At 37.6% G+C, this 72,089-nt stretch overlaps 2 protein-coding genes across 2 annotated transcripts; both read right to left on the bottom strand.

Moving 5' to 3' along the window:
• Positions 1 to 26,468: 26,468 nt before the first annotated feature.
• LOC132133288 (N-acylneuraminate cytidylyltransferase B-like) lies at positions 26,469 to 38,675 on the bottom strand. The gene is made up of 5 exons (XM_059546091.1): positions 38,503 to 38,675; positions 38,043 to 38,185; positions 30,846 to 31,001; positions 30,515 to 30,583; positions 26,469 to 26,542 (listed from the first exon to the last, which is right to left on the bottom strand). The coding sequence occupies exons 1-5, from the start codon at positions 38,673 to 38,675 to the stop codon at positions 26,469 to 26,471; spliced, it is 615 nt and encodes a 204-aa protein (XP_059402074.1).
• A 3,818-nt stretch (positions 38,676 to 42,493) lies between these two features.
• LOC132133647 (sialic acid synthase-like) lies at positions 42,494 to 45,674 on the bottom strand. Its single transcript, XM_059546530.1, has 6 exons — positions 45,418 to 45,674; positions 44,811 to 45,026; positions 44,582 to 44,681; positions 44,029 to 44,183; positions 42,856 to 43,122; positions 42,494 to 42,762 (listed from the first exon to the last, which is right to left on the bottom strand). The coding sequence occupies exons 1-6, from the start codon at positions 45,547 to 45,549 to the stop codon at positions 42,574 to 42,576; spliced, it is 1,059 nt and encodes a 352-aa protein (XP_059402513.1). The 5' UTR covers positions 45,550 to 45,674; the 3' UTR covers positions 42,494 to 42,573.
• Between the last annotated feature and the right edge of the window lie 26,415 nt (positions 45,675 to 72,089).

Here is a 72,089-nt window from a genome sequence, read left to right as displayed (position 1 = left end):
CAGCTTACGTCATGACACTGTGATGCCATCGAACTTTAAATCCACACTTTGGAGTCCACACACTTAAGTTTGGACACAGCTTACATGTGTGTGGGAACTTAACTCTGAAGGGCTCCAGCACTCCAGGAACTGACTTTGACACCCCTGCTTTGGTAGGTCTGTTAAAACTCAATGGGCTCAGGGGAGGCGAGAGAGTCAAGGACTTTACCTGCTGGTGTCGCTGTTGGACAATGTTTCTTTAGAAAAACTAGTGATTTTGGCCGGTGTCCTGCTGATTTTCGCTCCAACCCCAATGAAACACACCTGAACCAGTTAATCAAGGTCTTAGGCATAGACACTTCCAGACAGGTTAAGATGGCAAATTTGTCCCCACCAATATTTAGCAAGCTTTTTTCCTTTGAACAGCTATTTGGATCGATTCTAACGGCCAGGACGACAACAGACGACAGGGCCGGGACTACTTTTGTGCTTGCACTAGCAGCGAGCGGGTGGTGTGTGTGTGTACTGTTGTTTTTGTGACGTATCAGGACACAACTCTGTATAATGACATGGGTATGACACAGGTATTGCAAGGAGAGGGTGACTTATGAGGACATAACCCATGTCCCCATTTTTCAAAACGCTTATTAATCATAGCGTTCAGAAATAGTTTTTTGAGAAAGTAAAAATGCACAGTTTCCTGTGAGGGGTTAGGGTTATGTGTAGGGTTGGTTAAGGGGGATAGAATATACAGTTTCTACAGTATAAAAACCATTACGCCTCAAACGTGTGTGTGTGTGTGTGTGTGTGTGTGTGTGCGCGCACATGTTGACGACGCCGACAAAGCTACCAGGGCTGTCTCTCTGCCACATAAAAAAGGCCCATGCTCGTAATTTGCACGGGGGTTACGAGGGTCATGACCCCCCAAAAAATCAGATCCAGCTAATATAACCCCCCAATATCATCACATCATTCAGATTAAAATAAATATGAAATATTCAGAATGAATACTTTTGTTCATTTTATTTATTAATTTCATTTGCCAGCAAGAAAGATAGTATCATATTTTAAATAATCTGTAATGTACCCCCCCCCCCCCCCCGCCCCCCTTCACCAACTACTTGGTATTACCCATCCTGCTTTCTCTACCAAGTTTGTTCACTATTTTGCGCAGTAGTAGTAATTATGATATAATTTTGTGTCATGATGATTTATGACTTTGACCTTTGACCTTTTGACAGGTTGAACTTCCGGTGACCTTATGATCGATGGGTTGAACTTCCGGAATGAGTTCATGGGTTAACCTATGACCCTTTCCCACGCATCGATCATGTGGTTTTGACAGAAAGTTTTTCCCTATTGACTTAGTTCTAAATCATAGTTTTTGACGGGTAGTTTAAACGGTATAGGAAACACTACCCACGCATCGATCATGTGGTTTTGACAGAAAGTTTTACTCTATTGCCCTAGTTAGTCCTAAATCATGGTTTTAGGAAACCCTCCCCTACGCTGTTTGACTTTTGTGCCAGTTAGCTTGTTTGAACTTTATATATTTTATATATTTTTTTATATATAAATGTGAAATAAGTGTAGCGTGCAAACGCAGACGCTGAAAAAAACGGGAGAACTGCATGGTATTCAACATACTGTGGTCATGCTACTTGTGCTGGGTACTGATGTTTGCACCAAGATGACTATGCCTTGCTGAGGATGCATCAGGATAACTGAGATGACAGTCGGCATCATATGTACTGCAGTTCGGTGATAAGTGGCCCATTGTTGCTGGGTCAAATGAGGGGCATCCTCAATTCCTATACCTTCTAAGCACAGAAGGTGAATTATCTTGCATATCTTTGAGAACTATTCAGCAGCTGAGGTCATGGCTTAGAGGAAAGTACTTACTTTAGTGATGCTATATCTTCTTCTTGGATGGAGAGGTTATCTAAAAATTGTTATTACTCCTCTTCCAGTAGGAATGCTTGAATGCACTTAACATATCCTGTCAATAATAAATAGACAAATTCCTTGTAAACTGTACAATCACAGATGATTCCAGAGAGGTTCTCCATCAGTTCTCTCAATGACATTTGATCCTTTGAATGGACTTGTTCTAGTTTGTAATGGAGTAGACACAATATTTGAAGATGGGACTGCTGTCTCCTGCTGGATTTACTGCAGAGTCACTAGCCTTGTTTCTAGTGAGCATGATGGGAGACTAGTTGATCATGGAAGATACAGAAGACTATTGTCCATATCATAGTCCTCCAAATAGGAGGATACTTATCATACTTAGCCAGTTTACTTTGTCTCACGGGCCTCCCTACTGGATGATCTGGACCGTAGGGATTATCATAACGCAATGTCATATCTGTAGTAGTCAACATCCAACTCGAAAGACCATGTTCTAAATGAGAAGATGCATGATGGTTTGATGTGAGCTAACCACTGCACTGTTCCTATTAGAGAACCTGGAGTCATATATAGATTATATGTAGCTTTAAGGTAGGGTAGCTGATTTCAGAGATGCTAGCAATAGCAAGCTAGCTGTACTTGTCACAGTGTCTGGGTTGTGTTCCCTGGGTTTCCACTAGGTGTCCTCAGTTCCCACGGTGTTTATCATATTATCACTTCCTGTCTCCTTATTTGGTCACCTTCCTCCTTGTTTAGTTAATTGATTGTTCCCCACCTGTCTCCTGTTTCCCCATTATCCTTTTGTGTATATAACCCGGTCTGTCTTAGTATGTGTCACGGAGTCGTTGTTTATTCATGTCCGTCAGTTCGTGCCCTTGCCTTGTCTTCTTGTTTAGTTTATGTTTTGTTTGGATATTCTGGTTTTGACCCTGCCTGGACTGTTTACCCCTGTGGATTACCCTTTAATAAATGACTTACCTGCAAATTGGTTCCCTCTCCTGTGTTATCTGTAACACCCAACATGACAGAACGACTCCGTCCCACTAGGAACCAGCGGTATGTCATTTTTCCGTTCCCCAGCCAAGATGGCGGAGTGGCGAACCAAGTACCTTCGGTTGATCGCCCTCCGCCAAGAAGGCAATGAAGTGGGTGCTCTGGCTCAGGTGTTCTGGTCCCTGGCCGAGGGCATGGGCTACAACGATGCGGCCCTCAAGGACTATTTTAATGGCGGGCTGGATGATCCAGTGTCTCAGGACGAGATGGCGCAGTTAGAGACACTGGAATTCTGGGAATTCGTGCGCTACCTGCAGCATCGGCTTCGGTGGGATGCCCCAGCCACTTCTGTCTCTTCCGGCGGGGTGGTCGTCAGCCCAGCACCACTACCCAGGATGGCAACCAGCCAAGCACCACAACCCAAGATGGCCGCCAGTCCAGCACCACTGCCCAGGATGGCTACCAGCCAAGCGCCACAGCACAAGATGGCCGCTAACCCAGTGCCAATGCCCAAATTGGCCACCGTTCCAGCGCCACAGCCCAAGATGGCCGCCAGCCCAGCGCCAATGCCCAATTTGGCCACCGGTTCAGCTCCACAACCCAAGATGGCCGTCAGTCCAGCGCCACAGCACCAGATGGCCGTCAGTCCAGCGCCACAGCACCAGATGGCCGTCAGTCCAGCGCCACAGCACCAGATGGCCGTCAGTCCAGCGCCACAGCACCAGATGGCCGTCAGTCCAGCGCCACAGCACCAGATGGCCGTCAGTCCAGCGCCACAGCACCAGATGGCCGTCAGTCCAGCGCCACAGCACAAGATGGCCGTCAGTCCAGCGCCACTGCACAAGATGGCCGCTAACCCAGCGCCAATGCCCAAATTGGCCACTGGTCCAGCGCCACAGTACAAGATGGCCGCCTGTCCAGAGTCATGGCCCAAGATGGCTGCTTGCCCAGCGCCGCTGCACAGGATGAGAGTCTCAGCTGACCCTCCGGAGTCGAGTCAGGTGCCAGTTGACCCTCCAGAGTCGAGTCAGGTGCCTGTTGACCCTCCAGAGTCGAGTCAGGTGCCTGTGAACTCCCCAGAGTCGAGTCAGGTGCCTGTGAACTCCCCAGAGTCGAGTCAGGTGCCTGTGAACTCCCCAGAGTCGAGTCAGGTGCCAGGGAACTCTCCAGAGTCGAGTCAGGTGCCAGGGAACTCTCCAGAGTCAGGGGTAGTCACCGATGACCCTCCAGAGTCAGGGGTAGTCACCGATGACCCTCCAGAGTCAGGGCTAGTCACCGATGACCCTCCAGAGTCAGGGCTAGTCACCGATGACCCTCCCGAGGCAGGGCTAGTCACCGATGACCCTCCCGAGGCAGGGCTAGTCACCGATGACCCTCCCGAGGCAGGGCTAGTCACCGATGACCCTCCCGAGGCAGGGCTAGTCACCGATGACCCTCCAGAGTCGAGTCGGGTTCCAGATGACCCTCCAGAGTCAAGTCTAGTCACCGTTAACCCTCCAGAGTCAGGGCTAGTCACCGCTGATTCTCCAGAGTCAGGGCTAGTCACCGCTGATTCTCCAGAGTCAGGGCTAGTCACCGCTGATCCTCCAGAGTCAGGGCTAGTCACCGTTGACCTTTCAGAGTCAAGTCAAGTCACCGTTGACCTTTCAGAGTCAAGTCAAGTCACCGGTGATCTTCAAGGACTGAGTCAAGTCACCGGTGATCTTCAAGGACTGAGTCAAGTCACCGGTGATCTTCAAGGACTGAGTCAAGTCACCGGTGATCTTCAAGGACTGAGTCAAGTCACCTCTGATCTTCATGAACAAAGGCAAGTCACCAATGATCTTCATGAGCAGTGTCAGGCCAGCACCGATCTTCTGGAGTCCAGTAGAGACACCATGGAATTACCAGAGTCTCGTCCTCCCGTTGATCCGGCCGCACGGATGTGGTGGGCTTCTGATCCGCCCTGGGGGCTTTGTGCATCAACCACAGGGATGTGGTGGTCTTCTGCTCCGCCCTGGAGGGCTTCCGCTTTGACCACAGGGGGGTGGTGGTCTTCTGCTCCGCCCTGGGGGGCTTCCGCTCTGACCACACGGACATGGTGGTCTTCTGCTCCGCCCTGGGGGGCGCTTGCCCTGACTACACGGTTGTGGTGGTCTTCCGCTCCGCCCTGGAGGACTCTGGCCTTGACCACAAGGGTGTGGTGGTCTTCTGCTCCGCCCTGGGGGGCTTCATGTTGTTTTATCCTTTTGTTTTTGTGTTAATGTCTGTCCCTGTTCCTTTCTGTTAGTCTGGCCCTCCGTCCCTCCCCCTGAACCTCCTCCGGTCCTCCTCCCTCCTGGTCTTTCTGTGTTGTGTTTACATTCTGGTGCCTGTTCCCCATGTTTTTCTTTTCTGGCCCTCCGTCCCTCCCCCTGAGCCTCCACCTGTCCGCCTCCCTCCTGGTCTCTGTTTTGTGTCTGTCTTGGAGCGTCTGGGAGCCGCTCCGTAGAAGGGGGGTACTGTCACAGTGTCTGGGTTGTGTTCCCTGGGTTTCCACTAGGTGTCCTCAGTTCCCACGGTGTTTATCATATTATCACTTCCTGTCTCCTTATTTGGTCACCTTCCTCCTTGTTTAGTTAATTGATTGTTCCCCACCTGTCTCCTGTTTCCCCATTATCCTTTTGTGTATATAACCCGGTCTGTCTTAGTATGTGTCACGGAGTCATTGTTTATTCATGTCCGTCAGTTCGTGCCCTTGCCTTGTCTTCTTGTTTAGTTTATGTTTTGTTTGGATATTCTGGTTTTGACCCTGCCTGGACTGTTTACCCCTGTGGATTACCCTTTAATAAATGACTTACCTGCAAATTGGTTCCCTCTCCTGTGTTATCTGTAACACCCAACGTGACAGTACTTTATTAGTGTCTTAATAGCCACTTAAAGCGAAATCATTCACACTCTCAAAATGGACCTGGTGTCACTGCTGGTAACACGGTATATTGTAAAAATTATTTTTCAAATGCTTATTGCATTATGTTTCACAAGTAAATACTATTTCTGTCTTTCTACTTAAAATGCATGTTTATTCAATGTCCTACTTGCTGTTTCTTTGTAACTATTTATTACATTTACTAGCAATTTTGGAGTGAAAATGTATTAAATATATTAAATGTATTGCCAGATTTTGTACTGTACTTGCAACCCCAATTAGGCATTTGACCACTGCAGCTGATATTATTCTTGATTCTGTGCTATAAGTGTCTGGCCAGCAGAGCTGGGAATAGCATTATAGTGTAATATACATAGACTGTATCATTTTTTTTTTTACTCAACTCAGCTTAACTCACTTTATTTCTAGAGCACTTTCAAAAACCACAATGGGCACCAAAGTGCTGTACATGAAAGAGAAAAAAATAAAATAAAAATAAATACAATACATATACATACAAATTACAACACATTATTAAAAGCCAAAGAAAATAAATATGTTTTTAACATCCTCTGAAAAGACCCTAAGAGTAGGAGATGTTTTTAAGGAAAAGGGAAGCTCATTCCATAGTCTAGGGGCAGCCATGGAAAAAGCTCTATCTCCTCTACATTTCAAATGTGATCGAGGAATCATCAGGTACAGTTGATCCTTAGAGCGAAGAGATCTCAAAGGTTGATGTAGACAAATTAAACCGGAAACATGCTCTGTAGCCAAGCCATGGAGAGATTTGAAAACATATAACAACACTTTATATTGAATTTTTTACTGAATCTTAACCAATGTTTTTTTTTTTTTTGTAGGTTTGATATATTTTCAAAGTAACTTGAAAGTAAACTAATTAGTAATCTGATTACATTTTACATGCAGTAATCAGTAATGTCATCAAATTACAATTTTCAAGTAGTAATCAGTAATTTTTAATCTATTACTTTTTACTTACCCAACGCTGCTGGCCAGGCAAAATCATGAGTTCAGCTTTACTTATACAGTACAGAAAAGTCAAGTCAATTCACCTTTATTTATATAGTGCTTTATACGAAACCAGCATGGCATGGTTTTATTTCAGACTGCAACACAGATGCAGAGGACTTGTCTGATTCCAGTGGTCTTGTCCTGATGGCTGTCTAGTTGATGAGGTCTTCGCAGGGAATCTGTCTCTGGGGCTCATCTAGTTGACGTGGTTTCTGCTAACACTGAGGGTTGTAGAGGTTGTCTCTGGTCTGGAAATGGACTGTATCTGTATGGCTGTGGTCACCTCAGAATAAGAATGAAACAGACTAATAGTAGCATAGATGCCATTCTTTTTATGATGTAACGAGTACATTGGTGTTATGGGAAGTGTTCCCAGTTCCAGTTAACCTAATTAACCACATCAACTCTGGGGACCCACCGGTGGGTCCAATATTGCATATGCCTAATTCTCAAAAAATCAAAATAACAGCTGAAGTGGTTAATGCAGCCTAACAATCCTTTAATGGATTTGGATTATAGAAATGTGATAGTGTGTTATGCCAGGTTAAAGTTAGGTCTTTAATCTAGATTTAAACTGACAGAGTGTGTCTGCCTCCCGAACAACACTAGGCAGATTGTTCCAGAGTTTGGGTGCTAAATAGGAAAAGGATCTGCCACCCGCTGTTGATTTTGATATTCTAGGTTTTATCAAATGGACCAGCTGGAGTTTGTTTATGAAGTGTGCAGAGCAACCACCCATTAAAGCATTACAGTAATCTAACCTTGAGATCATGAATGCATGAATAAACATCGTAATTTAGATAAATCTTTAAGATAGGACAATGTAAACTATATATAAAAAAATGTGTGCCAGTCACAAAATGTATATCTAAATGTGTACTGTAACAACATAAAAGCTCTCTTTTTTATTTTCCAAGCCATAAAATGGTTCACAAGGTTGACAGAAATATGCTCTTTGAACCAATGTTTGCCAACTGTGTTCTTGGTTGCACATCAACAGTACACATAAAAGATGTCTCTCCTGAGGAGATAAAACAGGTGTGTTTGATAAGGAACAATTAGATAACTCACTGTGACGGTTATTCAATCAAGTGCTATAGGATCTGTTCTCCATAGTCCACATGTCTAAGATAGGAATAGGAAGTTGAAGGAAGTTGATAAACAACATGTCCATTCAGACCTGTTCTCACACCATAACAATAAGCGTGAAGTTTTAAAACATTTTATCCTTTCTTAACCCTCCGACTGTAAATTCGAATTTGAAAGCTATTTATTTCTTCTTGAAATTGTGTGGCTGTTTCTAATTTAGGCTTATGAATGTGCATTCAGAGTTCTGGCACATGTATGTATTTTGACACCTGTATTTTGGATAGGCTGCACAAAAACTGCAAACAAACCAACCAACAGGAGGGTTAAAGCTGCAGTGATGTTCACAGAAAATAACTAATTTATGCTCTTAGAATAAACATAATATTATAATTATAGTTTTCAAATTAATTAATTAACATTTTTAAAAAGATAGTCAAAAACTTTAATGTACCTATTGATTCCACTGCTTTCTCTTGCATAATAGAGAATAATAAATAATGTATTTGTTAAGCATTCACTCAAGAAGAGAAAACAGTCTCTCCATTCTCTCCTTTGCTCTTCTCTCCTCTCTCTGGAGTTTGTTGAGGTGCTGCTGGTTACTTTGTATTTTTTAAGTCTTTCCCCAGCAGGCTCATTTTCTCTTGAATAGTACTAAAAAAGAGAAAATTTAAACACTTATGAAAAATATAAAGACTTAACGTTAGAAAATATGACACAGCAGGATATGCATAAAAAACACTTAAGTGTATACGTTTGGTTAAAACATTTGTAGACATATCTTGAATGGTGGTTGTCTTATTGATTGAGGGCTTTGTGTGTAAAAAATGGAATTCAGAATTGGAATTGGGTCTTCGGAGGATGCATTCTAACTTTGGGACAGCTTACGTCATGACACTGTGATGCCATCGAACTTTAAATCCACACTTTGGAGTCCACACACTTAAGTTTGGACACAGCTTACATGTGTGTGGGAACTTAACTCTGAAGGGCTCCAGCACTCCAGGAACTGACTTTGACACCCCTGCTTTGGTAGGTCTGTTAAAACTCAATGGGCTCAGGGGAGGCGAGAGAGTCAAGGACTTTACCTGCTGGTGTCGCTGTTGGACAATGTTTCTTTAGAAAAACTAGTGAGTTTGGCCGGTGTCCTGCTGATTTTCGCTCCAACCCCAATGAAACACACCTGAACCAGTTAATCAAGGTCTTAGGCATAGACACTTCCAGACAGGTTAAGATGGCAAATTTGTCCCCACCAATATTTAGCAAGCTTTATTCCTTTGAACAGCTATTTGGATCGATTCTAACGGCCAGGACGACAACAGACGACAGGGCCGGGACTACTTTTGTGCTTGCACTAGCAGCGAGCGGGTGGTGTGTGTGTGTACTGTTGTTTTTGTGACGTATCAGGACACAACTCTGTATAATGACATGGGTATGACACAGGTATTGCAAGGAGAGGGTGACTTATGAGGACATAACCCATGTCCCCATTTTTCAAAACGCTTATTAATCATAGCGTTCAGAAATAGTTTTTTGAGAAAGTAAAAATGCACAGTTTCCTGTGAGGGGTTAGGGTTATGTGTAGGGTTGGTTAAGGGGGATAGAATATACAGTTTCTACAGTATAAAAACCATTACGCCTCAAACGTGTGTGTGTGTGTGTGTGTGTGTGTGTGCGCGCACATGTTGACGACGCCGACAAAGCTACCAGGGCTGTCTCTCTGCCACATAAAAAAGGCCCATGCTCGTAATTTGCACGGGGGTTACGAGGGTCATGACCCCCCAAAAAATCAGATCCAGCTAATATAACCCCCCAATATCATCACATCATTCAGATTAAAATAAATATGAAATATTCAGAATGAATACTTTTGTTCATTTTATTTATTAATTTCATTTGCCAGCAAGAAAGATAGTATCATATTTTAAATAATCTGTAATGTACCCCCCCCCCGCCCCCCTGCACCAACTACTTGGTATTACCCATCCTGCTTTCTCTACCAAGTTTGTTCACTATTTTGCGCAGTAGTAGTAATTATGATATAATTTTGTGTCATGATGATTTATGACTTTGACCTTTGACCTTTTGACAGGTTGAACTTCCGGTGACCTTATGATCGATGGGTTGAACTTCCGGAATGAGTTCATGGGTTAACCTATGACCCTTTCCCACGCATCGATCATGTGGTTTTGACAGAAAGTTTTTCCCTATTGACTTAGTTCTATATCATAGTTTTTGACGGGTAGTTTAAACGGTATAGGAAACACTACCCACGCATCGATCATGTGGTTTTGACAGAAAGTTTTACTCTATTGCCCTAGTTAGTCCTAAATCATGGTTTTAGGAAACCCTCCCCTACGCTGTTTGACTTTTGTGCCAGTTAGCTTGTTTGAACTTTATATATTTTATATATTTTTTTATATATAAATGTGAAATAAGTGTAGCGTGCAAACGCAGACGCTGAAAAAAACGGGAGGTCAGAAAGGCGATGTGAAAACACCTCCTTCAGCTCTCTAAAAAAATGTAGGATCTTGTTTTATCTGAAACAGTCGGTTTCAGTAAATTTTTTATAAACGTTTCATTTATAACCTTTTTAAAAGAACAGAATGTTTTTCAACCTTAGTTAAATTGCTTTTAGATTATGTATATTATATAAAAGATAGAATATAAAGAACGGCATGTTTTTCAACTTTAGCATGATAATTAATTATATTATATAAATTATATAAATATTAGTTACCTTATCAGATACATCACATTAGTTAATATCAGATACATCACAATGTGAATTACTTTTTAATGGATTAGTTCACTTTCAACTGAAAATAAACACAGTCTGAGATATATTAATGAATATCCTGACGAATCCAAATTTTATAATGGCAGTGAGTGATACCAACGAGTATGAAGCTGATGAAACCGCTTCTATCCCATCATTTAAAGGTGTTGATAATGTGAGGTTTTTGATGATTAGTTGTATGTTTGGGCTCAACGATTGATTTGTGCTTATCTTTTCTTGCAGGATTATCAGAAGTGTGACTTTTTCCACATGACACCAGCCCTCCTCACTTGGCCTTCATCCTCACCTTCTTTCTTTGTTCTACTGTGTTGTGTAAGTTTGTATTTTACCTATTAATTTTTGCATGAATTGTTCACTGATTTTAATTACTAATTATAAATTAATTAGTCATGTTTAAAAACAGATTTTTATTGTTGCATTATGTCACAGTTATTTAAAATTTTTTAAATTTAAATTTTGTTCTTTAGTCTTGTTTTTAAAACATATTTAAATGTTGTATTATATGCTATTATTATTATTCTTACTAATGTATTGTTCTTTTTTTTAAATAAATTGTTAGTTAGTCTTGTTTTTAAAAAAACATTTTATTGTTGTATTATATACTATTGTTACTAATGTATTGTTCTGGAATTTTAATGATTTATCATAAATTGTTAGTCTTAATTTTTAGTTAGATTTTTGTCATTATTTTTTTTCACTAATGTATTGTTTAAAATTTTTAAATAAACTGTTTTGTGCAATTAAAGCTTCAATTTTTCTTTTTCCTATTTCCCATCAGCAGTTGAAATAGCAGTTTTACAGGTTTTCTACAAATTCTAAACGTTATACAGTAGCACTATAAGAAAATTAAAATAACATTTCATAACTGTATAATACTATACAGTATTATTAAAAATCAACAGTATAATACTGTACTTTGAAATGGGGGGAAAATACAGTAAAATGCTGTATTCAATATTACAGTAAGCTAAACACTACTGTAGTTAATATTACAGTAATTGTACTGTTGAATGAAATACAGCATCTACTGGATAATTGTTGCCAGTAAGTTACTGTTAATTTGACGATACATTTTTTACAGTGTAGCCTATCCTACATGCAGAGAAATAAAAGGGAAACCACCCACAGTTTAATGAAGAACTGACATTGTTTTTATTTTTGTTATACTAATCAATGTTATATAGTTCAACAATGATAAAATGTTATTATATGATCTGTATTTTATTCTAATGTTGATCTAGCTACTACTAGCTAACACATAGATTAACATAAATTTCAACACATTAATACACAAAACCATGTCCCCTTCATATTTAAAAATGGCTCTGAAATATAAACATGATGTGTTGAATGTATACTATAATACGTGTGTATTTTATATTTTATTCATTAGTTCATATAGGAAACTCCGACATCTTGTGAAGATGTCATAGAGCATGTTGAGGAAGAAGTAGCTGGACCTTCAGGGCTTCAGGTGAGGTCTTTATGAACTATTAATTATTAAAGCGTGATTAAAGGAAATCATGCATGTTAAAAGTTTTAAAAACCATGTCCCCTTCATATTTAAATTGCTCTGAAATATAAACATGATGTGTTGAATGCATATTAGTAGTGAATGCACTGGAGGGTAAATAGTGTTTATAATAGAAAAAGGTTATTATTTTTATTTATTTAGATTTGTTTCCTTGTGGCAGAGTATTTTTTGTTAGTGTAAATACTAATGTACATAATAATTTATGTTAATAAAACGTTTGGCTGTTCAGCATTACACAGTCTCAGGTTTTTATTTCTATTTTCTGAGAGTGCATTTTTGAGATTATACAGTTATACTAGCTCTTTAGGGACAGTATACAGGATGGTATATCGGGGTCAGGATACAATATAATGAGATGAAGTAGATTCACTTCTGTATTGTGATATTCTGATGAAGCACAAGACTGCAAATCGAATCATCATCCATGTGGGAAAGAATGATATTCAGAAAGAGCAGTCAGAACTCCTTAAGAAGGACTTAAGTGAACTCTTTGAAACACTTCAGAGACTCAAAGTTTAGTCGTTCATCAGTGGACCACTCCCAGCAAGGGGAACAAATATGTTTTCACAGATGTTTGGGCTGAACACATGGCTACAAAGATCTTGCAGTAAAAAAGGAGTGAATTTCATCTACAACTTCAATCTTTTCTGGGGCCATAGACAACTGTTTAAACCGGATGGGCTCCACCCAAACAAACTTGTTGCTAGAGTGTTTAAGGACAATATTTACTTCTCCCTCCATCATCCTTCAGCACACACACATTGTGTCCGAGTCATCATGTGGTTGACACAAGGACACTGATAACACCATGCAGCCAAAACAAGCACTGCTCATGGACACTATCCCTGCTGAGCCCTGCCCACAGAGCTCCTCACAGACAGGCTGTGACGTATCAAAACAGCTACAAGATTCACCACCCAAGGACGACTTTCTGGAAAACAGCCAGTGAAGCCAGGACAACATATCACAGATATCAACACAGATAACACAGATATCAACAAAAAAACGGTGGGCCCCCCAACCAACAAAGCCTGTGGTCCCTGCTCCTGCGAGAGCGCTCCGACCGCTGCCACAAAGCCAGGGCCCAAACCCTCTATCTGCTGAAGGTGAACCAAAAACAACTGATAGCAGCTCTCAGTGATCATAGGTGTGATTGGCAAAGGACAAAAAAGCAGGAAACTATACGGTTCACTTACCATGATGCGACGACAGCCCCCCCCCCCCACACACACACACACAGTGACATAATTTATATAGTATAATAATAAATTAATAGAAAATATTGTACTTGTTTTTTGTTTAAATTAATTTATAAATTAAATAATTAAAAAGGGAAGAAAATTGAACAAAAAAAAAATCATAAAAGGAGTAATGTGGGAAATATGCTTCAAAGACTGGGCAAAAATAGGGATGAATTCCAAAAAATCTGTCAATGATTTGTGGGGGTGTTCAAGTTTACGATTTCAATTTTTACAGTTTTTTACTGTTTACTGTAACTGTTTAGTTAATTTTTGCTATTTTTTTTTTTTAACTATTAAAAAAAAAGAAAAGAAAAAAACCTCCAGTACACTTTTGTCTAGGGCTGGGCAATATGAGCAAAAATTCATATCTCTGTATTTTTTAGCTGATTTGCGGTATACTGTAGCCCATATATCTTGGTATTTTGTATTTGGATTAAACAAATAAAGTGAATGTAAGCATGTAGGCATATATTATGTGCAAAAAGGGTTAAAGTCACATTACATTTTAACATTGCAATCTAAAAAAAATATTAAAGCATAAGTTAAAGTTACTAAACTAAAAATGCAAATAATAAAAATCACAGACTAATTGAGTAAAAAGGCTATTTTGATTAACCCATTACACTTGTGCTATCATACAAATACACTTACTTGTAGGTTTAAAATTCTACATGTCAAATTTATTGTCCAGCTACAAGTATTTCATCAAAATGTATACTTTAGTCAGAGATATTGCGCTCCTATAAAGCATCACAGTCCCGCCCACAGCTGGTGCCAGAAGTAAAATTTCAATGCAATTTCTGCATTGACATTTGGGGTATAAGCCATAAAAACGTAAGCATACATGGTAGACTTAAAACCAGCTACGGCTGTACTAAGCGATAGTACACTGAAAAAATGGCAATGGGCAGATTGTTGAATTTGCACAAATGCATTTCGTATTTCCTACATGATTATTTTATGTTTCTCATCTAAACATATTTTAGTCTTGTGCCATTCATTTAATGCTGAAGGATGTTCAACCTTTTAGAAATAATCATGTTTAAATGAAAGAAATTAGTTATGTTTTCTCTGGAAGCTCCGCCCCATGCGAACACGTCACGCAAAGGTAACTGCTCTGCTGCTTGCCAGTCCACCATTTTCTCTCTCGATTTGGAAGGTGGAATCTGCAAGTTATCGTGGTGGAACGTTAAACCCTGAAGGTAATTAATATTTTGAACTGAAATGTCATTGAGAAACAGTTAGTAGTCCGTTTGAACGTATTTTCACTTGGGTAAACGTTTTTATGTAGTTACCTTACTGATTTTATGGAAAGGCAAAAGTTAGTGCGAATGTTAAACGCTGGTTCGCGTTAACGGTAACAGCAACCCCTGTTTTACATCATGACTTGTATGAACGTTTTTCAAATTGTGCAAGTTACAGTCCTTAAGGCATATGTTTTCGTTTTTTATTCTGTGTATGACAACTAATTCGCGTCAGGGAGGGATGGCGCCAAATACTTTTGGGTGGGGGAGGGAGGGGATACTTACAGAACGTTAAAAGGCCGTCTGGCTGAACTGTATAATATTTTAAACTTGATCAAAAAAGAAAATAATTGTTATTCTCCGTTTATTGCGAATTCTCCTTCAAAGCAAGTAATTTCACTTGACGCCTTAATTGCAACGAATGGAAAAATCCTGTCAGGGAGTGAGTTGAGCCAAAGGGGTGGGGGAGGGGATGTTACAGAACGTAATCGACTTAAATTGGGAAATACTGAAATCTCATAAAATGCATTCCACACTCAAATTTATTGTCATATTTCAAATCCTCACAAAAAATCTTACATGGTCTTAAAATTGTGTTTTATGCTGGGAAAAAAAAGTAAAATGTAAAAAAAAAAAATGCTTCAGGTTGGCCCAACCAATACCCATGCGTGACTCAGGACACTGTTTCTATGGCAAATGAAGCCTCTAGCTCCAGTTGCAGTGACATGCTTGGCTCTCTAATGCTGCCTTCACGTGCTATCCAAATTGAAATAAATAATAATAATCATAATTTTGTGTGTCACATCTATGTGTGTGCGCCTCTGCGGCTGTGCGCGCGAGTATTAAATTCTCTTTTGCCTCTTCCAGCCCAGGAAGGGTTTAAAATCTATTGAATGTGTAAACTATCAAAACAAAACTATGGCGGTTAAAATTGCAATTAATCCGCAAATCACATGCCTGCCGAAAGCCTAGTCAGTACGAATCACGGATAGACTACGATCTGTTAAAAACATTAACTACTGTTCACTAATGAAAGCTCATTTTAAGACTTATTGTTAACACTGTTACAATAAGAATTTATCAGTTTTTTTTTTTAAGTTAAGAAGGAAATTGCTCAATTCTCTAAAATCCTTAACTAGCCTACCTCTGGGGAGATGTTATTGCTTTAAAACTAATGCATTATTTTTTATATTTTACAGAGATCAGATTCATCTAGTCAAGTGCAATTTGACTGGCAAATGCTCTATAGAAGTGGTGAGTATTTTTGTAAATCTACTGCAAGTATATTTGATTGCTTTTTTCTATTTTCAGTATTTCTCTCTATTAGGGCTGGGTAAAAAATATCGATTTCTTGATTTTAATTGATTCTAATTTTTACGAACCGATATCGATTCCTAAATACCAGGATTCCTGTTTTCAGTTGACGAATGAATGGAACATTGTAGCGCACATCGCATCCAATAACTCACAATAATCTTTGTGCTTTGTTATTATTGATATAAAAAAAAAAGTCTCAGATTTCAAATACGTCCGTCTTCTTACGAAATTCAAAAACATAAATACAGTTTTGGTGCTGTGGCGTGAGATCACTCAGCTCAAGAGAAGCACATGATCTTCTCTTCCTCAATAATACCAGTTACAGCGCGAAATAAACATGAATGAGCATTAGGACTGTCAACGAATATTCTAAATTTGAATATATATTCGAATAGTTTTAAAAAACTGAATTTCAAAGGTGAAAATTAATATTTGAATGTGGAAAAACACGCCCGCGGTAGCAGAGGCGCAGCTGTGAGTGGGCGTGCTGCATGAAGCCTTGTTTATATTTTCGCCTGGCACCGCAGCCCGAGCCTCCGCTGACTGCGCGTGCATTTCCCCAAACGGACAAGGCATTGACACGCTCGCCATTGTACTATTCTTTGAAACGACAGGGGGCAACTCAAGTAATTGTCCTCTAAACCACCAGGAATCAGCGGTGCGGTGAGAAGTAAGAACACGCGTGACAATGTTTATTTTAGTACATCCACAAATATCACACTAGAAAAGAATCGTGCAAAAGTAAAACCCAGTAAACCTTGAGATTATTAGTAGAACAAAATATATGGATATGAGAACATGTACAGCTAATAACAATCTGTTAAATGTTTTCTTATTTCACTAAACATTTCGTTAAGTTTCGTGAACGTTTTTATTAATATGTTAATTAAAAAGGCTTATAATGCTATTGTAGGCTCATTTTGTAAATATAAGCAACTGATTTAGATGTGCAAACTGGGTGCCGGTGTGATGAGATTTACTAATATCCGTCTGCTCGGGCAGATTCGGCTCAAAGTTGTGCATCTTCGGATGCGGAGGCGCGCGCGCTGTTACACACACACAAAAACAAACGGCCACACTGCAATGACGTCATTTTCGCGCTCATGCGGACGCGTCGAGTAGGTTATAAACAAGGCTTGAGGGACATCGCATGAGTAAGGTAGGTTAGATACAGCAGGTTCATGCACTGCAGGCTTCCACTGGTTTGATTATTTATGTCAAGGAAAAGTTCCATGTTTACCACAGCACAGCTCGCTCGTAGCGTTCAATGTCGGTTCTATATAGGCTACTCTAAAACTTAAATTAATGCATAACAAAAAATCCCCCCGGGGCCAGTAGATCAGAGTTTAGCCGGTCCCTTCTATATTTTTACTGGCCCTGAAAGAAATATACATACACATAAACATATACATGTTATACATAGCTAGCTAATGTGGCTTGGTTGCTAGCTGTGACATGACACTAGGGATGGGTATCGTTAAGGTTTTAACAGTATTACTACTCTTACCGATATTGCTTATTGATCCGGTACTTTAACAGTATTCTTATCGGTTCTTATATATATATATATATATATATATATATATATATATATATATATAAAGATAAACAATTAACAAAATATACACGTTATATAGGCCTACACAATGCTAACATTACTTGGTCAGGTATGGTCTAAAAATAATTCTAGTTAAGTAATCAAATGTAAAATAACGCTGCATAGTTTATCAAAGATAGATTAATGCTTATTAAAGTGACTATATAGAGTGATTTTCTCTTTGCCTTTTGTAGTTTGATTCACAGTAATGGCGCATTCGACAGCATGTTTATTTAGACTGCCTCCACTTTAAGGCCGAGTGCAGATCTAATAGGCGACCGATGCTGCTGCACAATATTTTCTCCCAACTATTTCCATAACTACGTCCATTTTAGAAATAAATTGTTTTAAAGTGAATCTCCAAGCTGGTCATTTTGACATATTTTTGTGTACATTTGCTCGTCTCGTTGTGGTCTTAACAAGGTTTCAGAGCGCGCACCGCTTCAGGAAAAGAATATCTTGCGCACATTTTTAGCTCTTTTTATTATTAAACGCATCCCGCAATTTGGAGCAATAGCTAGACCGCATTTTACAACAATCACCGATCGTGCCGATTCCGACGTTACGTTTGAGTTTTAGGGAGAAATGACAGCGTACTGCTGTGAAGGGAAGGAATTGCTCTAGACAGAATGTGGCTATAGTTATTAATGGTTTTACCTCAAGTATATTCTTTTTATAATGTTTGGAAGCCGAAATCTAAAATAAAATCAGACTAATATCACAGATCTAAAGTGTAACAGGTTACGTTTGAATGTTTAGTCCTCCGTCGTCACTTATTAGGGCTGTCGTGTTGTGCGCGCTGTGGAGATCTCTCACTCTCTCTCTCTCTGACTGCGAATAGCAAAAATACAGTACATGGCCGTATCAGCCTCGTAGTTCTTTGACATTTTAACACATTATAAATAATCATCGACACTCTTCGCACCACTGTGTATGACGTTTGCTGTTTGTTTTGCTGATGGCCAGTCACTGGCCAATCAACTAGCCCGACATACTCTTTTACTGGCCCCGGGCATTGCTTATGTCGAGCCCTGATTAATGTTAATAATATTTGTTTCAATCACTAAATGAAGCCTGCTATATTTGGGACAAGAGTCGCAACCTTAAATTGATTGCACAAAACTCTTGATCAGCACTCAACATTTGTTTATTGTTGTTGTTCATTTAAACCGTTATGCGCAGAGAGGTTGAGGGCGAGAGAGAGAAAGAGCCTGCGAGTGAGCGAGAGTGAGGTCTGCGGTCTTGGTCATTAGTTGATTTAATTGTTTTTGTGTAGGTAATACGTTGTCAAATATGTTTAAACTTAAATAAACTACCTATGCAAGTAGTTATGTCTCTTTGTATTAATTTGTCTTGTTATTGACGTAATGCGCATCATTGACAAAATGCGCAACCAGATGTTCAAATAGTTCGAATATATGTGGGGGTTTTTTTTAGAGGGAATATTTGAACGTCATTTTTGAGCAATTTTGACAGCCCTAATGAGCATCTGAAAAGTGTGTTAAAAGAGAGAGTACAACTTATCGAAATCCGTATCACGTCACATGGAATCGCTCAATCAGTGTTTCAACCGTGGAAAGACGTCAGTAAATTAGCTTGTAAACAATTTCATGAAACGTCACATTTACCTCAGAAAAACAATATCCAGTGATAAAATTTACTTGGAGTATTTTGCTAAATATATGCACCATATTAAATATTCATTATAATTATTTATGTTCTTCAATATTTAATGCATGTTTGAATAAATGGCAAGTTTTTATGACAGCCACCAATGCAGAAAAGTTGCCATGTATTGTACCTGATGTCCAAAATAATCGATATTGAATCGAATCGAATTGAAAGCTTGTGAATCGAATTTTGAAATTTGTGTCAATACCCAGCCCTACTCTCTATGCAAATGTTGAAATTGATTATTATTATTTTTTGTCTCTCTCTCTCTCCAGTGAATGTGGCAGTGTAAAAGGTGCTCAGTAGCAGTTCCAAGTAGATTGGCATTACTAAACCATTATAAACTCAAACATCCACACTTTGGACGTACAAGCCATTATCCATGTACGTATTCAGAATGACCATGCACATTTAAGACATGGAATGCTTTAATTGTACATCAAAGTAGAGTGCATTCTACACAAGAAAGTCAGACACTAAAAGATTTGTCTATATTCAGCTGCCACTTATGTTCATGCAATAACCTAGCAAATGAAAGGGAGTACTTTGTCCATATCAACTCGCATCTGAAGAAAAATGTAAATGTTAGTTGTATGTTTTCTGGTTGTAGTTTTCAGACCTGTATTTATGGAACTTTTAAAGCTCACAAGAGTCGCAGACATACACCTCACACCCTAGCTGATTTTAAACCAGGTATAGTGAAAACAACTACAGTAGCATCTCTGTCAGTAGATCATTCCCTTCCTGATGGTCTAGATGAGGACTGTATTGAGGAGGACTCATCTGGTACATCCGTTAACTGGAATGAGGACAAGGCATTCTCAGGTGCAATTGAGCAGCAGTTTGCAGCAGCCTTACTGAAGTTGGAATATTTGGTTCATGTGCCAGGCACAGCTATTGATGAATTCTTACAGGAAGTTTACCACTTAATAAGCTCTGCATCAGTCCCAGTATCTAGAAGTTTTGTAACTGATATCTTAAAGCGCAACAACATCCAAGTTGCAGATTCTGTAGTTGAAGAAATTACTACTGCAATTTGTGCATCTAACCCTGTTCCAAAAGCAATTGAAAAAGGAGGCCCTCTTGCTACTTCATATCAACGCAAACAATATTACAAAGAAAAATTTAGTGTTGTGGAACCAATTACCTACATACTTGATCATAAAAAGAAACGATCCTTTCAGTATGTCCCAGTGTTAAAATCATTACAGCAAATTTTAAATAGAAAAATCATTCTTGACAAGGTAATTGAAAATCATAGAGGGAAGGAAGACATTAATTTTGATCCATCTTTTGAATACTCGTCCCCTAAAGATGGTTGGCATTTTAAAAATAACTGCTTCTTGAATGCTGATGAGTTACGAATATCACTTTGTCTGTATGTGGATGATTTCGAGACTTGCAATCCGCTAGGCACCTCTAGGAAAAAACACAAACTTTGTGGTGTATATTGGATATTAGCAAACCTTCCACCAGGATCTCACTCATCTTTATCATCTATTTATCTAGCTGTGCTTTGCAAAAGTGATGATGTAAAAACATTTGGTTATGACAAAGTTTTCGAACCTCTTCGAAAACTTTCACGGTGTGTATGTCCCTTTATTAGGTGCATCTCTTAAAGGTACAGTGCATAGTGTTGTGGCTGATAACTTAGGAGCGCACAGTATTGCTGGCTTTACTGAGAGTTTTTCTGGTGATTACGTATGTCGGTTTTGCACAGCAAAAAGTTGTGATATTAGGTTTCACTGTGTTGCATCTGGGTTTTTTAGCCCGAGAACTCAAGAGGTCCACTCAGACCATGTTAAATTGCTTATGAGAACAGCAAACAGTGTTTTGGAGTTAAACGAGAGTGTGTTTTTACCAAAAATCTGACTCATTTTCATGTTGTCTCTGGTTTTCCCCCTGACATTGCTCACGACATATTTGAGGGTGTTGTGCCGGTTGAACTTGCTTACTGCTTGGCGTTACTGATATCAAAGAATTTTTTTACACTTGATGACCTAAATAAAGCTATATTGTCATTCCCCTATAAATGGTCAGACAAAACAAATAAGCCACATGTTGTACCAAAGAGTTTCTCAGGTCGGAAGACTATTGGAGGCAATGCCCATGAAAATTGGAGCTTGCTGAGGTTGCTCCCATTTCTGATTGGACATTGTGTGCCAGAAAATGAACCAGCATGGCTTGTATTGATGGATTTAAAAGATATTGTTGAGCTAGTAGTTGCTCCTGTGCATAACGATGAATCCATCTCATACCTTGAAAGTAAAATAGTGGAACACCGACAGAGGTACTTAGAGCTGTTCCCTGATGTGAGACTTCTACCAAAACACCACTATCTTGAACACTACCCTCAGATGTTAAGGTATTTTGGCCCTCTAACGGCTGTCTGGACAATGCGATTCGAAGCCAAGCATGGTTTCTTTAAGAAGATTGTGAAACACACCAGTTGCTTCAAGAATATACCTTTGACTTTGGCTTCAAAACATCAGCTGATGATCGCTTTCCACATCAACTCACCATCCTATGGTAAATCTAGCCTAGATGTACCTAATGTGTCCACAGTCCCAGTTGATGTGCTGAAAGATGAAGTGGCTTTGGCTATTAAGTCTAAATGCCCTAATACATGTGAAGTGCATCTTGCAAAGAATGCAAAAATTTGTGGCATAACCTACAGCAAAGGTATGATAGTTGCTCATGGATCAGCAAGTGGCTTAGCGGAATTTGCTGAAATTATTCAGATGTGTATCATCAATGAGAACTTGTTCTTCATCGTGAAAGTGCTGTTGGGGTGGTACAATGAACACTATAGAGCCTTTGAACTGAACCTGTCGCCTTCAAGAGAAGTCAAGCTTTTGGCACTCAGTGAACTCACTGACACCTATCCATTGGCCGATTACATGGTGGGATCAGACCGTATGGTGACCTTGAAAAGGCATATCCTCTTAAAAGGTTGGTTAATTAACCTAGTGGCAATTAATTTGTTTTCATGTATTTTTGGTATATGCATGCAATATGTTGGTTAAGTTTGGCCTTGAAGAGATACAAAGTCATAGTGTGCATGCTGACAACTAATTTCAAGGGCTCTGTCTTAGTCTGTCATTGACTTGCTAGACTTGTATGAGCATGCCACTTTATATTCTCAGTATATTTGTTGTTGCATATTGAATTTAGGAGTTATTGTGTAACAAATCAATTTAACTTTAATTTACTAACTTCCATGTGGGCCATGTTTTTTGTCTTTTTCAGGCACCAATGTAAATTTTCAGGTTGAATTTGAAATGATGTAGAGCTACAACTAGTCATCTGTTTGGATGTAAATGGTATTGTTTTAATGGTTTTAAGAAAGAAAAAAAAAGATATAGGGGTTTTCCCCCACAATATTTGACCTCTTTGGTAGTAAACAACAAATTGGTAAAATAATAATCAGTTTAATTGATAATGAAAATAATCATTAGTTGCAGTCCTAAAATTATTACTGTTTGATTTCCCGTTCTATATAGCTTAGTTATTTGAATTGACAAACCTGCTATCTCTACATACATGTTAACATTAGAAGAAAAAATGAAGATCAACAAATTAATAGGCCTTTATCACAGTGTGCGTCGTCACTTCCAACGGCGAATAGTAGCGTAAACCGATTTACGGTCTAGTCGCAATTTAGCAATGGCAGCGAGTACAGTGAGGAATTGTTGTTGCATTCCTAAATGTTGTAATAGTTTGTTTTCGGTTGCGGGCAACACTTCACAGAATCCGACTTACGATTGGCTGTTGACGAGTAGTCAGATTTTGTGAAGTGTTGCCCGCATACGTACTCCCTTTTAAAACTGCAAAACGTTTGCCTTCATCCCGCCGAATAGCATGAATCCACATTTTCTTCGCTTTTTCATCAGTCGGAAAAGAATGCAAACTGAGATATGGCTGTTTTGTAGAACTATTACAACATTTAGGAACACAACAATTCCTCGCTGTGCTCGCCACCATTGCTACAGACTAGACCAGAAGTCCGTTTACCCTACTATTCGCCATTGGAAGTGACGACACATGCACTGTGATAAATATATATATATATGCAAAAAAAAAAAATTTAAAACCTAAATCTTTTTCCATCTTCACAGATTGAGACAGACAATGACGGCCCCAGCCATTCTTAAAGTGATCCTTGGAGACAACAGCAGTCAAAGAATGAACTTTCAAAATGGACTTCCAGGTTCTCTCAGTGAACTTGTTACCGAGGTACAAAGACAATGTGGCGTTAAAACTAACTTTAGGCTTCAGTTTATGGATGCACTATTTGGAAACGAGTTCATGAACCTCATTTCAATTGATGAAGTTCAGGACAGAGGAACAATCAGAATTATTCCCATGACAGAGGCCTCAGCTCCACAGTGTGCTGATATCCCTTCAACTTCAGAGACTGCTTTCTGCCATCCCTCTTTGGATGAATCCTTATCCATGTCTAGTATGTGCCTTGAAACTGACACACTCTCCACAACAGAGTTAGAGACATCCAGTTCTAGACAATTTTGGCCCACTGTCTTCCGTGTCCCTCAGTTGTCCTTTGATGCAGAGCTGAAACTTGAGCGAGGCAATGCAGCATACAAAGAGAAGGGTACATTTCTTATTCCCGATCCTAAACTGAAGTCGAACATTCTTGAAGGCCTGGTTCAAGAAATTGTGAAATATAAAGTTTATGTCACTGATAAAGAGTTTAACGCCGTTGGGGAGGCCCTCACCTCGAAACATCCTTGTTTAACCGAAAAAGGCTCCCTGACAGGATATGCTGGTTGGAAAGCTAGCTTAAAGAATAAACTTGCAATTTACCGCACTCACTTGAGGAAACTGGGATGCCCTGAGGTAGTTGTAAACTCTGTTAAGCATAAGCCAGAGGGCAAAACAAGTGCTGCTTCTGCCATCAAAAGACCACGGCGATCGGAAGTTAACTACTGCCCCCCTCATCCCACCGGAGAATCTGATGAGAGCCTTGAGAATCTGAGAGTGGCGCTTCTTTCAGATGTGAAGAAAACCAACAACAGGAAGGTGATTGGGATAAAAATGGACAAGACATTTTCATGTAGAAGATTTGAGGTGGTTCGTGACACACCCATGATCCAAGACTTCAGGGCAAGATGGCCAGCTCTTTTTGATGTAAGCGAGGTATGTCTTTAATGAAAACTGTTAATGCTAATAGTTTTTAACCCTTTTTCAGTGTATAGCTTTACAAATTGCGTTTCAACTGTATTTTGAAATGCATTTATTTATTTATTCTCTTTTCAGATAAATGCTGAATTTAAGCGTATTACCACCATATCCCTACAGTCCAGATTTTTGTCACAAATCGATTTGCTGTCTGACAAACTTCTAAAAGTCTTTCAAAAGCGACGAGGGCAGATGGGAAGAAGATTGCAGACCATCATGGAACCCATGGCTCAAGTATGTCAGGATTTGGTTTGTGTATACACATTTTATTGGGGAAAACACTGATATATAATAGAGAACTGGGGCTGGTTGCACCATCTGGATGCACACCCAGTTGTAAGACTAGGTTGTACGTAAAAGCATATTAAGTCAGTTGGGAATAGCAATATGGCCACTCGAACACTTCGGGTGGCTTAACCTCGTGCTTTTTTTGAGTTTAGGATTCCATGAGCAATCCAGTCATTTATATAGATCAGTGGGGGTAAAAATGTATTAAAAAAACCTCTGCTCTGCTTGTCACCCATGGCCAGGATGATGATGTCGATATAGGCCGAGAGTGTATTATCAAGGGGCTCTGCGTATACCTCAACGAGGACCCAGACAATTTAGTGAAAGAGTATGTGGTAAGTTCAATTTATCTTAAAAAAAAAAAAAAGCTCATTAATCAACCTGCTAGTTAGATAATTGATCAGTCCCTTTCACAGGATTTTTTTTTCACGGTTTAAAATGACTGAATTTGCTGTGAAAATATACCACAGATAACACGTTATTACTTTTATTAACCATTGCAAGTAGGGATGTTCCGATCAGGATTAATAAGTTATACTTAAGTGCTCTGTTGAATGTCAATGCTCTGTTTTTTTTTTTCCTCAAACAAGTAATACTACATTTTATTTACAGTAATGCTATAGATTGTGGTTTTAATTGAGAATCAAATAAAAAAGCACTACAAATATTTTTACAATTTAATAGGCCTTTAAAAACAGGCCTTATGGAGAACACTATCCATATTATGATTAGGGCTTTGACTTTTGCCCAAAAATCATATTCGAAGTTCGTTTGTATATTAAAACGAATATCCGAATATATTTGAATATTTATTAATAATATTTTGACCATTAAAATGCCTTCTAACACAGTCACGACTGTTTTTTTTATTTATTTTGATAAAAAATCAGACCCTGGATTAAACACAAACAGTATGCTTTCGACAGGTTTTATCCACTATTCTTATCAAAAATAAATAAAATAAGCCAGTCAGGCTAAGTAGGCTACTGAAAAGACAAAATAAATAAAGTTATGTCCTATTCGGTAGACCTCAAAACAAGCACATCCCACCAGCCATTATGGCCCATTAACAGATTGTTTCCCTCACATATTCTACCAGCCAGCCATTACCATAGAGGCCATTACTGACACATTGTTCAGCGATCTGACAGCAATTACCAAGAGTAGATTTCGAACTCCTCGTCAGACGCGATTGTCGTAGGCGCTGGTGCGCGACCATTGTTTGTTTATATATATATATATATATATATATATATATATATATACAAAATAGGCGCTAATGTCTCGTCTGTTTGTGGAGGTGCGCGCCGCAGTCTGCAGATCTAGGCGAAAGTATAAACAAGGCTTCACGTCACCTACTGGAGCCCAGATGGCCAATAATAGCCTTGCTAATGAGCTCGCGATTCACAACTTCACCATGCGTGAAAAAGCCTCGCAATCTGAATCGAAAACAACGTTTACAAGCAAACACATTTACATAAAATAATGCCCATAAAAGGTTTGAATATTAAAGGCTGCCTAATATTCGTTCAAATATCATAATTTTTTTAAATATTCGAATTATATTCGAATAACGAAGTTCGAAGTCTAAGCCCCAATTAGGATACTCTGGCTTATTAAAGAGCCTACAAGATTTAATGTCAAGCTGAACTAGGGGTGTGCAATATGACAATTTTTGATCGTGGATGATTAAAATGTCTCCACAATCTGCTTCTGAAGAAATATCGTAGTGTCGTGCATGCTGGCGCCTCTGTCCCAACATACTGAACAACACAACGTATATTCACATTAAATGTTAACGCAGAGGAACGGGACACTGCAGTTCACAAAAGTTCATAATTTGCATGTGCTTTAATGCCTTGTCAGTTAAACATTTAATTTGCGCACTGATGCACTGTTCTAACGTGTGAAGCTCACGCACTAAAAGCCTGTCTAATAGCGCCTGGATACTTGACTAAGTTATCTTTCGAGTCTTTATTGTGCTAATACGGTCAAATACACACAAGGTTAGTTCAATTGCATCCTCAATTTTCAATTTTACTTCACAAAGTGATTTGTGTGTGTTCACCTGTTCAGGAAGTTGCAGTGACATAGACAGGTACATTGCAGTTTAAGTTTCAAGGGTGTAAAGCCTGTTTATGCCATTAGGAAATTAAATTTGGTCAAATAAATGTTGTTTTAAAATAAATTTTCGTTTAAAAACAGTGCTCATTCATCAGTGTATTACGTTACCATTAGAGATGCACACAAAGGTTGAATTTCGAGGTATGTCCCTCTTTGGCCATTCGAACGATTCACTCGTATGTATTTTAAATGGCAACTTATACGTTTACGAGAATACTTAATTAGTTGTTTGAAGTGATTACACATTAATGAGAACAATTTTGGAAGAACAAAGTTTTTTTGGCAAAAAAAAATCAACTTAAACTATTACACATTGTTGCTTTAATTACTCGCGTCTCAACTCCCTCTGCTATTGTATGCTACCGCGACAAAGCACGTCGGTACATTATTATTGGTTATGGTCTGTTACTGAACTGATACCAAATCGTCCTTGTCTGCATCGCGATGCATCGCGATGCATCGTAGAAACAATTAATTTCGACACCCCTATTGCATATGGACGTATATTTTGAGAATTATTCCACATCGTCAAATAGCATGTTTTATTAAGTTAGGTGCAAAAGATACTAATAAAGTTTCAGAAAGGACAGATCCAACAAACCATTCTGTGATTATCCATCTGCCTGCGGTAAGGTTGCTGACCACTGCACAATTGGATATCTTGGATCTAAACTTGTAGGACTACCATCCACAATCCTAGAACTGAGGTCTATCAGTAATCTGTAATCAGTCATCTGTCTTTCTTGGTCTTGTATGGTTATGTACAAGTTCAAATTTTTCATGATATCTACATTATTAAATTATTGAAATTGCATTTGTTTGAATGTTACTAGAGCAGTGCCCGGTGTTCTGTCGAATCTTATTTTGTCTGTGCATTCTGCAGGATGGTGACGAAGACTTCCAAAAATCAACAGAGGAGACCACAGTGGGAATATACATTCTCAAATTGCGTGACAGATCAGACGACATCGGGATTGTCCTGGAAGGCCAGAACATCTTACAAGGCTTAGACAACTTTGCATTAGCTACAGCAATGCTTTTTGGCCTTATGTATGCCTTGAATCTGAACTACCCACCTGAAATGAAAAGTACATTTGAGGTACTGCAGAAGATAGTCATGGAGCTGGATGGCTCCACTCTATCTAAGAAAGCACAAGTTCTCAGAAACAGACTCTATGAGTGAGCTGTTTCCATGGTCTATTGGTTAAAAGGACACTCTGATAGGAGTCAAGGTATGCTTTTGACTACTTGATACTGTTCACTTCTGTAGGACATACATAAAAATGAGTTGTACTGTTCAAAGAAATGCATCAATTTGACATCTCATATGATTTTAAAATTGAAAACAAAAATGTTATGTTTTAGACTACTTGATACTGTTCACTTCTGTAGGACATACATAAAAATGAGTTGTACTGTTCAAAGAAATGCATCAATTTGACTTATGATTTTAAAATTGAAAACAAAAATGTCAAGGTATGTTTTTGACTACTTGATACTGATACTTTTCCTCTACACCTGTTTGACGGTGTATTTGTCTTTATGTTTGTTTTGTTGCAGTTTACTGTAGGAATGGTCATTACTGTTAAACTTTTACACAACGTGTTTGACAGTGCCTTGTCTTTGACTTAAAGTTATGAGTAAATTAAATGAGTACTGATGTGCTGTCATTGTTCATTGACATTTGTTCATGGAATCTAAGCTATTTTTAACTTCAAAAATGTTCTAATAGCACTTAGTGTAAAAAAATTTAACTTTAAAAAAGAATACAGCGATTTGATTTAAGAAACGTGTTTGCTTGTCTTACTGCTTTTAAGCTGTACAGTAATGTTGTTAATGTACTTAAAACTAGTGGATGTAAAAAATACATTTATAGATTAAAGTCAGCTTATAGTATTCTAAAACCTAATCAGGTTAGTTTTATTTATATATGAATGGAAAAATATGAAAATCATGTTTATTTAACATGCCCAAATTATGTATCTTGAACATATATAAATCATGTTTATTTAACATGCCCAAATTATGTATCTTGAACATATATAAATCATGTTTATTTAACAAGCCCAAATTATGTATCTTGAACATATATAAATCATGTTTATTTAACAAGCACAAATTATGTATCTTGAACATATATAAATCATGTTTATTTAACAAGCACAAATTATGTATCTTGAACATATAAAAATCATGTTCGTTTAACAAGCACAAATTATATAGCTTTAACATGTATAAATCATGTTGCGTAAACCTAACTTTATTATGTGCAACCGATGTACATATTTTTTTTATGTTAATCCAACAGGTTTTTTTTTTCAGTGTATATGCTCATATAAATGCAAAAGGATCATGGGGAACTAACATTGTTTTGATGTAAATGCCTTTTATTCGCGATGTCTTGGCTAAGTACTTCATTACCCACAATCCTGAACAATCCCACAGTGATGCATCTGATTGGTGGAGCTTAACCGTCTGGTTAAACCCCGCGAAGGTCCGTGAAGACTGAAGATCATTAATAAAAAAAATAAAATAAAAACCAGTGTTGCGTTTTTGCACGGTAGACTTATCAGTGCAATCATGATCTCCTTGGCTGCCATGAGAGTTTTGCAGGGAGGTTGGTAACTTAGCTAGGCTACTGTAGCCTTCATATGGTATGAGTCATACCAAGCATTTTATAATGCCACTGTCAAAACAATATTTAGCCTAGGCATACCTTTTTGTGCATTTACTGAACATTTGTGTAATGGCAGCGACATGTGTTGACGACTGAGCGGTGATTGCAGTCAGGTACAAAGCACAGCACTGCACCATGTTGCTGACGTTATTGTTAACAACTTCCACACACGCACACAATATATAAAATACACGATGATAAATATAAAAATCAATACCTATATAAAACACTATTTATTTACACGATTGTAAATTCACTACATTCACTATATAAAATAAAATTCACTGGAGGAAAAAGTTCGCGCAAGCGGCCATCATCAGATTTGGAAGTCGCTCAAAAGGCTCGTTCGCGGTTGTGGCTTCAGTCGAATTCAATGAGGCGCGGTGGTTTATGGGATGAGTAGTTCCTGCGCTCAAAATGAAAATATGTACACAGTCTTGTACCTTTGACTTTTTTGGATTTTCTCTTAATTTTTTAATTGACTCAATTTTTTTGTATTTTCAATGTTTTTGACTTTGATAGCAACAATATTAAAATCAAGGGACAAGCAATTGTATAAAATTATTTTATTATTGATTTTATTCATGTATTTTTTATTATTTGGATCAATTTATGTGTTGGTTTGCATAAGCCCCAGAAAAATAAATAAATAAACAAATACAATAACTGTAAATGTCATATACGTGGTGTACCAGATATAAGGGGACATAGGGCTTTTTGGGGCACTCAGTCAGACTACTTTATTAATTTATTACATAATATATGTAACATTTGTAACGTTTTTAAGTAAAAAGAGAAAGTGACATGACACACAGCCAAGTATGGTGTATCCATTCTCAGAATTTGTGCTTTGCATATAAAAGTGCACAAACACAGCAGTGAACGAACACACACACGCACACGCACACACACACACACACACACACACACACACATCCAGGCCAATCTTGTCGTCGAGGCCTGCACGTCACGTCAAGGTTCGGAGATGTCGGATTCTTACCATCTAATTAAAATGAAGAGACATCAGTGAAAGACGTGTGTACCTTCAAATGTAGTTCCTGTTAATATAATGACTGTTCCTAAACATTACATAGCAACAGGGTTGGGAGCCATAAAGATTCAAGATATGATATATTAAAGTGACCTACTTTTGATTTTATGATATACTTCTAAGTGAAAGATTGTGTGTCATAAACATCAAGTGAAATTGACCATTAAGTGACCAAGTAACAAAATAAACACATTTTGAGATGTTTTCGTGGTACCTTTCTTATCCACCTCCTCCCAGCGAAACTGGTGTCTACGAACCACCGAAAACACATAGTCACAGCCCTGTTCAGTGATCATCTGCAGGGCTTCTCTGATGTGATGAGGGTGGAGGCATGGAGACGTGGCCTGAATATGACAGACGATGTCCACCTCTAAAACACCACCAGATCATAAAGAGCCAAGACATTAAAAATGTAGACCTTTCTGAGCCCTTACTGTAATTGACTCACATGTTACTATTTTAAAATGATGAAGAGAATTAAAAAAAAGATACATTTGTAATTGCTTTATATTCTTGTTCTTTCTCTTTAAGTTACACATATTTATACTATTTACTTACAAAAACATCTCAACATACGCTGTAATAACTTTTGTGAATATATATATACTAGTGCTGGGCAACGATTACTTTTTGTAATTGTGGTTAATCGAATTTTTGTCTGCGATTAACCACAATTAATCGCTTTGTTATGTACAAAACATAATAATGCATTCAGAAGTAGTGTATTGTGCACTTTTTTCCATTTAAAAGTGGGCCTACTGCTATATGAACAAAAGTGCAATAACATTTGGATTGCAAACACATCCAGCAGTGTTCTTTTTACATAGCAGCAGTTGTATCTCATAACATTAATGTAATGAAAAAAAAAAAAAAAAATATATATATATATATATATATATATATATATATACAGGTCCTTCTCAAAAAATTAGCATATTGTGATAAAGTTCATCATTTTCCATAATGTTATGATAAAAATTTTACTTTCATATATTTTAGATTCATTGCACACCAACTGAAATATTTCAGGTCTTTTATTGTTTTAATACTGATGATTTTGGCATACAGCTCATGAAACCCAAAATGCCTGTCTCTAAAAATTAGCATATCATGAAAAGGTTCTCTAAACAAGCTATTAACCTAATCATCTGAATCAACTAATTAACTCTAAACACCTGCAAAAGATTCCTGAGGCTTTTAAAAACTCCCAGCCTGGTTCATTACTCAAAACCGCAATCATGGGTAAGACTGCCGACCTGACTGCTGTCCAGAAGGCCATCATTGACACCCTCAAGCGAGAGGGTAAGACACAGAAAGAAATTTCTGAATGAACAGGCTGTTCCCAGAGTGCTGTATCAAGGCACCTCAGTGGGAAGTCTGTGGGAAGGAAAAGTGTGGCAAAAAACGCTGCACAACGAGAAGAAGTGACCGGACCCTGAGGAAGATTGTGGAGAAGGACCGATTCCAGACCTTGGGGGACCTGGGGAAGCAGTGGACTGAGTCTGGAGTAGAAACATCCAGAGCCACCGTGCACAGGCGCGTGCAGGAAATGGGCTACAGAGAAGCAGCACTGGACTGTTGCTCAGTGGTCCAAAGTACTTTTTTCGGATGAAAGCAAATTTTGCATGTCATTCAGAAATCAAGGTGCCAGAGTCTGGAGGAAGACTGGGGAGAAGGAAATGCCAAAATGCCTGAAGTCCAGTGTCAAGTACCCACAGTCAGTGATGGTCTGGGGTGCCATGTCAGCTGCTGGTGTTGGTCCACTGTGTTTTATCAAGGGCAGGGTCCATGCAGCTAGCTATCAGGAGATTTTGGAGCACTTCATGCTTCCATCTGCTGAAAAGCTTTATGGAGATGAAGATTTCATTTTTCAGCACGACCTGGCATCTGCTCACAGTGCCAAAACCACTGGTAAATGGTTTACTGACCATAGTATTAATGTGCTCAATTGGCCTGCCAACTCTCCTGACCTGAACCCCATAGAGAATCTGTGGGATATTGTGAAGAGAAAGTTGAGAGACGCAAGACCCAACACTCTGGATGAGCTTAAGGCCCCTATCGAAGCATCCTGGGCCTCCATAACACCTCAGCAGTGCCACAGGCTGATTGCCTCCATGCCACGCCGCATTGAAGCAGTCATTTCTGCAAAAGGATTCCCGACCAAGTATTGAGTGCATAACTGAACATAACTATTTGAAGGTTGACTTTTTTGTATTAAAAACACTTTTCTTTTATTGGTTGGATGAAATATGCTAATTTTTTGAGATAGGAATTTTGGGTTTTCATGAGCTGTATGCCAAAATCATCAGTATTAAAACAAAAAAAAGACCTGAAATATTTCAGTTGGTGTGCAATGAATCTAAAATATATGAAAGTTTAATTTTTATGATTACATTATGGAAAATAATTAACTTTATCACAATATGCAAATTTTTTTAGAAGGACCTGTATATATAGCTATTTGTCACTACCAGGACATTTATAACGTTTTTATAAAAAATACATTTTATATTTCGTTATAGAAAAACAAGTTATGCTCAGAGTCCCCGATCATAACATTATAACAGACACCTTCCTATCAGAGACTTGCACGATCGCGAGACATATCGCAGCAGAGTGCGGCGCGGGACAACATTTGATGGGCGTGTAGAGACTCGAGTGTGTCCGGGATGCGGGAGAATAATTAGGGCGTGCTCACACTATAGGCAATTTTAACCGTGCCGGAGCGCGTTTGATGCCCAAAGCCTGGTTTGTTTGACTAGTGTGAGGCTTGCGTTTAGCAGTGCCTGCATGTCTCGGTTGGAAGAGATATAGATCAGTGAGTGTGAGCGCTTACCGCGCCGGAGCGCAGATTTTCTGATACGTGCTGCATGATTGTGTGAATATTTCTGAGTGGAATAAGCAATAGATCTTTAAAGCAAATATATAAAGCATATATTGTGAGCATGGGCGTAGGTTTGGTTTCAGATTTGGTGGGGACACCCCCATACCCCCCAGGATATCACAAAACAGAAGTGAATACTTCATCTCATTATATTGTATCCTGACCCCGATATACCATCCTGTATACTGTCCCTAAAGAGCTAGTATAACTGTATAATCTCAAAAATGCACTCTCAAAAAATATAAATAAAAACCTGAGACTATGTAATGCTGAACAGTCAAACGTTTTATTCACATAAATTATTATGTACATTAGTATTTACACTAACAAAAAATACTCTGCCACAAGGAAACAAATCTAAATAAAAAAAAATAAAAATAATAACCTTTTTCTATTATACACAAAACACAATTTACCCTCCAGTACACTCGCTACTAATATGTATGGAATGATATTGCGGACTTTATTCAAAAGGAATTGCAAATTGTATTTGCAATTGCGTTTTCAATTTGTGGACGCATAAAATGTGACATAATCCAAACGCAAATGCAAATCGCGCATTACCGTTTTCATTTTCGTTTAAGCAAACGCATAATGTCTGCCAAATTTAAAATGGAAATGCAAAGTCCGTTTGCAATGCGTTTCCCATATCTTACGAGCTATGAGGCTGTCATATTTAAATAGCAATATTAATTACGACATTTGCCTTTTCACTCTCTCTGCACTGTGCATGTAAACTGCCAAAACTCAAATGGAATCGCAATACCTTTTGCATTTGAATTTCCAACGTCTACACGGAAAACCAGTACTATTTTCCACTGTAAAATCTGCATTTGAAAGCCTGGTCAGTCACTACTGCTAGTTTATTTGTGTGGCTAGCTAGTTATTTTGCCTACTTACACTCTGACTCTGCTTTATGAAAAAGCTTCTTATGCCCCCTTTCTTCTTCTTGGGTGGCATCTACAAAGTACAAAAAGGGTCAACAAAAATATCAAAATGTTTTTACTCTGGCCTTTGTATGTGGCAGAGAGACAGCCCTGGTAACTTACCGTCGGCGTCGTAAACATGCGCGTACAAACACATACACACACACACACAGGGACGTGCGGTCAGGGTAGGCAGGGTAGGCAGTGCCTCACCAAAGGAAATGTTGACATTACATTTATTAATTCCAAGAGCTTTATTAATTCACCACATTATTAATTGCATTAATTTTATTCCAAATATTATTTTTTGTAACAAAAAATTTCAGGAATACACATAATATACTCATTTTGCCATTGTTTGCTCCTAAAAACCGTTGTTTCATGCAGGAAATTCAAAAGCCATGGCCATTGAGGCAGAGGTGAGCGGTGCCTCTTTGGTCCATAGAACGTAGTTTATGTAGATTTGCGCATGCGCAGTCAGTTCTCATGCTGTCTTGAATTATCAACATTGAGGCAGAGACCGAGCTTGCTTCATGTCACGTGATCTACTCGCTCTGACTCAATCCGCGCGCTTCCCGTATACTAGCATCTGCGTGTCGGTATGTGCGCCTAGCAGTTTGTAGGAGCGAATAAGCTGTTTTTGTACTTTAAAGCTGTACTGCTGACGCAATGTTTTCTGATTGTAGCCTGGTGCGCCGTCACCAGATCAAAAGTGTGTGTGTGTGTGCAGGGGCGTCGGACTGGGGGGGTAAAGGGTACCGAGTACCCAGGGCCCGAGGCAGGGGGGGGGCCCTTAGAAGTCAGTTTTCTATACATACATATACATGCACTAACATTTGTATAGCATTTATGTACAACTAAAAAAGTTCCTGTGCAAAACTAAACTTGTAGTTAGGCGCTGGTTTGGTATAAAAAAGTCATTTTCATGCTGTGCAGGGCCCCACACCCCTCTCGAATCAATGCAAATGGTACGACCCGCAGGTCAGGTGCTTCTGCTGCGGACCCGCGGTGATTGAATTTGAATCAGTTGATGAGACAGGAGCTGGAGTGAGCCGTGAAGAGTCATGTCTCTCCTTAAGAAAGGAAAATCAGGGGCTCAAAAACGAAAAGAGAAGCAGAATAAAGAGAGAAGGGCAAATGAGGGCAATCAGTTGCTCACAATTTTTTTTGAAAAGAGAGGTGAGCTCCAAATGCATCATCAAGCATTGACATTGTTTTAACATAAATATCTACTCCCGGTAGAATAGCATACATTTATGTTTGCATTTATGAATAATATACCAATACTTTATAGTATCACACCCTTCATAGCGAGCAAACAATGTTTCTGATTATTACATGGCTTGGCTGAATTCCAATGTAGAATGCGGTCTGTTATTTCTTGATAACAGACCGCTGCGAAGTATAACAGACCGTTGCCATGAAAAACAGCGCGTTGCTATGGACGCGGAACGGACTATTTTCTTTGGCGGAAGCAATACAATCGTTTTTAAATCAATAAACTCCTTTTTAAATCAATAATTCGTGGCAAATTATTTATTTATTTTGTGGGTAGCCATGTAATAAGCGGGATAATGTATAGAGAGGCGGTCGTTATAGCGAATAACAACCCCGACAGGCTGAACAGGACCCCGACACGAAGCGGAGGATAATGTAATCTAACGTTATACATTATCCCTTACGTAAATAACAGGGAGTGAGAAGCAGACGGAGCTCAACACACTGCCACTCCAGGCAGCTGCCTAAACGCTTGTCTCCTCTTCTGCTGCAGTTCTCCCCACTCAGCTTTTTAACACTTAGTAATTAGTAATTAAGTGTTAAGAGGAAATAAGCAAAATTAGTACATTGTTATTGTACACATTTAAACTTTAAAGTGTAATTACTAATTACAGTTTAAAGTTTACAGTTTAAAGTTTAAATGTGTACAATAACAATGTACCCATTTTGCTTATTTCCTCTTGTAGCAGAGGCAGAAATAGAAGATGAGGTTGATATTCATATAAGTGATCAGAGGGAAAGTGAAGAATGTGATGAAGGTAGTCAGGAGCAGGAGGACAGAGCTGAAGAGGAAAGAGAAGAGAATGAGAGACTTAGGGATACTGGAGAGGGATTGTCAGAGGACCCAGGATTATGGCCAACAACTCTTACTGATAAGCACAGGAAAACTATTGTTCAAATGCTAGCAAAAAACTGGACTTTAAAGACCTGATCAGCAAATTTGCGCATGCAAAGACCCGTCAATGGGCATTTAGTAAAAACTGACATTATTTAGTTTGTGTTTCAGACCAAAGTTTTTCTCATTTGGTATGGTCATTTTCAGAACTGCTTTACAGTATATTTGATTTAGTCCAGGTTTGGACCTGCTAGACCTTTTGTCATCTCAGTAAGTAGTACTTTCGACAATAAAACAAAAATATATTAATCAGAGTGTGGCCTATTTTGTTTACATTTTAAGTGTTTTTATGATAAAAATGCAATACCTTACCCATTGGTATCACTATGGTATTGGGGGCCTAGCAAGATGGTTTGTACCCAGGGCCCAAAATTTGGTGCTACGCCCCTGTGTGTGTGTGTGTGTGTGCGCCGTGGCTGTCTGTGCGCGTTTGCGCATTTTGATGGAGTGACTAGGCTGCAGCGCCGCCTCCTTCTCTGTGTCCCGTACAAAACATTTGTTTGTTGTATAAGTCATGAGATAGATGTGTCCATTAATTTGATTATTATATTTGATTGTGCATTAGCCTCACATGACTGACTTTGCTGAATGCAGGCAGCGATCTGATGATGCCTAAAATGAACTTGGGTTGCTAAATTAACTGAATGAATATATGAACATATATTCCACACATTGATAGGTCACAGCCTACCCATGACAAGATTTCACCGCACGTTACTGCACACACACACACACACACACCACCCGCCCGCCTGTAGCCTGTCAGATACCCCGCCGCCAATCAAATTATGGCGTTTCTTGTACTGTCGTCGTCCTGGCCGTTAAAATCGATCCAAATAGCTGTTCAAAGATCCAAATAGCTGTTCAAAGGGGAAAAAAAAGCTTGCTAGATATTGGTGGGAACAAATTTGTCATCTTACTACGGATAGGGACTACCTAGCGTCCCCCCCCCCAAACCTACGCCCATGATTGTGAGAGTGACGTGTGTTACCGGGGGTACCGACTATGCTGACCGAGAGAGCTTCTCTGTTATCTTCATGTACTATCGGAAACCTTCTGTTTCCAACTTATATAGTCATGAATATGAGCTCGCTGCATTCTTTTCTGTTAAAAATAACAGCGGACAGCGTTTTGTGAATGTTGATGCCTAGCTTAAATAATTTGATATATATATATATATATATGTATATATATATATATATATATATATATATATATATATATATATATATATATATATATATATATATATATATATATTTTATTTTTTATTTTTTTTTTTTTTTTTTTAGTAAAACTCCATAAATTCATACACACTTCCGCTGGAAAATTATAGCAGAACAAAGAAAAAAAAAATCTTCATGGTTTGTAATGTGAATCAAATTTTTAGGTTTGAGAGGCATAAAAACGACTCGAGGTGTGTCTCACCGGGTCTCAGTCGGATGAACTCCTTGATGGTCTCCAGTGAGCTGGACGAATCTTTGGAAACTTCAGGACTGCGCCGATGAACTTTTGCGCCCCAGACTCTTGCGACGCGCTCGATCTCATCATGATCCGTGGAAACCCACACGCTGCCAGACATAACATCACTGATTTGACTTTCTTTTTCTTTCTTTTTCTTTCTTTTTCTTTCTTTCTTTCTTTCGTTCTTTCTTTCTTTCTTTCTTTCTTTCTTCTTAACCACCTTTTGTTCTATGTATTTTACGTACACAACGACAAAATAAGAGTAAAGGTCTTTTAAAATCTTATTTTAAAATAGCCTACTACATCAGATTTTTTTTAGAATAAGTAAGTTCTTGTCCTTTCATTAACATTTCACTTTAGTCTTCTCATACACAAAAGTCAAACAAACTCATATTATAGCCATTATAATAAAACAAAAAGTTGCCTGTCAACGACTTCTGAATCCAAGGCAGCTCTCAGAACCCACGCGATGAGAGGAACACCGGCCAGATTCTTGATGTTCTTCAGGGGGATTCCTTTACTGCCACCGCGGGCCAGAATCAGAGCCGCCCGGTGAGGCTGTCGGGAGGACGGGTCACAGATCATGTTGCTCTCCATCGCCGCGGAAATAATACAAACACTGCTCTTTATACGGACTGGACACTCCTCTATGAGAATAATTTACTTAATTGATTCGATTATTAATTTGACAAACATTTAAATCCGAGAAACGCAATGACAACGTGTGCTGAATGACAACAGTCACTGAGAGTGAACATGCAGCTCTTGATAGATGTCCAGAAGCTAAATACTATCCAGATAACGCGAGAGAAAAAAAAACTCTGAATAGGAGGAGGAAGAACAAACCTGTAGCTAAGTGTTTTCTGTTTTCTTAGCGAAAACTTTACGATAATTAAATAATTCTGGCGTATAATAGAAATGGAAATTCTTGAACTCTGATAAGAAATGTAAAAATATTTTAAAAAGCTTGAATATGTGTTTTATATTTTGTGTCGAATTTGACGCGTCAGGCTTTTATGGCTCATTATACTTCTCCCTAATCGCGTGGCGTCTAAGGGTTGTGTAACGTATGAAACATTTAATAAATAAAGTATTATTTAAGATGCTTTACTCTGTTAAGGAAATATGATGCGTGAGATTAAGAAGCAGACAGAAGCAACAACTGAATTTAACTTGCTTTGAGGAGGAAAAAAAAAATATTAAATATAACAAAACACCCAATAATGCAATAACAGTGAATCAAATACAGTAATATAAAAATACTATTGTAAACGAAGTTGCTTCAGTCCAGTAAGTGTTCATCTTGAAATATTACTGATGTTATCCTTACATTTTCTTTACAAGAATACTTCTGGAATTACAATAAATGGGTATAAACTCGTAGGCCTATAAAAAAGTATAAACTATCAATCAGATGAAATAAATTTTGATAATTTAGAGGGCTTAGAAATTAATTGTACCTTGTATATGTATATGTATAAATATCAACACCTTTAGTACAAATACCACCAAAAAAGCTACTAAGATGCATCCATTAGGGGCAAATAAGGTATAACTTTTGAAAGGACATTGTCCCAGCGACTGTATCTGTCTATTAAACAAAAGAAGGAAAGAGTGTTTGATATTAGATATTATGATTTACAGTATATTACACTCACCACAAGAGAGCAGCAATGTAACATGATTATTTAATTTTACATGAAATAGAATTTTTGGCTGGCATGTTTAAAACATCAACAAATTCCCCTAACAGATGCATGCACAGATATTAATAGAAATGTTCAATGATTCATCTCATCATAGATTTTTGCTAAATTTTTGTCCATTGTATAATAACAGGTTTTAGGAAAAATATTATTTTCCCCTTCAAATCATAATCTCAAAACCCAGAGAGTTTTAATTTACAAGTTTAGGCTGTTCATTAAATAAAAGAGGCGGTTCAAAGACAGACCAGAGCTGATGTGTTTGATCTCTTCAATTAAAGGAAGGGTTTGAGATCTGTGCTGTTGCAGATGGAAAAGACAATCTTTTGGATTGGTCAGAGGCCATCTTCAGATAACTTCAGGAATTATCCGTTTTTTTGTTATCCTTCGGACTCTATTAACACAAGTGTTTGCTGTCCATTCCCTCTCCCTCTCCAAAACCTTCTGTTGAGAAGCCAATCAGCTCTTTAGATAGCAGCGAGCAATTTATTTAGAGAAAACTTATTTAGAGCAGTCTGTCCACCGAACATTTAATTTCTGTGCCCCCAGACCTATGAAAGCAATGTATCAGCTGCCAAAACAAGAGAATCAGGGGCTTTTAAGAAGTATGTGAATTTCCTTAGGGCTACAGATTTAGGCCCATTGCCAATTCCCCTTCACATGAAAGGATAGGGGTGTCTCGATTCTCTTTTGATTGGAGGGGTAGGGGTAGAGCAAGGGCCAGACAGTCCTTCAAACAAAGATTTTTTGGGACCACACTTCAAACAAAAGGTTATGAATGATTTCGGCAAAAAGACACATTAATATAAGCTTTTTTGGCATTAATAAAGATTTTAACAAAAAGTAATCATTTGTTTTATGCTACACTCAATCGTGAGTTCATATTAACGGTCATGTTACTCATGTAATTAATATTTGGTAACGTCATATCATTATATACTGCAGGAGGGTACCAAAACATATTTTCATGTCTGATCAGGGCGATAACAATCGTAGACATTGATGGGGGCTAGTCCCCCCAACAATTAGAAATCACTAAACCCTTTTCTCAAATACTGCCAATTTGAGAAAGAGAGAGAGAGAGAGAGGTGTTGTGTGTATGCTTGTATGTGTGTTTCTCTTTTTAGATTGAGTTTACTTAAAAAACGCAATTTTATCCTCTCGTTGCTGGAAAACATAATGTAGTGATTCAGTATTTAAACTGTATTCAATAAAAGTCGTGGGGAAAGCAAGTTTATTTTCTCCTGGATGTATCAGCTGCTCGATTTTGTGTGTGGTGTTTTAACACAGAATGATAATTAAAGGCTCTAATGCACACCAGTATATGTGTGTATTGTAGGAGGGATAGCGTGACTTCACCAAGTACAACATGTTCCTGGATCAACATCCTTGTTGATGCTGGAAAACAATCCAATCAACCAATCAGAATTTAGGGATATCTTAATGGAAAAGTGATTATATTTTGGTTAGGTTTTTAAATAATGTTAATTTAGAAAAAAGTTTGGAGCATTTTTTATTTATTTTATAGTTATTTAATCTTTATATTTTATTTATTGCTCAGACAAAATCATTATTGGCTCTCGTCTGGGGCAGTGTAAGAAAGCCATAAAGTAAACAACTATGTATAGGAAACATCAGTGATGCCAGCGTGTAAGGGAAATAGTTTAAAGTAGTTTACTGTGATGTTGGGCAAGTGCGAGGGCAAACCAAAAAAAGCCCCAAAACCGAAGCACCATTCTGGCTCAAGCGAAGGCCCATTTTAAACAGAGCGTGTGATGTTAGTGACTTCCTCAGGCTGCTCATAAGATGATTCCAATGTTTTATCAGTTTTCTTATCTTCTAACAGGCATAGATAAAGGCACAAAAGCTGTCACTTGGGCGGTACCTTTTCAAAAAGTTTTATCAGAACTATCAGATTTCTTGTAGATTTGTAGATTATATGTAATGATAGAATACACTAAAACATTTGGCTTGAGTAAGGTGATATATATGTTTGCTTTGCATGTTTTCATTGTATTTAAACAGTTTTGACCAGCTGGTGTCAGTGGTGTAGTGTTTCAAGTGTAAAGTGAATTAATTTTATTAACCAGTTGGTTCAGTTGACTCGAAAGATTTAAAAATGTCAGTTTCTCCCACATTTGTTTTCTCTGCAGGTGATAACTGAGACACAGTATGGTGACTGTTTCTATATATGAGTGCACAAGTCTGCAGCATGATAAGAAAATATAGCAACCTGTATTTCTTTGTTAATTAGAAGATCTCTAATGTACGCTGTCGCACACATTTATTTTGTGTAAAACAAAATCAGATGTTTTCCATTGCAGCAATACACAATAAACCCACCTTACATACACTTTAAATAATAATATCAAGTTTCATGAAGGCGTTCTCCGCATTGACAAAGACAAAGAGTCAAAGTTGAGTTGAAATCAATTGAGAACCAGATTTTATTAGCAAAGAGTTTATTCTCCACAATTACAATAATAATATAGTTGACCAGACAGGTTAAAAGAAGCAAACTTAACATGACATTAGGCATATCCCCTGATAGTGCACATACATCACAAGATGTTTATCTGACCAATCTGAATATGCAAGACTCAAGACAAGACGTCTTCTTTGCAAATTTCTTATGTCAAACATTAAGAATATAATAAGAATAACTCCCTCATTGGAACATTGAAGAGTGATTTATTGGCTATTTTTTTAATATATATATTTTATTATATACTGTTACTGATAATTAATAACAGACCCCTTAATTGCCCCTTTAGTTATGGAGTGTACAATCATCAGCCATCTATCATGGCATCAGTGATGGTGGCATCTTTTTCCAGGTTCTCTGTGATTTTCTTGCCAACCAGTTTGAAGATGTTCTCTGGTCTCACACCCTGCGGTTCGGCCACTTTTACTGTCAGCATGTCGAGAGTTAATATCTCGCCCTTCTGCAATGGTTTCCGGGCCACTACTGACTTACCCAACTGCAAGAAAGGACACACACTGTTATTTAAACACATCTGATCACTTCAAAAGCCTCCTGCTGCTAAATCTGTCACAATGAGGTTGTGTCTGACCTTGCTGTGGCAGGAAGCCTCACAGGGCAGCATCTGTTTGATTGACGAGCCCATTGCCATCTCAACCGTCCTGATGGCTCTCACCAACTCCGCCAGTTCAGCCGGCTCCAGTGATGCTGCGTGGTCACTGCCTTTCCAGGTCTTATCCAGGGTCACATGACGCTCCAGCACCTTCGCCCCGAGTGCCACAGCAGCCACAGACACATGGATGCCCGTCTCATGTCCAGAGTATCCAATGGGAATTTCAGGAAACTCCTTCTGGAACTCCTGCAATAGGAAATGGGAAATAGAAAGATTCCATACTACTCATTCATTTTGTATAATACAGTGGGCCTTTTAGTCATAGTTTTTGGTGAAAAATATCCTTTAAATCCATTTACTCAATATCATGTTAGTTAATACCACTGACTAAAATTACATCTAACTTTAGTATATCAAAATCAACTAAATATTTTATTATGTTATATAATTATAATATTTAAATATTTACATTTTGTTTAAATTTTTAGTTTGAGTTAAAGTTTTTGTAATTTTTTTTTTTTTACATTTTGTAATCTGTATTAGTTTTTTAAACATCTATATAGTTTTTATTAAATATTAATATTTGTTATTACATTTTCTTACAACTTGAAAAAACTAAGTTTAGTTCTTCAAGTTTTCACATTTTTATTTTATTTCAGTTTATTTTATTTATGGTTTTTGTTTTAGTATTTGTTTTAGTTAATGAAAATAACCCCGAATAAAACAATTAAGAATTCATTTTTGCAAAGTGAAACCAAATATTCAAACATTGTATACATTAATTTAGCATATTAAAATACCAGTGTTGTTTTAGTGTCATTGATAAACTATTAAAAATATATATATTTTGAAGTTTTATAAAAAAAAATTGTTTTCATTTTAGTTTTAATTAAGGGTTTAATAATTTTGTTTGTTTTTATATCTATTAAGTTTGAAAATTTGGCAAAAACAACAAGTAAAAAAACCGATGTCATAAACTAGTCACTCATTTTTGCTAAATAAATATTCAAGCATTTAGTATATTAAATTAGCATGATAAAGATTTAGCTAAAATAAAAAATGTAATGAATCGTCTTCATGCACATTTTTCTTGTCATAACATTATAATATTTTCATAAGTAATTTATGTAGTTGACAAGTGGCTTGTCTTACAGGGATCAGACTGAGGTTGACGTGCTCTATCGGCAGTGGATAAGCGCTGGTGCACTGCAAGAAAGTGAAATTGGGATTGTACTTCTTAACGGTTTGGTAAACACAGTGCATGGTCTCCATCGACTGCATTCCACTAGATATCACCATGGGACGACCTACAAAAAAACAAGCCAAAAATATTAGTTTGGTTAACATTAAAAAGAAATTCTCTGCAGACTTTATATATGCAAGCATCTGCAGAAACTAACTGCAAGAATGAAAATCCAGAAAATCTGCCCCAGGATTTGTAGGTTTCATTCTCTCAGCTCTCTGGCCAATCAGCACTAAGAGATTTTGCTGGTAGTCTTCTCCAGAATAACTGACTTCAAATGCACATGGGAAGTTACTGTTACTCAGTTCCCTGTTCTGCTTGAACTTTTCTTATTCTCACACTTTGGATAGCTTCTTGTGACCGTGAGCACGGGAGCCATTTAATTCATCTGAGGAACATCAACTTCTGAAAATTTCTACTGATTTTTCATTTCAAAAGGCTGTCAGCTTCGGTGAGTTTTACCTTTTTTGGCGGTTTTCTCCAGGTAAGGGATGTTGTTGGTGTCTGCAGAGGCAACTTTGAAAAACGGCACATTGATTTCATTAAGAAATTCAATTGCCATCTGACAGAGATAGGTAGAGGAAAAGTTAAGAGATGCATTTGAGTTTAATTGGTTTTGGAGGGACATTTGCAAATAACCACATGCATATATTCTCTTGCTTTAAATTTGAAATGTTCTGCATTTGTTCACCTCATCCATCCCTGATGCTGTAAAGAAGATGCCAATGTCATTGGCGTACTGCTGCAGTTCTCTGTACTGCTGGTGACTGAACTCCAGATGATGCTTGTGAGCCCCGTAGGTCGGTCCCCAAGCGTGAGGGGACGTGTAGGGACGCTCCAGAGCGTGTTTGGTGAATCTGTGTTCGATCTCACTCTTTTGAAACTTGGCACAATCAGCTCCACAGTCCTGCGTGGAGACAAAAGGAGAAGTAGAGGTGGATTTTGGTTGACAATATGATTTCTCAATGAAAAACAAATTTCACAAGTTTCTTTATATTTAAAAAAAAAATGGTTCTTTTAATCACTGTTCACTGGAAGCTTCTTAGGGGAATCAAAATTGTACTTCTATGCAAAACCCCTCATGGTACCCTTATTTTTAATTGTGTATAAAATGGTACCACTGCAAAAAAAAAAAAAAACTAAAATCTAAAAGTTAATTGGATGTGATGATGTTAGTGTTACAGGCTCAGACCATTTTTAAGAAAATGTATAGAAAAAAACATTATTGAAATATATTTATATAACAATGGAGCATGAAAATTATTATTATTATTATTTTAAATACAACAGTACTTTACCTTGGCCATTCGGATCATTTTTTTGGCTATTTCTATGTCTCCTTGATGGTTCTGTCCAATCTCAGCGATGATAAAACAGGGGTTGGAGCCCCCTATCTTCCTTCCAGGACAAAGTTCAAACTCAGCAGACATTTTAGAGATCAATTGCTTAGCTGATTTCTGATTGAGAGGCTGGAGATGTGATCACTAGCGTGCTGACATCAAGTAAAGGGGCCGCAATGGAGGTCACACCATGATTTAAAGAGATGCAAGTGCTCCACCCAAACCATCACCAACCCCTGTCCACACACTACATGGCACATTCTTTAAGAGCAGGTTGTTAAACCAGATTAACAAGCTCAAGAAATACATAATATAAAGCAGTTGTTTAGCAGTAAAACTATGTAGAAAAACCACACAATTTACAGGGCGTTGTGCACACAAATGACTTCATGAAAAAAAAGGTGCACAATGAGCAGCCAAGTCCATTTTGTTTATTCGTTTTCTGAAATATGTACAACAATGCAATTGGACATTATATATACATCAGTTCAGAATTTACAAGAAGGAATATATAAATGCCTTAATGGGGAGAAAAAACAACGTCAACAAAAAACAGTAGACATTTTCATGAGAAGTTTCGATTATAAAAATTATTCTTCGAAGCTGTAAATTAATGATTATTGAAGCAGCCTACATTTTACAAGAAAATGCTATTTTAGTCTTTCTACTTTCTTAATTTCTATTCAATGTGTCACTTGTAATTAATTTATGAAATTTACTAGCAATTTCTGAGTGACAATTAGTAACTATTTTCTTCCCAGTGTATAACAGCACAATAAATGCACAATAAATAATAATAATAATAAAATATTTTGTACTTAAAAAAAAATCAGCCTTTCATGGGAACTGCATGCATGCATGCAAATAATAATAATAATAAAATAGCGTGTTTTACAAGAAAATAAAATACTATTTGAGTCTTTCTTCCACACAGTTTTACACTTAATTCAATGTGTTATTTGCCGTTTCTTTGTAACTCATTTAAAAAGTTTGTGAAATTATTTTCAGTGTACTTCTTGACCCCAGCTTGTGCTGTAAAACTACTATGTATAAAAAATGTAAAACTAAAATACACTGGGTTTATTTTTCAGCCCAAAAGCTGCCCTTAAACTGTATACTGGGATGTTAAAACTGTCTTGCAAAATTAATCTTTTCACATCTAAAACACTTGAGTGATAAATGGTGACAGAACAAGTCAGTGTTACGAAGATAAGAAAATATTTTTCAAAATTGGAAATAAAGAAACGATCACTAAAGTATATTTTACCCCAAAATTCATGTCTAATTTAATGTAAATTGTAATTATTTGTGAAATATACTAGTATAGTATACTAGTATACTTTTTCTGACTGAAGATGATGTATGTTTTCAGTGGAATAGATTGCGCTCCTCGCTGCTGGCAGTTTTAAAGTTCACTGTCTTCCCTCTTCATTTCATTTCTTTGAATTTTTACATACACATTCCAGTCATACATATTCAGCAAAGTGGTATTGACACACAGAGACCTGCGGCCATTTACAAGAATGCTCTCTGTCACGAATGCATTCCCAACTCAGCATGAACAATTATCAGCCCAAATGAATGACCCCAAAAATAAGTGAAGTTTACTGGCAATTTCTGAGAGAATATTGTTTCTACACAATTGATTGATTTATGTATTTATTCAGTGTACAACAGCACAAAGACACAAAATAAATTCACAGTTGTCAGATCAAAAAATTTTCATCCATGAGAACCGGACCAAAACTGTAGTTTTGATTTGAACACTGTAAAAATCTAAATCTAAATATATATAATATATAAATCAAAGATTATTGTAAGTTTTAGAAGAAACGCTGGGTCAGACGCGGGTTTGAAAGAGAGCATGCTTGTCATGCAAGTTTAAACAGCGATGGTTCTTCACACCTCACAGGAAAGACATGCATAATCAAATATAAACATTTGATTAAATATACTGATTAAAAGCAAGCAAACTTCCATAATCATAATCAAAAACATACATACATACAAGTTTGGATGGTCAGTCTTTTCCCTTCTACATAATAAAAAAAAAAAACAATAAATAATAAAAACAGTCCTTTTTGTGAGAAATTAAGTTGTGAGAAGTTGCAGTTATGAATTTTTTTCGAAACTGTAAATAAAACAATGATTATTGAAATAGCCTACATTTTACAAAATGTAATTTAATTGGATTTATTTTGTAAAATTTAGATTATTTCAATAATCATTGTTTTATTTACAATTTCGAAAAGTTATTAAAAAAAACAGAAATAAGAAGAAAAGAAAATACTATTTGTTGGTGGACGACGAGGAAAATCCCTCACACGATGTAGAGTGTTTTGAGTGCGTAGAACTGCAGGAAAGTGCTATATAAATTTAATGAATTATTATTATTATTATTATTATTATTTGAGTCTTTCTACTTAAAAATGTTTCACTTGATTCAATGTGTGTCACTTGCCGTTTTCTTTGTAATTCACTGTGAAGTTTACTAGCTAATTTTTGAGTGAAATTGTTCTCAGTATACTTTACTGCTATTACAGTTAAACTACTATGTATAAAAAGTTTCAAACTCACAAAACTTGTTTGGCAGAACTGAACTTTGGCAGAAACAACAACAACAACAAAAAAACAGGTTATCTATCACTTTATATGTCATACATCATTAGTTAGGGGAATGTGCCTCTGCCTGTTGTCTTACAAAAGTTAAGTGATTGGACAAATCAACACTCTTATTGGATGTTAAAAATGCTTCAAAATTCCATGTAAAGTTTTTTTTTTTTCCATGTAAAGACCTCATCTTGACCTCCATTATTCTGTTTATCTGCTGTTGTATGCAGGAGGCAATGCATGGTCCATAAAGACACAAAAGAAGCAAAGATCAAAGAACCCCATCCTCCACTAAATTCAGCCCTCATATGGAAATATAATATTTTGTAATTATTATTTAAATCTGGTTCATTTTCAAATTGTTTGTTGTACATAAACATCTCAGGAAAATCTTATGGGGTTTAAGATCAGAATATGGCTTTTTGTTATGAAACAGGGCATAGTTTTCATACATTTATGGCCAGTATAATAGTATATCAAATACTATATATATATATATATATATATATATATATATATATATATATATTAAAATTTAATTTTTTTTGTTTGGTGTAATCGCTGGAAAATTATGTTGTTTACATTTTTTAACAACTTTTTATTCCTGGAATCCTAAAAAAAAAGGTATCACAGACTATAAAATATCACAGTGAAACAGGTTTTAAAATAACTGTTAAGCAGGACAGCTGTTTCTAAAATTGATACTAAATCAGTATATTAAAATTATTTTGAAGGATCATGTAACACTGAAGACTGTAGTAATGATTGATTCGGTGTGTAAAAATCAGCTTTGCATCACAGAAATTGAATACATTTTAAAGTGTAGTACAACCCGAATTCCGGAAAAGTTGGGACGTTTTTTAAATTTTAATAAAATGAAAACTAAAGGAATTTCAATTCACATGAGCCAATATGTTATTCACAATAGAACATAGATAACATAGCAAATGTTTAAACTGAGAAATTTTACACTTTTATCCACTTAATTAGCTCATTTAAAATTTAATGCCTGCTACAGGTCTCAAAAAAGTTGGCACGGGGGCAACAAATGGCTAAAAAAGCAAGCAGTTTTGAAAAGATTCAGCTGGGAGAACATCTAGTGATTAATTAAGTTAATTGATATTAGGTCTGTAACATGATTAGCTATAAAAGCTTTGTCTTAGAGAAGCAGAGTCTCTCAGAAGTAAAGATGGGCAGAGGCTCTCCAATCTGTGAAAGACTGCGTAAAAAAATTGTGGAAAACTTTAAAAACAATGTTCCTCAACGTCAAATTGCAAAGGCTTTGCAAATCTCATCATCTACAGTGCATAACATCATCAAAAGATTCAGAGAAACTGGAGAAATCTCTGTGCGTAAGGGACAAGGCCGGAGACCTTTATTGGATGCCCGTGGTCTTCGACTGCATCACTCATCGGCATGATTGTGTCAATGACATTACTAAATGGGCCCAGGAATACTTTCAGAAACCACTGTCGGTAAACACAATCCGCTGTGCCATCAGCAGATGCCAACTAAAGCTCTATCATACAAAAAGGAAGCCATATGTGAACATGGTCCAGAAGCGCCGTCGTGTCCTGTGGGCCAAGGCTCATTTAAAATGGACTATTTCAAAGTGGAATAGTGTTTTATGGTCAGACGAGTCCAAATTTGACATTCTTGTTGGAAATCACGGACGCCGTGTCCTCCGGGCTAGAGAGGAGGGAGACCTTCCAGCATGTTATCAGCGTTCAGTTCAAAAGCCAGCATCTCTGATGGTATGGGGGTGCATAAGTGCATACGGTATGGGCAGCTTGCATGTTTTGGAAGGCTCTGTGAATGCTGAAAGGTATATAAAGGTTTTAGAGCAACATATGCTTCCCTCCAAACAACGTCTATTTCAGGGAAGGCCTTGTTTATTTCAGCAGGACAAGGCAAAACCACATACTGCAGCTATAACAACAGCATGGCTTCGTCGTAGAAGAGTCCGGGTGCTAACCTGGCCTGCCTGCAGTCCAGATCTTTCACCTATAGAGAACATTTGGCGCATCATTAAACGAAGAATACGTCAAAGACGACCACGAACTCTTCAGCAGCTGGAAATCTATATAAGGCAAGAATGGGACCAAATTCCAACAGCAAAACTCCAGCAACTCATAGCCTCAATGCCCAGACGTCTTCAAACTGTTTTGAAAAGAAAAGGAGATGCTACACCATGATAAACCTGCCCCGTCCCAACTATTTTGAGACCTGTAGCAGAAATCAAAATTGAAATGAGCTCATTTTGTGCATAAAATTGTAAACTTTCTCAGTTTAAACATTTGCTATGTTATCTATGTTCTATTGTGAATAAAATATTGGCTCATGTGATTTGAAAGTATTTTAGTTTTCATTTTATTAAAATTTAAAAAACGTCCCAACTTTTCCGGAACTCGGGTTGTAAAATATAAAACCATTATATTAAACTATTATATTTCTGTATTTTTGTTCATATAAATATAACCTTGGTGAACCTAAGAGACTTCTTATAAAAACATTAATAATAGTTCATTTTGACCGGTAAATTTAAATAATAGGTTGTAAAAATAAAAAAGTTAATATGTGCTTCAAGTGCTTTTTATTGGGGGTGGGGGGCCTCCAACATGAATTTCACCTCGGGCCACCAGTTGTGTAGTAATGGCCCTGTAGGCGAGGGCAGGTGCGTGTTTCAATTCATGTTTTATTTGCTGGAACTGCTGCACTGCAGTGTCAGTGAAAAAAACTTGTTCAGTGACTCTGACATGACTCTTCAAGGTTGCCTGTAATTCAAAGGTTTTCTGGGCATAATTTTTCCACCCACACCTAAGGGGGGAGAAGTTAAATACCACCAATACTGATCTGAGCTCATGTATTTGTTGTGGGTGATTAATGCACTTGTACTACTTTGTAAAGGGTACTGGCCTTGAGCGGATATCACTCGAACCAGAAAAACAACTGATTTTACATGTTGAACTTTGTTTCGACTAACTACGTGACCATAAGCATACAAGTCAAACAATGCTTCCATGTCTGTCATGCGTGTATTATTGTCAGTATTACAGATATACACAGATACAGGTGCATCTCAATAAATTAGAATGTCATGAAAAAGTTAATTTATTTCAGTAATTCAACTCAAATTGTAAAACTTGTGTATTAAATAAATTAAATGTACACAGACTGAAGTAGTTTAAGTCTTTAGTTCTTTTAATTGGCTCACATTTAACAAAAATCTCAAATTAGAATATGGTGACATGCCAATCAGCTAATCAACTCAAAACACCTGCAAAGGTTTCCTGAGCCTTAAAAATGGTCTCTCAGTTTGATTCACTAAGCTACGCAATCATTGGGAAAGACTGCTGATCTGACGGTTGTCCAGAAGACAATCATTGACACCCTTCACAAGGAGGGCAACCACAAACATTTATTGCCAAAGAAGCTGGCTGTTCACAGAGTGCTGTATCCAAGCATGTTAACAGAAAGTTGAGTTGAAGGAAAAAGTGTGGAAGAAAAATATGCACAACCAACCGAGAGAACTGCACCCAAAATGACAGTTAAAGGCAGTTCATCATTGAATTCAGTGATGCCATCATGCAGCTCGGTTCAGTTTAAATATTATATGTGCAATCATTTGCAATCAAGTCAGTGATATCGTTGTAAATAAAGTGTCCCCAACTAAGTAAGTCAGATGCGACAGCAGCAAGGAACCAAAACTCCATCGGAGACAGAATGGAGAAAAAACCTTGTGAGAAACCAGGCTCAGTCAGGGGGCCAGTTGGCCAGATGAAACCAGTAGTTCAATTCCAGGCTCCAGCAAAGTCAGACTGTGCAGAGCAATCATCTGTTTCCTGTGTCCTAGTAAGCTGGTGTGTGGTGGGCGTTCTGGCGCACTATGGCTGCCGTCGCATCATCCAGGTGGATGCTGCACACTGGTAGAAAAGCGCTATATAAATGTAATGAATTATTATTATTATTATTGTCTGAGACAAGGTCTTTACAGGGGATCTGTATCTGGGGCTCTAGTTGTCCTGGTCTCGGCTGTCTTTCAGGGATGTAGAGGTCCTTTCTAGGTGCTGATCCACCATCTGGTCTGGATACGTACTGGATCCGGGTGACTGCAGTGATCCTCTGATCTGGACACAGACTGGATCTGGTGGCTACGGTGACCTCGGAATAAGAGAGAAACAGACAAATATTAGCGTAGATGCCATTCTTCTAATGATATAGCAAGCACATCGGGTGTTAAGGGAAGTGTTCCCGTTTCCGGTTTACCTAATTAATGCAGCCTAAAAATCCTTTAACGGATTTGGATATTAAAAGCATGTTAGTGTGTTATGTGTAAGCCAGGTTGATGAGATGGGTCTTTACTCTAGATTTAAACTGCAAGAGTGTGTCTGCCTCCCGAACAATGTTAGGTAGGTTATTCCAGAGTTTAGATGCCAAATAGGAAAAGGATCTGCCGCCCGCAGTTGATTTTGATATTCTATGTATTATCAAATTGCCTGAGTTTTGAGAACGTAGCGGATGTAGAGGATTATAATGTAAAAGGAGCTCATTCAAATACTGAGGTGCTAAACCACTCAGGGCTTTATAAGTAATAAGCAATATTTTAAAATCTATACAATGTTTGATAGGGAGCCAGTGCAGTGTTGACAGGACCGGGCTAATATGGTCATACTTCCTGGTTCTAGTAAGAACTCTTGCTGCTGCATTTTGGACTAGCTGTAGTTTGTTTACTAAGCGTGCAGAACAACCACCCAATAAACCATTACAATAATCTAACCTTGAAGTCATAAATGCATGGATTAACATTCCTGCATTTGACATTAAAATGTAGGAAAGTCATCGCTGAAATCCAGAGGCAATGCCGAGAGAGAGGTGAGTGGAGTCAGCTTCCTGGTAGGTACATGCTTCAGAGTAACAAGGCAAGGCAGAAAACACCCCAGAGTCCTAGAGGGCCAGGCAGGTAAAGAGGACAAAAAACAGGAACCCCAGACCGACTAGACAGGAAAAAATAAAACATACAAAGCTGGGTCAGAAAACTTCGACTAGCAAGGAGAAGATTTGAGCTTCAAACAATGCTTACTGATGACATGATAATGGGAAGATAATCAGCACAAAACAGGGTGCAGATGAGGGTGAGCACGTTAACAGGGATAACAAGAGGGGTTTTGAAAATATTAATGTGTTGGAATGCTCGGGTAAGATAACATTTGAACAGCCTTCTGTCTGTGCTGTCTTGACATGCTTGCTTGTTTTTAGCACTTTCACGTAAAGGGGTCATCTGATGCGATTTCAAGTTTTCCTTTCTCTTTGGAGAGTTACAAACTGTTTGTGGATAGATAAGATCCCTAAAGTTGCAAAGACTGAATATTGAAGCCAAGATGTGATTTTCCAAAAAAAAAAAAAAAAATTCATTCAAAATCAGTTCAATAAAAAAATTATTGAAATCACATAAATAACTATTTACAAAACTTGCTTTTATTACACTGCTCATTTACAATAATACTTATATTACACTGCTCACTTATATCACATTACTCGATCACTTTATATTGCATTGCTGCCTTACATTACACTGCTTACTTGCATTAGTCACTTCATCTGCGCTGAGGTAACGTCAGGATGTCAATCAAGTTCAACTGACAACTGAATTTGAGTTGGCATAGCTGTCCCTGTATCTGTCTTGTGTTTTTTTTTTTTTTTTTTTGATCAGTGTAGCACTTGTTTCTCCGATCAGAAATGCAAACATAGTTTTGTTTACACAGTGCGATATGCAATGCAATGAGTAAAAAGACAGTATAACTCATTATAATCTATAATTATGTCCCCACTGGATGCAGCAAATGCCTCGTTTAAATTGGGTTCAGGCATGACAGCATGGTAAGGGGCGTATCATTTCCATCACTAGCATGAGTCATTCGGCCAAATACAAAATATACATTATTGTAGCTCCTCTATGCCTCGCCTTTCAGAGACAGAAAGTCGAACAGCCAGTTGCACAGTGATCAGTTTGTTAATGAGCTGTATAGGGACGATTGTGTTAAATGCTGAACTGAAGTCTTTGAACAGCATTATAACAAATGAGTCTTTTGTGTCAGTGCTGAGTAGAGGGTAGTGGAATTGGCGTCATTGGTCGAGCGGTTGGACCGATATGCAAACTGGAAGGGGTCCGGGAATAGGGGCGGGCAGACTTGAATTGCATGACTAGCCGTTCAAAGCACTTAATGAGAATAGGGATAAGTGCAATTGAACGGCAGTCATTGAAGCAGGAAGGAGATGGCTTCTTCGGGACTGGAATGATGATGGAAGCTTTGAAGCATGAGGAAGCAACAGACTGACTAAGCGAGATGTTGAAAATGTTTGTGAAGACATAAGTGAGTTTCACTGCACAGTCTCTCATTACACGCCCAGGAATGTTGTCAGGACCCGGGGATTTGCATACGTTGATCCTGCTGGTGTATGCAAACTATGTAGTATATGATGACCTGGCAAGGGGGTATTCCAGAAACCATCTGACATACCAGGTATGTATAAGAGTAAGTGAATAGATATACTCAACTTTCGATTAAAAAAAAATTAAAGTAACTCACAGCATCTTATTCACTGAACATAACCTGCTCTGGAGTTATGTTTCAGGGTAATTTTACCTCAGCACTAGGGTTGTAATGATATTCCGGTATGACAATATACCGTGATATAAACATGTTTGATTATCATACCGTGTACATTTGCTTATCTACGGTATTGAGAGAAAATAAAAGACACAGAATCTCACCTGCGCCTAGGCAACAACTTTCCACCTAAGGGGCCGTTCACATATCGCACCTAAAAACGCGTTGAAAATGCTAGGTGCGCCGCTTTCTGATTTTTTCCCAAAGCCTTCGGGCACCTGAGCTCCTGAGGCATCTGCCGATGCTAAGCAACTATGACCTGCTCTCCCCATGAAGACGCGGAAATTTCAGCAATGGATAAATGGATTTGCAGCACTAAAAATTGCTTGCAGTAGCTCTGCTAATAAATTAATAAAAAAATGACAATCCATATACAGCTATGATCAGCTGTTCCTTTATCTTGGCTGAGCTTTCAACGTTGTTACGGAAAAGGTGAGAAAGCTACATGACCTGCAGTGCGCTTGCGGCATTCTGAAAAGTTGAGATGTCTTTAACTCGATGTGGTGCGGATGTGCCTGGAAAAACAAGCGCGTCGCACCATGTGCGCGTTGCAACCGCATCGCGTGCGCATTGCAACCGCATCGCGTGCGCATTGCAACCGCATCGCGTGCGCATTGCAACCGCATCGCTTCCATTATGAGTGTGCATACCTTGCATCTACATTTGAATTTATGAACTTGAGCGCAAAAGATGTAATATGTGAATGACCCCTAACTGTTCTCTTGCTCCACCCACACGTACAGCAGAGACAACCTCAAAGGCATCATCAGAGAGGCCATTATCTCTTATCTCTATCCCACATCAAAATATGAGTTAAAATTGGCACTAGTATGGAAATACTTTTTATATACAAAAGACAAATGCTTATTTGTCCTTGAAGGTAGACACAGTTTGCAAAAACTGTGGCCGGAAAGCGGCTGCAAAATGAGGAAATGCATTGAACAGGTTTAGCTATTCAGAACATCATCATCATCCCGTGCAGATACAATTATATGTCCGATTTATAATTTACTGTTAATGCATTATGATTTCTCTGATTCGGAGTGAAGCACAGAATCCAGTCATGACAATGAATTTAAAGAAGCTAGCTTTTCTGCAGATGTCACATAAAATGTGCGATTTTATACCGATTCAGCGTTAGCTTCATGATCAAGTCCCGAGATGGGCATAGCAACACGGCATGCACTGGGACTTAGTGACCCCGTTCTGCACCACTCCTTGCGACAGCCCCTACTTGGCGTATTCCTCTGAGGAAGGATCTCCTTTCTCAGAGAGGGGTGCTCCCTCTGGCACTTGCGCCCAGATCAGTGAAATCTCCTCAGGACATGGAGGTTGTAGGTAGTTTATCTCCAGCGGGGGTAAACACCTGCACTTCAGCTAGAGCACCCTCTATGAGGCACACCTACGGGCTGGATTAGAACCTGTTCATCGATTGGTGCTCTTCCCATGGGGAAGATTGCAGTTTTGCTCTCCTTTCTGCAGGATGGGTTGGAGCGAAGGCTGTCTCCCTCCACCCTCAACGTGTATGTTGCCGCCATTGCAGCACATCACGATGCAGTAGACGGCAAATCCGTTGGGAAGCATAACCTGGTCATCAGGTTCCTTAGGTGGTACCCTCTTGGGATCCCCCCTTGGTCCTGATGGACTTAAAGCAGGAGTAGAGCGGTAGAGCTTAAGTTTCTGTCACTAAAGACAGTGCTCCCCACTCAGTGGCGTAGCAAGTCAGTCCCAGGCCCATATGCAAAAAACCCCCAGTACATAAAAGAGACATTTATAGACGTACAATGTAATGTATAAAGAAAATACTATAACAAATATATCATATTTCGCAGTAGATGTTAGATTGATAATAACAGGTAAAAAGGCTAATATATTTTGTTTCTATTATTCTATTATACAACTCAGCTTAACCCAAAATACAAGCTCGTGCACTTCTGTCCATAAAATTGCGCTGTTCTGCGCTTTAGACAGAGAATTGCACTTAGGCTAAGAAGCAAATATATTTATCAAGAATAAGGAGGTTGGGTTCCTTCAACTGTAGTCCATTCTTGTAAAAATGGCTTGCTACAGCACCATGGAAATCTCTCTCTACGGTTACATACTGAAAGATTTGATTAATCTGATCCGCTTTAGATACACCTTGAGTCATATCCATGATCACAGAGAAAAACGGTGCAGCTTAATTTTCACTGATCTTCTTTCTGGACAGACTCAGAGAGCACACCAATCAGTTCATTTTGGATTTCTGGTCTGAGATACTTAACAGAACCAGCAGGGTGACTGAGCAGCCCCTTCAAATATGGATCATACTTGGCCAGTAGGTCGATGATGGAGAGAAAATTACCTTTATTTACACTTTTAGTGTTTCGAAGTGTCCACGAAATACAAGGTTGTTTGATGCCAGAGTTAAAGTGACATTAATGATGCGGTCTAGAACCTGCCTCCAAAAATTAACTTGTTGACGGATTTGCTGTTCTGACGCCTCGTTGATAGTTCCATGCAGACGCCACTAATCATAAACACTGCAAGCTGCTACATAGCACTCTGCGCCTTCAAGCTTGAAAATTTTATTTGACAGGGTCTGCCATGTTCTTATTCCTTGTGTCCATGCCATGTTGTAGCTTTTGTGCATGCGGTCAGCAGTCACAACCAGCATGGTTCACCAGCATGGTTCACAATATGCAGCATAAAGCTTTGAAGTAACGCTGAAGGGAGTGAGGATAAATCATTTCACTTGATTCAAGTCCTCCATCCTCACGTCTTTTCCTTGCGTCCTTCCCTCGCACACTGAAGAGGTGGAGTTAAGACACAAGGCAAGGAAGTGAGGAAAGGAAAGGAGGATGCACAAACAAGAATTGAGAAGCACCCATTGCGTGCGTGCTCTTCACCCAAACAAATGACGCAAATATCGTGTGTGTCATCGGGTGTCAAATAAAGCAGACACGGATGCACACACTGTCTAAACGCTTACTAGAACTCATCATGATAGACAGAGTAAGATCACTCTTACCAGTTCTTTCAGATGCACGCTTTAAATAGAACAGTCAGTGAAGACGAAGAAGAGAATGACATGTTCTCCCAGTGCCTGTTTACAGTCACGCCGGTAGTGACGTCAGAGGCTGTCGCCAGGCAACAAGTTGGTGCTTTTTCAATGTTTGCTTCAGACACGGGTCACGACGAGGTGTCCTCCATAGCTCCCCCTAGAGCAGCGGTTCCCAAACTTTTTTTCCTGTGCACCCCCTTCTATGTCCCAACCGGGTTGGCGCACACCCAATCCCCACTTAAAAAAAAACGCAACAAAGCTGTCTTTTATCGCCATATAAAGAGTCATGTTTAATCATGCACAAATAACCAGAACACGCATGACAATAAAAACATCAACAAAGTTTCAATATGATGCAACGAAGCTACGCACAAGCTTCTACTTTTAAGAGGACGAGTGACAGACACAGGCTCAGTAACAGAAAGCATGGTTATTTTCAGCCGCGTAAAAGAAACATTGCCACGAATTCAAATGCGTCCCACCATGCTGAACACAATTTTTTTTTTCAGTTTTACAATTATTATTATTTTTATTTTTTTTACATTAATTTAAACATTTACTTAAAAAACATTAGGCAATAGCTTATATTTCTTATGTTAAGTTATTTTGTGTTTCATATATTATTTTCAGACATGGGCAGACCTACTCACATAACATTACGCATTTAACGAACACATACAAGCGCCCACTTTGGCAGAATTCAATTCAAATAGCCATCAACAGCCATTAGTTCGGTAAAATTGAGCATCAGAATGGACAAATTTGTTTTTAAGGGAGAAAAAAAGAAATGTGAAAAAGGCCAGCGAATGAACACATAGAAAAAATAATAGTCGCAGTATCAGTAGTGAAGGAGAGTGCTGGATTTTTATGGAATCAGATTTGTGCCAAATAAAACGAACGCAACTTTTGCGCAAATAAAAATATGCATTGATAAATGAGAAAAACACTCTGAAAATAAAAACGATAAACTAAATAGCAAAAAAGTAACAGCATTTTCAAATAAACTGAATTCTTTGTTGATTTCACCTTCAGCTTCACGTTTGCTGAAGGCAGTTTTGAATGCGCTGCCAGTGTTTTCGTTTTCGCTTTCCAAGTTTTTGTTTTCGCTTCGCAGATTTACGTTCGCCATTCTGACACAAACCTCTCGTGAGGGCGGGCTTAACAGCAGCTCGCTCTGATTGGCTCTTGAGATTTTGATCGGCGGCACATTGAACCGGAAGTAGTGTTTCATGGGCGCGGGCGCGTGTGGGGAGATGTAATAAGAGGATATTAAAGAACATTAATGATAAAACACGGATATTTTCCACATCGGAAGAAGTATAGGCTTATTCGAGATGAGTAATCGGGAGGCTCACAGAGCGTCGTCAATATCCTCAGGACATCCGTCAGGAAATTCGAGGCAGCATGAGGTAAGTTTGTTGTAACTAATATAACGTTAATAAATAGAGAAATCGAGATATAACAAGTGTTATTCCTGTGCAGAATGCAACAGTAAGTAAGTGTTTGTCATGTGTAGGTTTGTTATTTACATGTCTGCAGTGCACTTATGTTTTGTATTTGTATTATGTTATGAAGTTTGATTCAGTCCATTACCCTGATTGCTCTTTATAACCCAACATTTTGCCACCTTGGAATTGTAATTTTCTGATCATCTTAAAGATATTGAGCTTCAAAGATTATATATGCCATACTCCTTTGTAGATATAACCTAAAAATCAAATAATGTAAAATAAGTTGTCATAAAATACAAATGTGAATAAATAAATTTGGACAAAAATGTGAAAGAGAACCTTATAATTCCAAGGTGATGATACCTAATATATTGAAGGATGTCGCTTGTATTTTTAAGCAAAGATCTCAGAATCAGACTGATTATAACATCATAGAGCTGCTTAACCCTTCACTGGCCAAACCAGCACGAGGGGCAGCGCTCGCGACAGTGTCCACCTGTGGAACAAGTTTTTTTTACATGATTAAAATAGAAAACTTATTTGAAATTTAAATGTGACAATATATGTTTTTACTGTAGATGTACCCTTGGTGATCATAAGTGACTGATTTCCAAAAAATTAAATGTTTCCAACCTTTGACAGGTACTTTAATGTACAGGAAATGGAGAGAGGAAAAAGGTAGACACGGCTTTGATAATACCGTTTGTTCTAATGTTAACCTTATCTGTAAACTTCTGTAAACCAGCAGTTAGTTATAAACTAATTGTACGTTTTCAAATGTCTTGAATGATTATTGTACTATATGATGTCATTAAATGTCTTAAATACATATTGTATATTTTACTGCCCTAGATGGCGATACTCGGGATGAGGAGGCACTCTCTGTCCCACGGGTGATGCAGTGGCTGACTCTCAAGCACATAGGCACCTGCTTCTGTCAGAGACAAGCCTTTAAATAACTGTTGAATTTGATCACACATGCACCCAAACCATTACATTTCCCACTGCACACCTGTCAGATTTTAATGAATTTTAAGAAATCATGAAAACAGCAGTGCAACATGGTGCTTGCTTTTAGTGTGGATTTCAAAACGAACTTGAATGTCTAGACCATGTTCTTCCCAAAAGTTTTAATTTCTTTTTTTAAATTCATAGATACTGTTCAACAACACTTGTTAATGATTTTACATGCTTTTGAATGGTTTACAAAGTCTTAAATACTTTTGTTACAGTATTTCACAAAAAAACATTATTGTTCAAAATAAATGAATGGCAATTTAAAGTGATTTTCTAGTGAATTATTATACACCAGAAAATAAAAGACGGTAAAATGTCTTGGTCATGTGACTCCTTGGCAAAAGAAGATGTTTAAACACCAACAGATAGATAGTGGTTTCTAATCTAAATCATTCATGTGCCGTTTACATGCGCAACATCTTGCATTGCACTTGTCCATAACATTAAGTTACGTTGACTCTTCAGATAGGCAAAGCACAGGCTGACAGACACAGTGAGAAGGCTCAAGATACCAAGATAAATTGGCAGCATAACGTTATGAAGTGTTGGCCTGAACAACCCCGTAGATGCATCTGAACACAATGAGAGGGGAAGCCCAGCAGTCAGAGCTGCCTCCATTGTGATTTCAGGTGGGAGATTGTTTCAAAGAAAGAATTCAGCTGTGAACCAACTTCTGCCTTCTTTATAACCTGTATGACTTTCACAAGTCAAATGTTAAATAGAGCACAATCTTTGGATGGCATCAAGTGTCTGTAGATATAGAGCCCGGTCATTGATGCCAAAGGATTCATCATTCCTTGCAGAACAGTAAGTTTTTGGTCTGATAAAGTACAGTAGATCTCTGGCACCACCACACCATCATCCTCTGGGTTATTGTCAATAGTTTCCTCTTGAAAAAGTTGCTCCACCATCTGAAAAAGAAACAATTAGGTAGTTTTACAATACTAACTGCGCTGATCTAACAAAAGATAAGCCTGAACTAGGTTTAGTTTGATAAATTGCTAAAGGATCTTACATAATCCCAAAGTAACTATATTCAAGTACATGAATAGGTCAAGAATGAAAATCCTGAACTTTACTTCACATCGTTCCAATCTCATTTTACATAGGCCCTATTTACACATAGCATTGAAATGAGTCTGAGATCACTTTTACTTTAAGGGAAAGGGGACATCATACTACCCTTGCTATGACAAGGAGTAGCTTCATGACGATAGTGCAAAAAGTGGAAAAGAAAGAATTATATATTAAAGTGTTTGTTTATTAATAGTTCAGAACCATGCCAGCTACCCAGTCTATAATCATGAATAAAAATAAAAGATGAAAAATTATGTGCACATTTGTTGGTATTTTATATACACAGAACAACATGAATTGGTAGAGTGCCTACCTGGAGAAGTGACATCTTCGGTCCTGATAAGTAATATATATATATATATATATATATATATATATATATATATATATATATATATATATATATATATATATATATATATAGATATATATATATAAAAAGAGTATTAGATATTTGTTTTTGTATGAAAAAAAGATAGAATTGTTTTCTTAACCAGATTAATGACACGGCGTTATCATTAAGGTAAATACAAAATAAGACAATTTCCAATTAAAGAAAGATCATTAAGAAACGTTGTCTTTCACATATCCATTTTTAAACCTAAAAAATAAGACCAAGTAACGTTATAACAACTTACTTTGGCATCAATGGTTTCTAACGTAACAATCTTAGCTCGCGATGCTTTTGAGAAACACAGTTAAGTTATAAGTAACGAACAATGTAAATAAAGAACAACTGTTGCATTCTGCACAGGAATAACACTTGTTATATCTCGCTTTCTCTATTTATTAACGTTATATTAGTTACAACAAACTTACCTCATGCTGCCTCGAATGTCCTGACGGATGTCCTGAGGATATTGACGACGCTCTGTGAGCCTCCCGATTACTCATCTCGAATAAGCCTATACTTCTTCCGATGTGGAAAATATCCGTGTTTTATCATTAATGTTCTTTAATATCCTCTTATTACATCTCCCCACACGCGCCCGCGCCCATAAAACACTACTTCCGGTTCAATGAGCCGCCAATCAAAATCTCACAAGCCAATCAGAGCGAGCTGCTGTTAAGCCCGCCCTCACGAGAGGTTTGTGTCAGAATGGCGAACGTAAATCTGCGAAGCGAAAACAAAAACTTGGAAAGCGAAAACGAAAACACTGGCAGCGCATTCAAAACTGCCTTCAGCAAACGTGAAGCTGAAGGTGAAATCAACAAAGAATGCAGTTTATTTGAAGACGCTGTTACGTTTTTGCTATTTAGTTTATCGTTTTTATTTTCAGAGTGTTTTTCTCATTTATCAATGCATATTTTTGTTCGTTTTCGCAAAAGTTGGATTTGTTTTATTTGGCACAAATCTGGTTCCATAGCAATGATGTTACAAACGATCCACATCATTAAAGAGAATAAGCTCCGAAATAGATAAAATAAATAAAAACGAGGATCAATCTGAAACTTTTCAAGTGCGACAATAAAATTAGCCTACACACGATCCACAACATAATTAAGTTGCAAAGAGCATAGGCTCAAACTTAAAATAAATTAAAAGAGGATGCATCTTGAACTTTTCAAGTGCAGCGCATAAGTCGCTCAGCCTGCAGCGAGAGAGAGATTTCCTCAAGATTTTTTCTTCGCTCATTTTCTTTATCTATTCTCTTTGTCTCTGTTGCCTCCAAATCCTCACTCTCTCTTGGCCCCTCTCCTCCTGACTAACAACTTTATCATAAGATGTCCGACTTGACAGTTTCTCTGATTTCAGCCAGTTAAGCATATTTAAAATATATATTATGGAATGAATGAAACGAGTTGGCACGCATATAGCCTAGACTGCAGTACATAAAAGAAGAACAGTGCGTAGAAGACAGCATCTGTCTTCAACGTTTCCATCGAAAATTAATAAATTATAGTTTTTTATTTAAAATCAAAAGCGATTACAAAGGAAATGTTTACTGTTCATGTTTTTTATTGTATGGAAAAATCCCACTTAAAAAAAACAGACCGCCATTACATTTTTCCTCTCCGCACCACACTTTGGGAATCCCTGCCCTAGAGGATGCAGTTTGAAGTTCCCTTGAAAGTGAACAACAGTTAGGGTTAGGGTAGAGAGTACAGATGTTTAGATTAAGGGGTTTAAGTAACTAATAATAAACATTTAAGCTCGTAAAAAAATATTTATTTAATGTTATCTATAATGTTATCGAATTATTTTATATTAGTGTTATATTTCAACTGCAACAGCAATGTAAACGTTTATACACATACATTTGTTCGTTAATTTTAAAATGCATCATTATGCAGAAAATATGAGCAGTCTCTGCATAAAGACCCATGATTCACAGATCAACATGGTACTTCTTTTCTATGGAAGTAAAATAATGACTTATGTCTTTGAAACAAAAAAGCATGCTGAATAGCACTATCTGAAAAAAATAATGCATTGAATTAACAGTACTTGCATTTAAATGCCTTGTATTTCCAGGGCTTGCATCTTTAGGTCCTGAAATTTAATATAGTTGTTCGTTTAAGCTGTGAATATTTCAATTAAAAATATTTCACAAACGTTTTCATAATTAAAAAATCAATAATTCATATTCACGTTCCAGAATTCACTTCCAAAATATTAAATCGGTTAAAAAATACGATGTATAATATTCGACAGGCAAATTTCGGCCCATTTTATTTCACTTTCCAAATACGCTTCCACAAATTCAGTGGTTAAAATTCTGCAGATAATTCGCCCTTCCACATCCGGGAGCTGCAGGAATAGCAGTAGAGCACAGAGGCATGATCTCTATCTACTGTCAGTCGCTCACCAACAGGTGGTGCAAGCGGCTTCTGATGAAGACCAAAGCAACAGGTGGATTAAGTAATACAGTTACAAAAACTGATCTGCAGAAATTAAGCAAGCGCTAGGTAGAAGTTTTGATTATCAGGGCATGTGGAAAAGCTGATTGCGCGTAGCCTATGTTTATTTCAACCTCTTTGCTGTTACCAAGTAGCATTCAAAGGAGATTATAATGGTGTTTTACCCAACGCTGAATTACAGAACTAACATTACATCTAAGGAAGACATATATTGCTTTCGGTTGTTTAGTTTCCATAACTTTGTGTCATGGCTTTCGCGTCGCTGTGCTGTAATACTGGGGATCCCCTCACGTCACACTCCAGGATTCCCCAATGACGAGTAACGCTTCTCAATCAGCTAATACTGCGATATAAGACCTCAGAATACATTTTATTGATGATTATGCAAACTATATAGACAGTTAATCAGATGTAAAATATGAACGAACGCTCAAGGTTTCACGCGGTTTCCCTCAGAAATCTGTTAAAGAAAAAAAAACACATTACGTGGCTCAGCGCACTAACAGTGACAGCGATTAAAAGACAAACTCACATCTTACTGATGCAAACTATATACAGACAGATGAGGATATGAACGCAAGTTACGGAACAAGAAAAAGTGCATGTTATATATATAAAATAATTTATTTAATTTATTTAAAAAATAATTAATGAATGAATAAGGGGCCATTCACGTATCGCGCCTAATAACGCGTGGAAAAGGCTATGCGCGCCGCTTTCTCCTTTTTTCCAAAGCGCTCGGGCAGAAGCTCTCCTGAGGCTAAGCAACAATGACGCGCTCTCTCCATGAAGACGCGGAAATTTCAGCAAAGGATAAATGGATTTGCAGCACAAAAGAAAAAAAATCGCTTTCAGTAGCTCTGCTACTAAATTTATTTCAAAATGGCAATCCATATACAGCTATGATCAGCAGTTCCTTCATCTTGGCTGAGCTTTCAACGTTTACGGGAAAGGATGAAGCTGAATGTTTAGTTCTTGTCACATGACCTGCGGTGTGCTTGCGGCATTCTGAAAGTTGAGATGTTTTTAACTCGATGCAGTGCGGACGCGCCTGGAAAAAACGGGACCGCGTCGCGGCGTGTCGCACCGCGTGCGCATCGCGACCGCGTCGCTTCCATTATGAGCGCGCATGCATACCGCGCGCCTACATTTGAAATAACGAACTTGAGCATGCAAAAGACGCTATATGTGAACGCCCCATAAGAACTGCGGTCTTCTTCTTCAAATATGCCGTGGAGAATCACAGAAAGTGACCGAAATCAAGAACATTGTTGCAGCATCTCTCAAGCAACGAATAAACACCGCTAACTTGGAGAATGCAGTGAAAACTCCTCTTCTCGCGTCTGCCCTAGACCCTCGGCACAAACATCTCAGGTTTCTCGATGAAAACATGAGAGAAGTAAGAAAAAAAACACTTTTTTTGAACATTATCAGAACATTTTCCTTGATGCGAGTGGTGCGTCACCAACGATGAAGAGGATGCAATGCCCACTCGTTGGAAAAGGCTGAGCCAGTTCTCCAGCGATGATTACAGAGAGTCCAGCCGAGACGAGTGGGAACAGTTCTTGCTGGAGCCATGTATTCCACCAAATGAGGATCCCATTCAGTGGTGAAACGAAAACACGAAGCGCTTCACAAAACTGATTCGCTTAGCACACCGTTATTTGTGAGGCCCGCCAACGTCTGTGCCATCAGAGCGCGTTTTCTCCGTGGCCGGCCTTATTGTTAACAGACTAATAAGGAGCCGACTTTCCCCCAATCATGTTTACATGCCCGTATTTCTTAACAAGAACATGTAAAACAATAGAAAAAAAGAAAAAAAGATTTGCTGACAGTTTAAAAGTTAAGTGTACATTAGCCTAATTGCTGCAGGCTGCTTTACGTTTTTTCTTTGTTCACTTATTATTATTATTTTTTGCTTTTAATCTGTACTTTTATTTGTTTGCACGCATTGTTAAAGGTTTTCAGCTACAAAACACGATGTGTAATGTTCAAGCTTATTGTGTGTAAGCTTGTTCAAAATGACGAAAACAAATGTTGCTGAAAAATAACGTCTGACTCATTAAACTTAATTTAAATAAACGAATATTCGAATATTCTTTTTTTTGTGAGCTCAAATATTCGAATGTGATATTTGTGGGAAACGCCCATCCCTAGTAAGTCAGTCTTGTATCTAGCAATGTACTACAACTGTTGGAACATGAAAACCCTTTCCAGGGATTTTTAATATGTAAATAATTGTATACTGTAAATATATGAAGGGAGGTATTGGCAAAATCTCACCTGTAGAAAATCACTATGAGAAATACAAGATTAAGAATTTGACTGTGTTATTTAAAATTTTAATTAAAACACATTGGACCTTTTAACCCAGTCAGTGGAATTGTCAGACGGTCCCTTGGGTGCGGTAGCACGTCAAAAATTTCTTCAGTTAACATTTTCAGAATATACCTAGATTGTTTTTAACTCATTTTTTTTTTATGTTAATATAAATTGGTTGCATATTGTTAAAACTAATCATGGTATTGATATCTTTGTGTGACTGTCGACTTTATAGATCAGCGGTAATGGAAATCAATTATAAAGAAAATGCAGCGCATTGGATTCTTTTTGACCCAATTTGCTTGCCTGTATATAATTTGCATAATCATCAATAAAATCTATTCTGAGATCTGAGGTCTTATATCACAGTATTAGCTGATTGAGAAGCGTTACTCGTCATTGGGGAATCCTGGAGTGTGACGTGAGGGGATCCCCAGTATTACAGCACAGCGACGCAAAAGCCATGACACAAAGTTACGGAAACTAAACAACCGAAAGCAATATATGTCTTCCTTAGATGTAATGTTAGTTCTGTAATTCAGCGTTGGGTAAAACACCATTATAATCTCCTTTGAATGCTGCTTACTTGGTAACAGCAAAGAGGTTGAAATAAACATAGGCTACGCGCAATCAGCTTTTCCACATGCCCCGATAATCAAAACTTCTACTTAGCGCTTGCTTATTATTGCTCGAATATTATACATCGTATTTTTTAACCGATTTAATATTTTGGAAGTGAATTCTGGAACGTGAATATGAATTATTGATTTTTTAATTATGAAAAGGTGTGTGAAATATTTTCAATTGAAATATTCACAGCTTAAATGAACAACTATATTAAATGTCAGGACCTAACGATGCAAGCCTTGGAAATTCAAGGCATTAAAATGCAAGTACTGTTAATTCAATGCATTATTTTTCAGTTAGTGCTATTCAACATGCTTTTTTGTTTCAAAGACATAAGTCATTATTTTACTTCCATACTTTTTTCCCCGATATGGTAGGAAGTTAAATTAAATTAAATAAAATGTGGAGGAGGTTAACTGTGACAAGATAATTGACAAGCCAGTTTTCGGTGACAGGGTGCGTGTAACTGTGTGACAGGGTGTTTTGTTAAAGCCACAACTGTATGATGTGATAGTATGTCCCAAAGCTTGACTACTCTTCTACTACACACTCAAAAGTGTTTTTTTCTTCACCAAAAAAAGTACATACTTTAAGGGGGTAAGAGTAGACACATTGGGATGCAGCAAATGAAAAAAAAAAACAGCATGTTGTCTGCTGGCTTTAATTCCTCTCTGTTTACTTTTGGGAGTTCCGTTGGAATTTTCCTGCATGTTAATCAGACCAATCGAAAAGCAGGAGATACCTTCAAAAACACATCTGGTCAAGGAGTGATGTGGATGTTGTCATGTGACTGAGTTTTGGTTAGTTTCAACTGGTTCGGACCAGAGCAATCAGTGTGGTTTGAAAATGAAGCAAATTATAAAATATATTTGTATTTTTATTTTTTTTCACAAAATATTATTTCAGTATGTTTTACAAGAAAATACTTGTGACGAGTGGGGCTGTTTAGTCAACCTTCTAAACACTTTCTGTTTCAAAGTCAAGGGTGTCAACTATTTATTTATCATTGAATTTATTTAATTATTTAATAATTATTTAAAGATTAATTAATTATTGATGTACAAATAAATAATGCAGCCATAAAATCAGCATGTGTAATTTAACAACAGACCTTAATTAGGTTACACGCCATATTGAATTTGACATGGATGAAAACAAGGCTGTGTGGGAAAGACTTTCATAATGGCATGCACTGTATAAAGTTCCAAGATCATGTACATTTCACATTTCATTTCAAGGCATTTTGTAAGCTGAACAATCAGTATTTTGTTGAACTATAGTAGATTCCATTGAACGCACTGTATTTCAGTCCATCGCAGCCTGGTTTCGATTCCTGTCAAGGATTAAATATGGCGCTACCCTGATTAAGGTCTATTGAGGATTAAAATTAAAATTTAAATCATATGAAAGCTTGAAATTCAACTACTTGTCAACTACTCACATTGCCTTTGACAGTATAAACATTTATTTAGCTAATGTACACCAAATGTGTGTGTGAGCTAGAACTGTGTAAAAGTAAATGGAAGAAAGCAGTAGATCCAGTTTCACACCTGAAAATGTAAATATTATAAATAAGCATAAATCATTAAATAGGGCCTACAAATAGAAACACAGTACCTCAAAAGTTTATGTAAAGTATTACCAAATGTAAGTAATGATTAAATATTGATCTTATAAAACTGATCTTTGTAGATATATTTGTTTAAATTATGTCCTTATATTTATAATTATATTTATGTCCTATATATATAAGTTTAGCACCTTTTGAATCTGTGGAAATTAATAAAGCAGTAAGTTCTCAAAATCCCAGCAATGCAATAAATAATTGTGCAGATTAATTATGGTTTTATCTTTTTTGTTGTTGGTGAATCTATGCATACCTCTATTATTAGCCCCTTTTAATTATTTGTCATATGATGATTGAAAGCCTATCTTTCAGTAGTATGTTATTTTGTTTGTCATCTGTCTGTATCACCTGGAAGATGGATCTGCGCTAATCAAAGATAATTGATAGAAAATGATGGGTTGAGAATGAACACTAAACTAAATGTCATGCGAGTTCAAACATCTGCAGTTCTCTGTGCACCGAAACCACTTTGTTCACCCGTATGACAGGACTTTGTGTGTTAAAATACAAAAAAATTAAATGAAGTGGAGAGGACAGTGAACTCTGAAACTGCCTGAACGAAGAGCGTGATATTTTCACATCTACGTGATTTTCACTCAGAAACTTCAAGTAAATTCCACAAATAATTAGAAGAAACTTTAAATAAAACACAACCTTTGAAGTAAAATGTACTTCAGTAATTGCTGAAAGAAATGTTAGTGTAAAAAATATCTTAAAACTGTCCTTTACACGTGTATCAATAACCACTTAAAGCAGCAACATTCACAAGCACAAAATGGGCATGGCGGCACTGATGGTGGCTTGGTAAGAAACAAGAAATCTTTCAACTTAAAAATTCATTTATAATTCAATGCATTCCAAGCCATTTCTTTATAATTATTTGTGAAATATGCTTATCGGTTTCTGAGTGAAAATTGATTCACTTTGATTTTGATTGAATTGAAAAATCATTGAAATTGATTTTCATTCTGTTCTGGCTTGTCCAAAACCATGAGTTCAGCTTTACATATACAGTGTAAGAAACAATGTAAAATATCCTGGATATTCAAATTTGGACTAACAACATAAAAGATCAAACACTTTAAACCAATGTTTGCCAACTGTGTTCTTGGAGGCATTCCAACACACAGCATTTGATGTTTTTCGTGAGAGGATACATTTAGGTGTGTTTTATTAGGAATTTGAAAATTTGCATATTGTTGTGCCTACTGAACAGGGTCAGAAAACTGGCTTGTTCAGTACCAGTCACTGCTTGTGTGCTTTATATTAAATGTGAAAGTCATACATGTCATGCATGTCCAAACAGGTTTTTGTTTGTTTATGTGTGTGTGTGGATACCACTTTGTTTGTCTAAATGACAGGAATTTCTGTTTTATAATACTAAAATGAACTCAATGATCTTTGAAACAGCCTGCAGTGAGAAACATGACCTTTACACACCCACACTGAAAACAATTGCTGTAGAAACTATTTTCACTCAGAAATTAAATTGAGCAAAAAATAAGTATCTGTATATCATGCAAGTCATATCACTGTAAATATACCATTTTCCCTAAACATTCATGTCACTGAACTAAGGGGGTGAATCACTTTTCACTCAGAAATTCCCAGTAAATTTCACAAATAATTACAAATAACATACATTTTTGAATCATTACTTTATTTACTGTGCAACTTTGAAAAATATTTGAATAGTCCCATGATGGCGGCTTGTTCGGTCATCCATCTCCACTAAAGTGTTTTAGATGTGAAAAGATTGTGCTCCTAGGAAAAAATAACCCTGTTTGTTTTTTTTTTGTTTTTTTTTTTACATTTTTAAACATTGTTTTACTGCGCTACATAAATGAAAAACATAAATCTGGTTTATAAAAAGTTTTTACTCAGAAGTTGCAAGTAAACCCCACACTGAATTACAAAACAATGGAAAGTAACACAATTAATTAAATGTAAAATTTTAGAAAGAGTCAAGTAATATTTTGGGGCAAAGTGACTTCTTGGTTTCCCAACATGACATTGTTCTTTTTCCTCTCTCTCTCTCAGCTGATATGTACTGGAAAGAGATCATGTAAAGTCAAGTGATTCAATAAAAGATCAAGTGATTGAGGTTTGTCTTAGACATGTGGACTATTGAGAAGGAATTATATTGATCTAACTGTCGCAGTGAGTTCAATTGGAATTAAGAATTTTGTGTACATTAGTAAAACAGAAGTTTGAACTTCACTAGAATGATTTGCACATCCTTGTCTTCCAACAATACATAATGTTCATTTGTAGTGGACAGACATAACCTCTGCTATAATTAAACAAAAATAAATTAAAAATTGCTATTGAAAAAGCCTGACAATATCTGGCAAACAAATATTTAGGCCATGTGACACTGAAACGATGGTTAGCTTTATGAATTATCCAATAAACATTCTGAGCCACAAGGAGCATGAATGATCTAACACTTGTGCTCTGTTTCACATCAACACTTCCAAAATAGCACTTTCTTCTAAAACTGATTTACTTGCAACTTCTAAGTTAATAAATAAATAAAAAATGTACAGTGTACAAATCAAAAGTTTTGGTCCTGTTCTTAGGAAAGATCTTTTTTTTTTCATAGTAAAATAGAGTTTTCATCTCACAACTGTGAATTTATTTATTATTATTGTTATTGTGCCAGTGTACACTGAAACATGTGGTGCAGAAACTAATTTCTAGTAAATTTCACAAATAACATTAAATTAAACATGAATTTTGAAGCAAAAAGTACTTTAAAAAAAAAAAAAAAAAAATTTCACAGTGTAAATTATCTGTATGAAGAATTTCACCATAGCACAGAAACTGCACTTGTTAAAATTACAAATGACCTGCTTCTTGCGTCAGATCAAGGCTGCATCTCATTGCTAGTTTTACTTGATCTTAGTGCTGCGTTCGACACCATAGATCATGACATACTCATAGATAGATTACAAAACTATACAGGTATTCAAAGGCAGGCTCTAAGATTGTTTAGATCCTACCTGTCTGATCGCTACCATTTTGTTTATTTAAATGGGAAGTCATCACATTTATCACCAGTAAAATATGAAGTGCCACAAGGATCCGTCCTAGGTCCCCTTCTATTTTCAATATACATGTTGCCCCTTGGTAATATTATTAGAAAATATGGGGTTAGTTTCCACTGTTATGCTGATGATACTCAGCTATACAGTATATCTCAACGAGACCAGATGAAACTTCTAAATTATCTAAGGTAACAGAGTGTGTTAAAAATGTAAAAGATTGGATGACCAATAATTTTCTCCTATTCAATTCGGATAAGACAGAGATATTAATTATTG

Source organism: Carassius carassius, chromosome 50 (assembly GCF_963082965.1).
Source record: "Carassius carassius chromosome 50, fCarCar2.1, whole genome shotgun sequence".
Taxonomy (NCBI): domain Eukaryota; kingdom Metazoa; phylum Chordata; class Actinopteri; order Cypriniformes; family Cyprinidae; genus Carassius; species Carassius carassius.
The sequence above is the reverse complement of the archived record's forward strand: the minus strand, read 5'-3'. Positions and strand labels throughout refer to the sequence as shown.

Bases quoted from the DNA above. Each gene is read 5' to 3' on its own strand.
- LOC132133288 (XM_059546091.1), bottom strand. From the start codon at position 38,675: ATGGAGAGCAACATGATCTGTGACCCGTCCTCCCGACAGCCTCACCGG. The intron at 31,002-38,042 runs GTGAGACACACC...GTGGTGTTTTAG, and splicing joins GTTCATCCGACTGAGACCCG to AGGTGGACATCGTCTGTCAT. The intron at 30,584-30,845 runs GTACCACGAAAA...CATTTTAATTAG, and splicing joins GGAGGAGGTGGATAAGAAAG to ATGGTAAGAATCCGACATCT.
- LOC132133647 (XM_059546530.1), bottom strand. From the start codon at position 45,549: ATGTCTGCTGAGTTTGAACTTTGTCCTGGAAGGAAGATAGGGGGCTCC. The intron at 44,682-44,810 runs GTGAACAAATGC...TATCTCTGTCAG, and splicing joins CAGCATCAGGGATGGATGAG to ATGGCAATTGAATTTCTTAA. The intron at 42,763-42,855 runs GTCAGACACAAC...CCTTTCTTGCAG, and splicing joins AGGCTTCCTGCCACAGCAAG to TTGGGTAAGTCAGTAGTGGC.